Source organism: Bos indicus x Bos taurus, chromosome 10 (genome assembly GCF_003369695.1).
Source record: "Bos indicus x Bos taurus breed Angus x Brahman F1 hybrid chromosome 10, Bos_hybrid_MaternalHap_v2.0, whole genome shotgun sequence".
NCBI classification, from domain to species: Eukaryota; Metazoa; Chordata; class Mammalia; order Artiodactyla; family Bovidae; genus Bos; species Bos indicus x Bos taurus.
Window position 1 is genome coordinate 56248579 of NC_040085.1, and position 72089 is coordinate 56320667.

Sequence of the window (72089 nt, forward strand, 5' to 3'; positions counted from 1 at the left end):
TGAATTGTGTTCCCCTAAAATTCATCTGTTGAAGTCCTAGTCTCCAGTACTTCCGAATGTGACCTTATTTGTAAATAGGGTCATTGCAGATGTAATTAGGACTTCCCTGGTGGCTCAGACGGTAAAGTGTCTGTCTACAATGCAGATGTAATTAGTTAAGTTAGGATGAGGTCATACTGCACCTGGGTGGGGTTTTATTCCAATAGGAGTGGTGTCATTTTAAAAGGGGAGAATTTGGGCATAAACACATGCACAGCGACAAAGCCACATGAAGATGAAGGCAGGGATCAGGGTGTTGTCTGTACAAGCCGAGGAATGCCACAGATTGCAAGCAAACCACCATAAGCTATCTGGAATGATACAGAATAGATGCTTTCTCATGGCCCCCAGAAGGAACCAACCCTGCCAATATCTTGATTTTGGATTCCCAGTTTCCGGAATTGTAAGACATACATTTCTGTTGTAAAGGCCACCCAGTTGATGGTACTTAGTTACAGCTGCCCAGGGAAGCTAGTGCAGCAAGTAACCACGTGTGTGTGCTCAATCTTTCAGTCACGTCTTGCTCTTTGTGACCCCATGAACTGTAGGCCATCAGGCTGCTCTGTCCATGGGATTTCTGAGACAAAAATACTGGAGTCAGTTACCATTTCCTACTCCAGGGTATCTTCCCAACCTAGCATAGATGGTCTCTAAACTTCCTTCTGAGGGAGGGAGAGAGAGAAATCAACTGTCTGGATTTGCCCAGGACCAGGGGGTTCCTCGGAGAAGGCAATGGCACCCCACTCCAGTACTCTTGCCTGGAAAATCCCATGGATGGAGGAGCTTGGTGGGCTGCAATCCATGGGGTCGCTAAGAGGCGGGCACAACTGAGCGACTTCACTTTCACTTTTCACTTTCATGCATTGGAGAAGGAAATGGCAACCCACTCCAGTGTTCTTGCCTGGAGAATCCCAGGGATGGTGGAGCCTGGTGGGCTGCCGTCTCTGGGGTTGCACAGAGTCGGACACGACTGAAGCGATTCAGCAGCAGCAGCAGCAGCAGGGAGGTTCCTGATGCTGGGTAAGATTGAGGGCAGAAAGAGAAGAGGGCATTAGAGGATGAGATGGCTGGACAGCATCACCGATGCAATGAAGATGAACTTGGGCAAACTCTGGGAGATGGTGAGGGACAGGGAAGCCTGGCATGCTGCCGTCCATGGGGTCGCAAAGAGTTGGACACGACTTGGTAACTGAACAACAATGACACAGAGTTTCCAAGGACTTCCCAATGGAGCTAGTGGTAAAGAACCTGCCTACCAATGCTGGAGACATAAGAGATGCTGGTTTGATCCCTGGGTCGGGAAGATCCCCTGCAGGAGGGCATGGCAACTCACTCCAGTATTCTTGCCTGGAGAATCCTCATGGACAGAAGAGCCTGGTGGGCTACAGTCCATGGGATCACAAAGAGTCAGACACGACTGAAGTGACTCAGCAGCAGCACGGGGGTTCCAATAGGGGCTTCCCAGGTGGCTCAGTGGTAAAAATCCTGCCTGCCAGTGCAGGAGACATAAGAGACACGGGTTCAATTCTTGGGTCAGGAAGGTCCCCTGGAGAAGGAAATGGCAACCCACTCCAGTATCCTTGCCTGGGAAATCCTGTGGATAGAGGACAGCCCGGTGGGCTGCAGTCCATGAGGTCCCAAGGAGTCAGACACACCTGAGCACATGCATCCCTTAAGGTGTGTTCCAAAGAATGGGGTTTTCAAGGATAAAATCAAGGAAGTTCTGGGTAAACTGGGATGAATTGGTCATCCTAAGAGAGTGAGTCTGCTTAACTGCAGCTTGTCAGGGTGAGGGCAGAGCTGAATGACTTAGGACAGGAGGGAGCAGTGAGCACAGCCCACAGCAGGGCTCCGTCTTCCCACAAGCAGCTCTTGCAGCTCTTCTAAACAGGTCAGATCAGCATTTAACAAACAGTGCTTTGGAGAGCCATGGGTGTTGGCCTGTTTTGGTCACTCTGGTTCTCTGGATGGCTGTTGGTGGCATTCTCTGAGGTGCAGAAATGCTAGGAGTGGAGAAGCCCCAACATGAAGGATGGTTCTGTTTAAGATGTGCTGAGTTTAAGGTAACTGATAAATCCAGGATGGAATGTTGGCCGTAGCAGCCAGATGGAGCCAAAAAGGAAGTATAAATGGGTCTTCAAGGGAGGAGGAGCTGGGAGGAGCTGCCGAAGTTCTAGGAGAAGTGTGCCTAGGATACAGGGCCCAGGACCACTGTGAGTCATTGCTAACAAAGAGACTGCAGTGAGAAAGGAAGTAGGGTTGGGGCAGAGAATGTCTTGGCAGCAGGAGGAAAGTGCGAGGTAACCTGATTTATTCAATAAGGTGGAAGAGTCAGGCATACGGAGTGCCTGTGTATATTCAGACAAACACATGGATGCTATTATGCTGCCCTGCTGTGAATGACATTCATCTCATTGCCTCTTGCAGCCCATGAAATAGCTCCCCTGGTCATATTAAATTGTACCTGGCTACTCCTGAGCTTCAGGAAATGGGAGTTGCCATGTAATACTAGCATAGGTTTTCAGATCTATCCTAATGTTTCCTCTTTCCTCTATTTCCTGGCCCAGGAGAGAATCTTAGTTTATTGACTTATAATTCAAGGATGAATGAATGAAAAAAAGGCCCTTTTCAGACAGGGTGGATTTAAAGCCTGTCTGTCATTTCTTCGTGATCCTGTGATTCTGGTACAAACATATGTGTTAAATAATAGTAACAACAAGAAAATATCTTACATTCACAGAGGGCTTTATACTTTATTAAATGCTTTCACATGCATTATCTGCTACGATTCTTGTATACTACTGATGTGAATTCTGGTATGAATTTTTACAATTTCTTACCATAGGTAAGAAATGGTCTGTCTTACCATAAGTGAGAAATTAATTTATTGACTTAGTAGTGTTTGAAGACTCCATTCTCTGATCTTCACAGAGTCTTTGCAGGCCCACTGGGAGCTTTTATTCTCACACAATAGGGGGGAAAAAAAGATTTTCAGGAAATTAAGAGATAATTATTTAGTCCATAATTAGAGCAAAACATTGGACTAAGCTTTGTTGGATGATGCTGTGAGACACTAAATGGAGCTTCTGCTCTCAAAGAGCTGAAGATTGAGTTAAGAAAACAAGAAACACAAACAGAAAAGATGACTCAGTAAGAGGATCTTATAGGCCAAATGTGTAAGGCAGACAAATTGGAAGGAGAGTGCTTGCTTTGAAATGCTCAGCTGAAGGGTTCATTGAGAAGGTAGAGCTGAAAGACCTTCGTACTGTGGGAGGAGAATGGGGAACTTTCAGAAGGGCATGCACGGCTCATCCAGAGACTTTGATAATGGGACTTGTTAAGCTTTGGTTTTCTTGTTGAAAAGAGCAGAAAGGTTGCTGCCAGCTGGCACATGTGTGTGTTCATGAGAGCACAAGACTGGTATTTCCTTGTGGAGTTATAGAAGATAATTTTTTGCAGAGTCCAGATGTGTCTTGGAGAAGGTGAAATACTAAGGGTGGGCAGTGGCTTGCTGCATGGGAAATAGGAAGATTTTTCCAAAGAAATGATTAGGAAACCATGGCTGACTTAGGGGTTAATCCCATTAAACAAACAAACAAGAAAACCACTCCAATTAATTAGCTGTTTTTGATCTAGAGTGAGTCCCTTATTCCTGAATTGAATTTGGTTGAAAATGTTTACTCAAAGTGTGGTCCGTGGACTGGTCAATTCAGTGTCACCTGGGAGCTAGGAGAAATATAAAATCTGTGACCTGAATGCAGATCTACTGAATTTAAATGTCCTTTAATAACATCTCTAGTAGGCACGTTACAGTAAATTAGTTATTAGGAGCTCAGAGCATGTCTTTGCACTCAAACAATGGGGCCGAAAAAGCTATTCAACATAGGGTAGTTCTAGTATTCATTATGCAAACCTAAGTATCAATTTATATCATTGTTTCTACGTATGAATGTATTCTTAGGTACAACTTGCAGCCCTAGAGATAGTCATTCTCCCCCTTCACCACCTTCTGTATGGCAGTAGAAGCCCAGTCCTCAGACCCTGGGTTGATTTCTGGGGAAAGTGTTAATGAATTCAGCTGAGTAGGAGGTGGGTTGGGGCTTCCCTGGTGGCTCAGACAGTAAAGAATCTGCCTATAGTGCAGGAGATCAGGTTCAGTCTCTGGGTCAGGAAGTTACCCTGGAGAAGGGAATAGCTACCCACTCCAGTATTCTTGCCTGGAGAATTCTGTGGACAGAGGAGCCTGTCTGGCTACAGTCTGTGCCTTGCAAAGAGTCAGAGATGACTAACTGATAATATACACACATACACACACATAGGCATGGGCATTGGGTGCATCAAGGAAAAGGCATGGGGTTTATGGACAGATGTGGATTCAGATTTACTTCTCAGAACCTACATCCTTCTTCATAAAATAGGGCTATGAAAAGTTGAGATTACCTGCCACACATGTTTGTAAAGTTATAAAAGATTGATCACGCAAAGCATTCAGAAAAACGCCTGAGTATTCCTTCTAAAAGCAAAAGTAATGTACATTTCTACCCTTCTTCCACACAAACAGCTTGCTGTCTAACCTTCGGTGTATCATTCAACCTTTTTGAGACTCAGCTTTGACTTCTATATAATGAATTGGTTACTAGATGACCCCTAAGATTCCCAAGGTGTGACCATTAAGTACCCCAGCATGCAAGTACAGTGCCCATAGGAATGGGTGCTGCCTCACTCCACTCCCCCTCACCCCAACCCACCCTCCTGATTCTCACACTGCTACACTCCCTGCTCACAGCCTGCCGCTTGTCTCTAAAACCAAAGACTGGGAACCTAGAGGAGAGCTAGTACCATTCCTTGAAGGACCAATCTTTGCCAGGCTATGACAAGCTGAGTGAATTCCACAGCCATTAGGGACACTAACACACCCAGGAGGCCAGGTCTGAGGAGAGGTCTCCAGTATGCATCCTTGGCTGCTAACGTGGAGAAACTGGCTGGGCTACACCCCTTTCCTGAGACATTGTAATCCTATCTAGAGACGATGTAGGGAGCCCAGGGCTTGTGTTGCACAAGTAGGTGCCCAGCAACAAGTCTGCATATTGCAAGTGAAGCGAAGCTTTTTAGTCATGGAACCCAAATGGGAGAAGTCGCGGTAACTTGAAAATGATCAAATTAGAAGGCTTAAAAAAATCATGTTAACGCAAGTTTCCACTTGGCAAAGTTGGCTAAGCAATTTTGGTTTTGGCTGGGATTTCTCGAAACAAGAGAGGGCTCTTGCTCTGTGCTTGGGCGAGTGCTGCCAAGGTGGTTAATCTGGGTTCTGTCTCTCCTGCTGACATAAGGGTTTCACCTGAGCCTCTGTATTTCTCTGGTCCTTTCTAAGGCACACAAGCAAAATGAAAAGAAAGCCCCAAATAAACAAAAGCCAACTGTTGATTTCTTGAATATTTGTATTTGGAGGGAAAACAAGACTTGCCTGTAGCTTTGCTTGAATGCATTTGCTTCTTTGGAGGCTTATGTCGCTAAGCTCTGCTCCGTCCTCTTCTTTTCGGTCATCCTTGCCTTGTCATTCCTTTTGTTTCACCGTTCCAAGGTTTCTTCTTCCCTGGAACCATGTTCTCTTTCTCATCACCATTTCACTGATGCAGGAACCATCACATAGTAGCCAACTAGAACACTTCCCTGGCAGGATGCTTCTCCGGTGCCAAGAAGGCCATTTCTTTCTACTTCCACCTAAACAATTTCAACTCCCTGTACCTGCTCTGAATTTTGAAGAAATGATGAATCGATTTGTCAATAAATATTTATCTAGAGTTTACTCTCTTCCATTCTGTCATGGGAGTGTAAGAGCAGAGGTTTTCAAATATGAACACTAGGACCTTAAAGCAAGAGAGTGTGGACTTAGATTCAAGGAAGAGCTTGATACAGGCTTGGGGGAGGCGGTGGATGTTGACAAGTGTGCTGTGAGGATGAAATTTCATTCAAATCAAGTTTTATCTTAGATAATAGTGTAAATTTTCCACTCTACTCTTTAAAATGTCTGTTTGTGTTCATGTATAAATAATGTTTAGATTATTTACCATGGAATAAAACCAATGTTTCTAGAAATTTTTTTTCTATGTATTTATTTAAAAGACTTTGGTGTTTTATGTTATTGTTGATTGTGTGTGTGTGTGTGTTTTAGAGGAGTTTATGTTCACAGCAAAATGAAGAGGAAATTAAGGAGATTTCCCATATACCCTGTTCCCACACATCCAAAGCCTTCCTTATTATCAATATCCTTCACCAAGGGTGGTACATTTCATGAACTGCACTGTTACAATTCCTGAACTTCACTGACATAGTGTAATCACCTAAAGTCCAGAGTTTATCTTAGGGCTCACTCTTGGCCATTCTGAGTTTGGACAAATGTATAATGATATGTTTTTTAAGAAAGTGCCAACTGTCTTCCAAAGTGGCCATACCATTTTGCATTCCCATCAGCAATGAATGAAAATTCCTGTTGCTTCACATCCTGGCTAGCATTTGGTATTAGTGTTTCAGATTTTGATGACTAATGGTATCTTTTTGTTGTTTTAATTTGCATTTCCTTGATCAAGTAGGATGTAGAGCTTCATTTAACATAATTACTTATCACCTGTACTACCGCACAATTGCACTCATCTCACACGCTAGTAAAGTAATGCTCAAAATTCTCCAAGCCAGGCTTCAGCAATATGTGAACCATGAATTTCCTGATGTTCAAGCTGGTTTTGGAAAAGGCAGAGGAACCAGAGATCAAATTGCCAACATCTGCTGGATCATGGAAAAAGCAAGAGAGTTCCAGAAAAACATCTATTTCTGCTTTATTGACTATGCCAAAGCCTTTGACTGTGTGGATCACAATAAACTGTGGAAAATTATGAAAGAGATGGGAATACCAGACCACCTGATCTGCCTCTTGAGAAACTTGTATGCAGGTCAGGAAGCAACAGTTAGAACTGGACATGGAACAACAGACTGGTTCCAAATAAGAAAAGGAGTACATCAAGGCTGTATATTGTCACCCTACTTATTTAACTTATATGCAGAGTATATCATGAGAAACGCTGGACTGGAAGAAGCACAGGCTGGAATCAAGATTGCCGGGAGAAATATCAATAACCTCAGATATGCAGATGACACCACTCTTATGGCAGAAAGTGAAGAGGCACTAAAAAGCCTCTTGATGAAAGTGAAAGTGAAGAGTGAAAAAGTTGGCTTAAAGCTCAACATTCAGAAGAAGATCATGGCATCTGGTCACATCACTTCATGGTAAATAGATGGGGAAACAGTGGAAACAGTGTCAGACTTTATTTTTTGGGGCTCCAAAATCGCTGCAGATGGTGACTGCAGCCATGAAATTAAAAGATGCTTACTCTTTGGAAGGAAAGTTATGACCAACCTAGATAGCATATTCAAAAGCAGAGACATTACTTTGCCAACAAAGGTCCGTCTAGTCAAGGCTATGGTTTTTCCTGTGGTCATGTATGGATGTGAGAGTTGGACTGTGAAGAAGGCTGAGCGCGGAAGAATTGATGCTTTTGAAGTGTGGTGTTGGAGAAGACTCTTGAGAGTCCCTTGGACTGCAAGGAGATCCAACCAGTCCATTCTGAAAGAGATCAGCCCTGGGATTTCTTTGGAAGGAATGATGCTAAAGCTGAAACTCCAGAACTTTGGCCACCTCATGCGAAGAGTTGACTCATTGGAAAAGACTCTGATGCTGGGAGGGATTGGGGGCAAGAGGAGAAGGGGATGACAGAGGATGAGATGGCTGGATGGCATCACTGACTCGATGGACGTGAGTCTGAGTAAACTCTGGGAGTTGGTGATGGGCAGGGAGGCCTGGTGTGCTGCGATTCATGGGGTCGCAAAGAGTCAGACACGACTGAGCGACTGATCTGATCTGAATCTCTTCTTTGGTGAGGTGTCTATTAAGGTCTTTTGGCCCATTTTTTTTTTTTTTAATTCAGAATGTTTGTTTTCTTATTGTTGAATTTTAAAGGCTTTTTGTATATTTTGGATAACAGTCCTTTCACAGATATATGTTTTTCCAAATATTTTCCAGCAGTCTGTGGCTTTTTTTTTTTTTCTCAGTTTCTTCACAGTGCCTTTTGCAGAGCCAACATTTTTAATTTTAATGAAGTCCAGCTATTGATTTTTTTTCATGGATTGTCCCTTTGATGCCATATCTAAAATGTCATTACCATAATCATGGTTATCTAAGCTTTTCTCCTATCTTATTAATCTTCTAGGAGTTTTGTAGTTTTGCATTTTACATTTAGGTCTATGATACTTTTGAACTAGTTTTGTGAAGAGTTCATTTTATCTATATCTAGATTGATTTTTTTTGCAATTACTCCAACACCACTTGTTGAAAACACTTTTTGCTCCATTGTGTTGCCTTTGCTCCTTTGTCAAAGATCGGTTAATTGATAATATGTATGTAAGTCTATTTCTGGGTTCTGTATTCAGTTTCATTCATCAATGTTTTCACCAATACCACCGTGTCTTGATTATTATAGCTTTATAGTAAATCTCAGCATCAAGTAGTGTCAGCCCTCCAACTTTGTTCTCTCTTGAATATTGTCTTGGTTAGTCAAGGTCTGTTGCCTTTCCACAAAAACTTTAGAATCATTTTGTCAATATTCACAAAATAATTTTCTCGGATTTTTGTTGGGATTGCACTGAATCTCTTGATCAAGTTGGAAAGAACTGATATCACGACAACGTTTTCTTCTTATCCATAAAGATGAAATATCTCTCCATTTATTTAGTTCTCCTTTGATTTTGTCAGGGTTTTATAGATTCTCTTATAGATCTATTAATCTTCTACATATCATATTAGGTTTATAGCTAAGTATTTAATTTGGGATGCCAATGTAAATGGTATTGAATTTTGAATTTCAAACTTCACTTGTTTATTTGTGGAATTAAAAATGTTTATAACCAGTTCATTATTACTGTTGCTCAGTTCAACTATGCCCTTACTAATTTTCTGCCTGCTGGATTTATCCATTTCTGGTAGGGGGGTGTTGAAGTCTTCAACCATGGTAGTAGATTTATCCATTTCTCCTTGCACATTTAGTGGTTTTTGCCTCATATAGTTTGATACTCTTTTATTAGGTACATACATGTTTAGGATTGTTATGTCTTCTTGGAGAATTGACCCCTTTATGATTATGTGATGTCCTGCTTTATCTTTGATAACTTTTTTTTGCTTTGATGTTTGCTCTGTCTGAAATGAATGAAGTAGCTACTCCCACATTCTTTTGATTAGCCATTAGCATGGTATATTTTTTTCCATCCATTTATTTTCAATCTATATATGTCTTTATATTTAAAGTGGGTTTCCTGTAGATAACATACAGTTGGGTCTTTCTTTCTTAATACACAGTACAAAAAAGATCTTCATGACCCAGATAATCATGATGGTATGATAACTCACCTAAAGTCAGACATCCTGGAATGCAAAGTCAAATGGGCCTTAGGAAGCATCACTATGAACAAAGGTGGTGGGGGTGATGAAATTCTAGTTGAGCTATTTCAAATCCTAAGAGATGATGCTGTGAAAGTGCTGCACTCAATATGCCAGCAAATTTGGAAAACTCAGCAGTGGCCACAGAACTGGAAAAGGTCAGTTTTCATTCCAATCCCAAAGAAAGGCAATGCCAAAGAATGCTCCAACTACTGCACAATTGCACTCATCTCACACGCTAGTAAAGTAATGCTCAAAATTCTCCAAGCCAGGCTTCAGCAATACATGGACCGTGAACTTCCTAATGTTCAAGCTGGTTTTAGAAAAGGCAGAGGAACCAGAGATCAAATTGCCAACATCTGCTGGATCATGGAAAAAGCAAGAGAGTTCCAGAAAAACATCTATTTCTGCTTTATTGACTATGCCAAGGCCTTTGCCTGTGTGGATCACAATAAACTGTGGAAAATTATGAAAGAGATGGGAATACCAGACCACCTTACCTGTCTCCTGAGAAACCTATATACAGGTCAGGAAGCAACAGTTAGAACTGCACATGGAACAACAGACTGGTTCCAAATAGGAGAAGGAGTTCATCAAGGCTGTATATTGTCACCCTGTTTATTTAACTTCTATGCAGAGTACATCATGAGAAATGCTGGGCTGGAGGAAGCACAAACTGGAATCAATATTGCCGGGAGAAATACCAATAACCTCAGATATGCAGATGACACCACCCTTATGGCAGAAAGTGAAGAGGCACTAAAAAGCCTCTTGTTGAAAGTGAAAGTGGAGAGTGAAAAAGTTGGCTTAAAGCTCAATATTCAGAAAACGAAGATCATGGCATCCAGTCCCATCACTTCATGGGAAATAGATTGGGAAATAGTGGAAACAGTAAGAGACTTTATTTTGGGGGGCTCCAAAATCACTGCAGATGGTGATTGTAGCCATGAAATTCAAAGACGCTTACTCCTTGGAAGGAAAGTTATGACTAACCTGGACAGCATATTAAAAAGCAGAGATATTACTATGTCAACAAAAGTCCGTCTAGTCAAGGCTATGGTTTTTCCAGTGGTCATGTATGGATGTGAGAGTTGGACTATAAAGAAAGCTGAGCAATGAAGAATTGATGCTTTTGAACTGTGGTTTTGGAGAAGACTCTTGAGAGTCCCTTGGATGGCAAGGAGATCCAACCAGTCCATCCTAAAGGAGATCAGTTCTGGGTGTTTGTTGGAAGGACTGATATTGAAGCTGAAACTCCAATACTTTGGCCACCTGATGTGAAGAACTGACTCATTTGAAAAGACCCTGATGCTGGGAAAGATTGAGGGCAGGAGGAGAAGGGGATGACAGAGGAGGAGATGGTTGGATGGCATCACTGACTCAATGGACAAGAGTTTGGGTAAAACTCTGGGAGTTGGTGATGAACAGGGAAGCCTGGCATGCTGTGGTCCATGGGGTCGCAAAGAGCTGGACACGACTGAGCAACTGAAGTGAACTGAACTCATGACAATATCTGTCTTTTAACTGGTGCATTTCAATGGCACCCCACTCCAGTACTCTTGCCTGGCAAATCCCATGGATGGAGGAGCCTGGTAGGCAGTCCATGGGGTCGCTAGGAGTCGGACACGACTGAGCGACTTCACTTTCACTTTTCACTTTCATGCATTGGAGAAGGTAATGGCAACCCACTCCAGTATTCTTGCCTGGAGAATCCCAGGGACGGGGGAGCCTGGTGGGCTGCCGTCTCTGGGGTCTCACGGAGTTGGACTCGACTGAAGCGACTTGGCGGCAGACCATTAACATTCACGATGATTATTGATATAGTTGGATTATGGCTACCATATTTGTTAGTGTTTGCTACTTGTTGCCATTGTTCTTTATTGCTATTTTTTCCATTATTTTTCTGCCATTTGTGGCTTTAATTGTGGCTTGTTTTAATTTAATGTTATATGATTCCACTTTCTCTCTTAGTGTAGATTTTTTTTTAAGTAATTTTCCTAGAATTTGCAATATCCTTTTACAGCTAGTCCAAGTCCACTTTCAAATAATACTATACCTCTTCACATGTGGTATACTTTATAATAACCAAATAATCCTAATTCCTTCCATTTCTTGTATCACTGCTGTCATTCATTTCACCTGTGTATAAGCATACATAATGATGTACATATATATCAACTGCTGCTGCTGCTGCTAAGTCGCTTCAGTCGTGTCCGACTCTGTGTGACCTCATAGATGGCAGCCCAACAGGCTCCCCCGTCCCTAGGATTCTCCAGGCAAGAACACTGGAGTGGGTTGCCATTTCCTTCTCCAATGCAGGAAAGTGAAAAGTGAAAGTCAAGCCGCTCAGTCGTGTCCGACTCTTAGCGACCCTATGGACTGTACCCCACCAGGCTCCTCCATCCATGGGATTTTCCAGGCAAGAGTACTGGAGTGGGGTGCTATTGCCTTCTCCGATATATCAACTACATTGTTGCTATTGTTATTTTAACCAACTCTTATGTATTATATTAATTAAGAATAAGAAAAATAAATGTTTCTATTTTACCTTCACTTATTCGTTCTTGGTACTTCTCCTTTCTTTATGTAGATCCAAGTTTCTGACTTATACAATATTTTCCCCTTCTCTATAAATGTTAAACTTCTTTTAACATTTCTTTCAAGACCAGTCTACTGACAGAATTTTCTTCAAGTTTTGTTTGTTTGAGAAATTCCTTATTTCTCCTTCACTTGTAAAGAATAATTTAATGGGGTACAAAATTCTGTGTTAGTGGGTTTTTTTCTCTAACACCTTAAATATTTTACTTCTCTATCTTCCTGCTTGTGTGTTTTCTGAGGAAAAGTCATTTTCCGTAGTTTGAAAATGATATGCTAATGTGTAATTTGGAGGGGGGTATTTTTTCTGCTTGGTGTTCTTTGAGCTTTCTGATGTCTGGTGGTTCGTGTCTGACATTATTGGTGGATATTCTTAGTCATTATTGTTTCAAATATTGTCCCTTTCTCTGTTTCTTCTTCTTGTGTTCCCATTAAATATGTAGTTTTCCCACAATCCTTGGGTGTTCTGTCATAATTTTTTTTTCAGTCCTTGTTCTCTTTGCTTTTCAGTTTTGGAGGTTTCTGTTGCTATACCCTCACAAGCAGCGATTCTTTCCTCAGCTGTTTCTTGTCTACTAACAAGCTCATCAAAGGCATTCTTCATTTGTGCTATACTGTTTTTGATCTCTCTAGCATTCCTTTTTGATTCTTTCTAAGATTTCCACCTCTCCACTTATATTGCTCATCTGTTTTTGCATGCTGTCTACTTTAGCCATTTACAGCCCTTAGCATATTAATCACACTTGTTTTAAATTCACAGTCTGACAATTCTAGCATCCATGCCATGTCTGGTTCTGATGTTTCCTCTGTCTCTTCAAATTGTGTATACGACTTTTTAGTATGCCTTGTAATTTCGTAGCCAGACATGATGAACCCATAAAAGAACCTGCCATACACAGACCTTCAATATTGTGCTGGTCAGTGGGAGAATAGTGGAGAAAAGTTTTATTGTCTATGATTAGGTCTAATTCTTTGAGTGAGCCTTTGGACTATGAACTTCATAAGCACTACTCAGTTGCTTTTTTTAAATTCTCCTCCTTAGGTGGGAAAGGATGGTTAGAGTGGACCACGGTTGATTAGTTCACTTCACTCACATGGTAGACTAGCTGACTAGAGATAGGTGCTTTCCTTCCCTCAGGTCAGTTAAGCTCCCAAAGCACCCCAGCAGGTTAGGCTCTAGTTAACAAGTGTCTTCTGAGGGCAGATCTCCCTAAGATCAGTGTGCTCTAGCATATTTCAAAATCCTTCCTTTTCCTCTTGCCCTTCCTAAAACAGGAAGGAGTTTTTCTGCAATATTTATTGCGACAAACCGCTTGGGCTCCTGGACATAAAACCCACAAGAGACTGGGTCTCTTTGGAGCTTTGAATTCTCAGAGTTGTTCATGCTGGGTCTCCAGCCATCAGTCAATTACTGATACAGTTCAGGCTTTCCCACCCAGGCCTGGTTCCTGTGGCGGTTTCTGCTCCTGAGTCTCTGCTCTGGTAAACGTGGACTCCTAGTATTTGCCTGTCTGTCAGTCCAGTCTTGGGGATGATGGTTTGCTCTGTGTCCTCCTCTCTGTTACAGATTCAAGAAGAGTTGTTAAATTTTCAGGCTGTCTAGGCTGTTATTTATTGTTAGAATGGATTGGTGACTTCTAAACTCCTTACATGTGGAACTGGATACTAGAAATTCCTGGAGATATTTTTTTAGATGCTTTGCATCCTTCCAGCAAGTCATTGTAGGCCCTGATAAAGTACTGGCTCCAGTGTAAGATAATGACACCAGATATATGAGCATAGTGACCACATGGATATTCAGAGACATCTCAAATTTACAGTATTCCTTCCTATTATTTTCAGACATGAACTTGTACTTGTAGACCCTTATGATTTGAATTTTAATTTGGAAACAAGATCTTCATCAGGTTTTGTGACTTACAGGGTTATTTGTCCTGCCTTTGCAGAGTTACTGATCCAGAGAAATGAGATGATCACATGTGAAACAAAGGACAATATGAAACATTAAGTAATACCCTGAATTATTCCCCCAAAGGATTTGAGATGATGAATAAGGCCATTTTTTATTGTTTATTCGTGAGTAGTGTATTATGAGTGTTGACATGGCTTAGAAAAATGAACGATCAGGACAGAGTAGAGACCATGGAACTGGAGGCTGTGCTTGAGTGGAGGTGAGAAGAAGGCTGGTTTTGGCTTTCGGAATTGCTGGGACAATGGTAGTTGTCAATGAAGAAGCTGGAGGTTTGAAAAGAAGGGTTTCTTATCTCTTCCCAGAAGTGCTGGCACCTGGGAGCAGAGAGGCTTGGAGTCAGTAGGTTCCTACATGTGGTCTGTTACAAGTTCAAGGTGGCTCAAGCAGTAAAGAATCCGCCTGCAATGCAGGAGACTTCCCTGAGTTGGGAAGATTCCCTGGAGAAGGGAGTGGCAACCCACCCCAGTATTCTTGCCTGGGAAATCCCATGGACAGAGGAGCCTGGCGAGCTACAGTCCATAAGGTCGCAAAGAGTCAGACACGACTGAGTGACTAACACTTCAAGGGTTCCTTGAGTGGGCAATTCACTAAAGAAAGGAGGCCATCCAATTCCACCTCCATTTAGTCTCACAAAGGTCTCTTCCTACATGGTTAGCACCCTTTTGACTTTCAGCTCTTATTCTGGAGAATACATTCAAGGGCTCCATCCCGCTCAGTTGTCCTTCACTCTTTTATAGGCTGGTTTTGTGAAGTGCCAGGGCAGTTTTGTTAGTCACTAACCTTTCTTTAGGGAGAAAGTCACTTTATGGGAGTGGAGTCACTCTCAAGTAATAATTGGCTACTTAGATGAGTGTGAAGAAAGGAGCAGTCAGTAACAAAATGGAATATCTGCAGTAATAGTAGACAAACACATTTTCTACCTCTTAGCAGGCTGTTTCCAAACAAAATAGGGAAATAGGTGGCATATGTTCTAGGAGGTCTCATCTCTGGGCTTTCCCCTGACTAAAGGACTTCCTTCCCCCTGCCACTTAAGTACCGCTTGCCTTTGTGTCTCTGGAACAGAAGAAGTATTTTTAGTAGAAAATTCATATGTATTGGTGAATTATTATCACAACTTCAAGAGTAAGTTTCTTAGGGTACCTTGTGTTTTAATAGAAATCAAAATCTTACAGAAGGAAGGGAAGTATGAGACTACCGTCTTCATTGCGTTGGCCTGGCCATGATTTCAGGCAAGGAAAGAGTCAAGGTCAGAAGTCCTAATTAGATTCGGTACCTGGCATAAGCACAGAGAGGAGGAAGGGGTTCCTCCTTTCAGTACATGGATTTCTTGGTCATGCTTACTTGGGCAGCCCTGCCAGTGAACATATATTTCTCCTTTTTAATCCCCTCCTCAGTAACTAGGCTCTTGGCAGAGGACACTGCTGCTCCCAGCATTTGGATAATAGAATAAACCTAATGGAAGCAGAATGGCCTCCCTCTGAGTATGAGTGCGGTCTGGAATCACGCTTGTGCCCGTTGTTCACTGCTGTTCATAGCCATGGGGAGAAGGCTTTGTCAAATGTCAGACTGATGGGAGACTTGAAGTGACACAAGAACCCCCAACCTATCTCTACTTGATCATCCTCTTTGAGGAACCCTAAAAATGACTCTTACTGCTTTCGTGTTCAGATAAACCAGTTTAAAAAAAATACTACATTGAGGGGAGGGTGACTCCTCTCCACATCGTGTCTGCATCAGAATGCCCTAGTTGTGATATGTATTTTTGTTTTGTGTATTTGTTCCCTGTCCTCACAGCTGTTAAGTCTTTCAGAGAAGGAGCAGAGTAGACTCTGTCTTATTCATAATGCCTAAACATCTTGTCTGTACATAAAAGGAGCATTAGTAACTGAAGGACAGATGGATGAATTGATAGAGCATCTTGTTTAATCAGGCTTCCCTGATAGCTCAGTTGGTAAAGAATTCGTCTGCAATGCAGGAGACCCTGGTTTGATCCCTGGGTTGGGAAGATCCCCTGGAGAAGGGAAAGGCTACCCACTTCCCTATTCTGGCTTGAAGAACTCCATGGACTGTAGAGTCCATGGGGTTGCAAAGAGTCGGACATGACTGAGAGACTTTCACTTTCCCTTGTTTTAGAGCCATTATATTTTCATGAAAGAGCAATATTTTAAAAATGCAATTCTTCTACAAAATAACACAATTTCTGAAAAAGTTATGGATGGAACTTTTGAAGTTTGTGAAAGAAAATTCTGGGTAGGATTACGTAAGATTTGCTTGCCTTATGAAATACTGCGGATTTTCTTGTTTCTGAGAAAAGAATTACTCCCCACATTATCTTTAGACAGCCTACTGATATTAACATCTTTGACTCAAAGTGACGGTGCTGTCTCTGAGAACATTTCTGTGGGTTGGTTTCTTGGGTGGAACTAAATGGTATTGACAATAATGTGGGATCCTGTTTTGAAAGATACACTGTGAGGGAGAAAGAACAGAGGGATGGAGAGGGCTCTCAAGTAGCCCACAAGTCATTCAAATGCCTCAGCAGTCATGGACCACAATTCCTGTGGACCCCACTCTCCACTACACATACATAAGTACACAGATAGGCCTGGTCCCTCATCTCTACTTGCTACTTATTGGAGCATGACAGAAAAGAATGATGCAATGACAGAAAAGTGAAAAAAAAAAAGAACAAAAGAAAGATTATAATGTATGGAATTTGAGGTGCCAATGTAATGACCCCTTAAGGGACACTTACTGAATTAAGAAAGAGAATAGAGGGTCACAGCTAGCTGAGACTTGACCAGGAAAGGTGGGATGAAAGGCAACAGATGAAAAGGTGATGTAGGAGAGAGAGGAGTGGCAGAGGGGGCTGGACATGGGTGCAGCTGAGCACGAAGCAGAGCACACCTGGGAAACGTGGGGGTGAAGGGGGCCGTCCAGACAGCGGAGAGGCAGAACTGACAATGCTACTATGATAGACGGGGACCACTAAAAAGTGTAGAGGGGCATCCCTGTCCCCCAGTAATGAAAGTGCACGTCTCTTCAGCACAGAGCAACGCTATGAAGTGAGGACACTGAGTTGAGAATTCCAAGACAAAGACAAATCTCATGGAGCACGTCCTAAGTAGCCATTCTAACGGCAAAAAGACTATAGATATCACAAAGCAAGGAATTACCCAAAGTACGTTTTTAAAATAATTTTACAAATTTTACCCCATAAATATATTTTTCCATTCCATTATAAACAAAAATCCCCATTATAATCTTTTTTGTTCTCCTTTTTTCCAATTTAGAATAGTAAATGTATCTTTAAGGGTTAGAAAAAACAGTAAGAATTTGGGTTTCGGGAATTATGGAGCTCTAAAAAATTGTTTCTATCTCTGCCACTTTTTAGTGGTATGACTTCGGGCAAATTAATGTCTATCTCTAAGCTCTAGTTTTCTTATCTATGAAATGGGAACAACAAAAGCCCCCCATGATTGTGAAGAATAAAGTGGAAATGTACTCAGTGCATCACAGAGGGTTTGATCTTCAGGAAGGACTCAAGCTCAATCAGTGGTAGCTTTCACTACCCACAATCAGTGCACTGCCAGGAGCAGGTTGATGCTGGGGAACGTACTTGTCAGAGACTGAGGAAGGAGGCTGAAAGACGATGTAGCTTCCTATTAACTTTGTCACTGATTGTTGGATAACTTTGGACCAAATCCTATTCTTTAATGAACTGGGGCGCAAAACATATTATGATTAATGGCTGTCACAACTGGTGGCCAGATGTTTACATAATTCCCTCTGTTTTAGAGCAAACATATTAGATGAAAGGGGTTGAATGATAGAATTAGGCAAATAAGAACAGTATTTTGGGAATGTATTTTGATTAGGCTAATATTAAAAATTAGCATCCTTAAACCAGTAATCTAAATGAGTCAGTTTTTGGACACAGTGACTGGTGGAGGGAGCCCAGCATAGGAGTGCATGTTTCCAGCAAAACCTCCATCAATTAAATCTTCCCCTTAGAACAGAAAGTTAAATCTGTCCTTAATAGTCTCTAGGATAAAAGGGCAAATCGTTTCTTTTAATTGAGAAAGGATAAAATGTGTTTGTTCTACACATGCACTTATGTTCTATTTTAGCATCATAATAATTTTTGCAGCTGTCAGAATTTCACACAACCTAATAGGAAAATAAATCTGAGTCCAGATGGGCTCAATACTTTTCAGAGGAGTCCAGTAAAGAAAAACTCCACAGTGACTGACTGACCTCATTCAAGTCAGAACTCCTAAGCCCAAACCCTGGAGTGAATGGGAAAGGGGTTGATTAGTTAGAAAAAATTCATGGGATTTTTTTTTTTTTTAATTATCCTGAATTGAGGTGATTAAAAAAAAATCAAACAGATAAAGGGTATTGCTGTAAAAGAGCAAAGTTTGCATAATTGAGTATCTTGATTATGTGGGGGAAGATGGGAAAAAAACCTTGCCTCTTCTGGTCTCAAATGACTAAATCCTGAAAAGGCCAAGAGACAGAGTCACCAAAGTCAGAAGTGAAGCTGGAAGCTTGGCTAAGCTACCCACAGATGGAGCGCATGGTCCCTGAAGGGTTTTTATTAGTTGCGAGGGTGAAAGATTCTATTAATTACATTTATTTTTAGAATTTATAGTTAAGTCAGGAAGCTGAATTCATTCATTTGACATATATATATATATATATATATATATTTCCATTTATCTTTTCCCTGTATTTTTTAATCGAAGGATCATTGATTCACAATGTTGCTTGTTTCAGGTGTACAGAAAAGTGACTCAGTTACATATATATATTTAAATCTATTCTTTTTCAGGTTCTTTTCCATTTTAGGTTATCACAAGATACTGAATATAGTTCCCCAGGCTGTACAGTAGGCCCTCATTGTTTATCTGTTTTGTATATAGCAGTGTGTATATGTTAATCCCAAACTTCTGATTTATCCCTACCCCATGCCCCATTTCTATTTTGTTTACACAAGCATATATGTAATATTTGTTTCTCTTGGAGGGAGTTTAAGCAACATAGCTAAGAGATATACAAATGAGCATGAATTCAATCCTGATGGCAAGTATATATATAATATTTGTGGACACTTGTTGGCACTACATGTGCCCTCCATGAGCTGCTAACCCAGAGCCACAAAGGTGATCAGATAGAGAAGCTGTGGTAGAGTCATGGCTCCTCCAAACACATCTACATCTTAATCCTCAGAAGCTACGTGGATACATTATGTTGCATGGCAAGGGGGAGGTTAAGATCTACATATGGAAGTTAGGTGGCTGATCAGGTGCCCTTAAAATAGGCATATTATCCTAGATTGTCTGTGTGGGCTCAATGTACTCACAGTGGTTCCTAAAAGATAGAATAGGTAGGCAGAAGAGCCAATGTCAGAGTGATGCCAAATGAGAAAGGCTCAACAGGCCACTGCTGGCTTTGAATATAAAAGGGAGCTTGAACCCAAGAAAACAAGTGTCCTCTGGAACGGGGAAAAGGCAAAAAACCAGATTCTTCCATAGATCTTCTAGAAGGAATATAGCACTTTCGACACTGTGATTTCAGCCCAGTGAGATCCATGCTGGACTTCTGAACTCCAGAACCACAAAATAATAGATCTGTGTTATTTTGAGCCACTTAGCTTGTAGCAGTATGTTATGGAAGCCATGGGAAACTAATACAGACAGCAAGGCAGTGGGATAGGAAGGCACCCAGAGTCACAGCAATAGAGGAACAGAAAATATCCTAGGAAAAGTCAATGCTTCTTTTGAAAAGGAAAGTTCACTGGCAACTTCCATTTGAATTTCATAAGAAATTCTTTATTTGTAGTCATCAGTCCTAAGGTGGCAGATTCTAGAGCTGATAGCTTATATAACCTTTCCTTTTTAAAAGGAGGCTAGGGTCATTTTCTTGACCCTGATTTAAGGGGTAAGATTATGCATAGGAAACAATGTGAAGTGTAGAAGAACAAATGTTCCCCTATGTAACCCTGTCAGAATGTCTCCAAACTTGCTCACCTTTCTGCTCTTTCCAAACCAGTGCTTTCATACCTACAGGGTTCATGGGGGTTAGACTGGACGAAAAGTTGTGTTACAGACCACTGTTTCCATGATTGCTGTGCCCCGCAGAGTCCTCCCTACTTCCCCATTGTCCAGAGCCACCCGCTGGGCAGATTCTCCACATCCAGACAGGAAATTCCCCATGCCGGTCTTCCGGGTGAAGTGCTGCCAATACTGACCGTGGGAATGCCATTTCTTCCCGGCCTTTTCAATATTCTTATTCCACTCCTGCTATCACTGCCAATCTGTAGAAAATTACAGGATAAATGTTGGTGAAGGACTGAATTTACAGAACTTGCTTTTTGTTGCTTGCTGTTGCAGGGGAGGCGGGAGGAGGGATTCTGCTTTTTGTATACAATTTGTGTGCATTTTATTGGAGGTTATTGGGTTAGAGTCATCCCAATCATTCACTATCCTGGCATTGCTATGCATGTGCTGTCGGGGCTTAGCATTCAACGATTTTCTTTGTTCAGATTTGGATTGCTGTCTCTGCTTGCAAATTATTTTTCGCAACAACGCCTCTCCTCCCCTCTCCTCCCCTCCCCTTCCTTCCCCTCCTCTTCTCTCTCTCTCTCTCTCATACACACACACACACACACAGATGCACACGCACACATATGAGAGGAAACACATTATTCCATTGCCAAATTCAGGACCCATTAATACCTTTCTCAAGTTCAAGGCCTGGAAAGTTCAGGGATAAGTCATCTTCTCTGTGGTTCCTGATCATCACCCAGCCACTGTGTTCTGCTAAACAAAGCAAAGCAAATTTGCTAGAGGTGGAGCCCAGGTCTGTGTTTTAATAGAGCATGATTTCTCCAATTTAGTTCTATTGACACTTTGGACTGAGTAATTATTTGTTATGCAGGGGGCTGTCTTGAGCAGTATAGGATGTTTAGTAGCATCCCTAGCCTCTACCCTCTAGGTGCCAATAGCAACACCTCCACAAGTCATGGCAATAAAAAATGTCTTCAGACATCCCCTAAGAGGCAAAAATCACTCCAGGGTGAGAACCATGTACAGTAGAGAGATCAGCACACCCAACTTCAAGCAACTTGTTAAGACAGCCTCATAAATAGTGAACAGGCTCAGCTGTTCACCCAGCTGTGTGGACCACCTGTGGCCAATTACTTTGACAAGATTATTGAGTTACAGGCTTGGGCGTGTGGCCTCAGCTCCGGGCAACTGTATGCGCTCTGTGGGTTGGCGCCAGTGGTGGCATTGGGTTACACACAGTCCCCATTCGCTCTGCTCTTCAGCTGCTGCAAGGCAGCTTAGTGACTTGCTAACTGATGGTGATGACAGTTCAAACCAATCACATGATCCCAACGCAGTTGAATGTGTAAGGTACAAATAATCATAGTCACTTTTTTGTGCAAACTATTATTGTTGGTGGTGAAGTTATCGTTCATATTTACAAAAGAAAAAAGTTCCCAAACTTGGGGAATGACATAGATTTCATTAACGTTTCCCTTAGCAACTATAGATCTGCATTTTCCCTGACTGCTACGTGTCCCAACAGCACATTCAATAGAACACGTTCAAATCCAAGTTCGTCATCATTCACCTCCCACACAACATTTTTAAAATCTTTCCAATGTTTATTGTTCTTTCTGTTACCTCACCTTGCAACAGCACACACAGAAGATACCGAATTCACTTATCTTATCTTCCAACATGCAATTACCAAATTGCTTTTCCTAAATAAAGATTGGATTAAGAACTCTATTAAAAAACATAAAATGGCTTCATTAACTGTTAATTTCAAGTTTTGTAGCCCAACATTTAGGGTTGTCCGGCATTCACCTTCATAGCCTGTATTTTTTTCCTCTTTCTTTGTCTTTCCTTCCACTTATTTGTCCAATGTTATTGCCCAACCAAACGTTTCTCAAAATGTGGTCCATGGTCAACCTGAAAAATAATCAACAAAGATACTTTTTAAAATGCAGATTTCTAGGCCTAGTCTCAGAATTTCTAGGGATAGGAACTGATTACCTCAAAAAACTCAAATATCTTAAAACCCAGATAAGAATTTCTCTTTTTAAAATACTTAGTGCTTTGCTTCTGGTATGTATTCTAAATTGGAAAATAAGAAAGAGGAGGGGAAGGAGATGAGGATAGAGGGTGGGTATAATTTTTATGCCAGGGATTGTGTTAAACACTTTACAGTGATTATTTCATTAAATATTTTCAATATTATTATTCAGTTTATAGGTGCAAAAACTGCAGCTTGGAAAGGTTTATTTACTTGCCCATTATTACACTTACTACGTAGGGGAGATTTTCACTCCGAAGTTCATGGAATCAATACTGACCTTGCTCAGACTTCATTCTGTTCTTTACACACGTGTCTTATGTCTTTTACTGAGTAAACTTTTGTGAATAAGGCCTTGAAAAAATGGCTCAGTGGAAAGAGCATGGACTTAGAGTCAAACCAGTTATCTGCCTGAATCCTGGCCTGGGTATTTTGGGGTTTCTTCTAGCTGGCCTTAAAGTACAGCCATCTGCCTCTTGTTCAGAACATGGCCAGACAATGAAGGAGGGGTGGACCTGCGAGGTGCACAGAGCAAGCCTCTGCTGTCTTTTAAGGAAGACACCTGGGAGCTTCTATATATCTTCTCTGACCACACTTTCTTGTAGGAGTCACACATGTGAAAAAAATAGGCCAGATGGCCTGAGATGTTTTTTAGAGCTCTTCTCAAGACCTTGACAAGAAACCAAATAGGCTAGATCTTTCCAGTTCCAGTCAGGCTGCATCCATATGTGAGAGTTGAACCATTCCCAAATAATTCCCAACTAAAATTTTATTTTCACTAATCATCTGTTGTCTGTCTTGCTGGAGATGAAATGCAGGCAGGGCACCATTTCATTGTCACCAGATGGTGTCATCATGTAGATGGACAGTTCCTGCTCAGGGCCACTGGAAGGGGACAGGGGAAACATTTCTGCAACAGGTCCTTCAGTGGAGCAAAATCTGAAATTAATTCAAGCATTTGTTACTTATACCCATTTTGGTTCCAAAACAGATTTGAGTAAGCTTTCATTAAAAGACACAAGTACAATAGATCTGTTAGAACCAAGAGAAAGGAACAAGCGCCATAGAGTCCCTTCAATAGATTGTATCTATTCATTATAAACATTTTAAATAATACCTACATTTATGGATGCATATCATGCATGTGGTTAAGTGCCCTGTTAAGTACTTGTGTCATTTCATTTAATTCTCACAACTCTGTGATGATAGCTCCTATTATTATTTGCAGTTTATGGTAAAAAACTGAGTAAAAAAAAGGTTTAGTGATCCACTCATAGTCATATACGAATATATACACACAGCATCCCTGAGTCAGGATTTGAACAGTCTAATCCAGGACATGGGTTAGGCAGAGAAGTCTATCAGGCAGGGTTTGAATCTCTGTTCTTCCACTTACTAGCCCATAACCTTGGCAAGTCACTTCACTTTGTTAAGCTTCAGTCTGTTCATCTGTAAAATGGGGACAGTGATATTTGCCTGTTGGGTTAGTGGTGAAGACTTAGAGACAATGTGTAAAGATGTATAGTAATGTGACTGGCACAATAAGTGTGAGAGCCACTCAGGCTACCTTACGCTCTACCTGTGAACTTTTGTTATCTCATTTGCATAACACTCTAATAATGTTCCAGTAATCTTATAATAAAAAATTGAATAGTGCTTCCTTAGTGGCTCAGACAATCAATGCAGGAGACTCAGGTTCTATCTCTGGGTGGGGAAGACCCCCTGGAGAAGGGAATGGCTACCCACTCTAATATTCTTGCCTGGAGAATTCCATGGACAGAGCTGCCTAATGGGTTACAATCCATGGGGTCACAAAGAATCGGATACGACAGAGTGACTAAAATTTTCACTTCACTTTTTTCAAGCAAATATTTAGGTTACTAGCTATGTAATATTTATGAATTTATCCTTCTTTTCAGATATCATTTGCAAAGGACTTCATGTTTCTCCCCATTTCATCCTGGCAACATAATGCTAAGATTGTATCCTTGCAGGAAAGACAAAACTTTACAAACTAAGAGGAATATTCCAGGGGTTCAAACTGGACAAAAGAGAGGCACTGATAGGGTGTGAAATAATAACATGGAGCCGACTGAGTGACTGTCAATTTTCCTTACTGAGTATGCAAATCCTCAATAAAGCTCATCAAATACAAAAGTAGGATTTAGCTGGTATGGCCCATCGCCTCTTCACTGTGTGCTTTTGAAATGAGCTCTTCTTTTTGTTAAACAAATAAATGACAGACTCCCTGAGTGTCCTCAGGACCGTAAGAAAGAGTGACATTGTCATTCAGGGCTGCTGACACGGAGAAAGAATGGGGCACCAAAGCCAGCCAGCTAGTGATTGTGTGGTGGGCTGGTCTTGTTACAGAAATCCTTGAGCAGATGTCACCACTGGCTTGAAAACACTGGTATCTTATTGTGCTACAGAAAGACACAATGATGGGTAACATGTCCCTGCTTAATTATCTGAAAAGCCTTAAATCCAAGCATTTTGTTTACATATATGTATGTGCCTATACACATGTGCGTGTGTTTACATCAAATAGACAAAACTCAGTGGGCAAAATATACTCTACTCCTTCCAGATTAAATTCTGTTTCTGTAAACCTCAGTTGTGAGCTGTCCACTTGGTGCTGTTCTGAGAGTTGCTGAACGGGCCAAGGGTCACGCAGGAGCAGATGGGCTTAGGATACAGAGCACCCTTCCCCTTACTTGTTAGGAACTAGATCTTAATTAGACCAGTACAGGCAGGCTCCACGCTCAAATGGCTAGTTAATCTAATAGAGTACTTTCTCTTAGGGAAAAAAAAAAAAGTAAAAATAATTTGCAATGAAACCCTTAATTTGGTGCTTCCACCAAAGGGACATTGCAATATCACTGGGAACCTCCTTGAGCCTTGTGGGAACCTGCTCAGTTCAGAGTGTTAAATGGGCATTTCACATCCCTTTTTTCATCTCCTGCTACTCTCATCTACTTTTTTGCCCTCTTTCATACTTCTCTTTCTTCATTTCATCTTTCCTTCTCTTTCTTCCTTCTCATCTTTATCCTTCCTTCCTGTCTATATTCCATTTTTCTTTCTCCTTTTCCTGACTTTTGAAAGATTCTCTTTTTTGTACCATGCATCCAGGGGAAGCAGTTAAGAAGTTGGGGAAGTAACCTAAGTGCTATGATCTGATTGCTTGTGTGCCGCCACGCCAAAATCCGTATGTTAAAAACCTAATGCCCAAAATGATGGTGTTAGGAGGTGGCACCTTTGGGGAGGTGACAAGATCACGAGAGTAGACCCCTCGTGAATGGGATTAGGGTTCTTACAAAAGAGACTCCAGAAAGTTAACCCGTGCCTCTTCCCTGATGCGAAGATACAAAGAATAAGACGTCTGCAACCCTGAACAGGGCCCTCACCCAACTATGCTGGCACCCTGACCTTGAACTTCCGGCCTTCAAAACTATGAGAAATAAACTTACGTTGTTTATAAGCTGTCCAGTTTGTAATATTTTTTACTAGTACCCTGAATAGACTAGGACATCAAGCCAATTTGAGATCCAGGCCATTCTAACAATTTACTGGGTTTGCATTAAAAAAAAAAGTAGACTCTCTTCAAGTTAATTCCATTACTTAGGCACATCATGCCATATCCCTCAAGGTCAGCATTCTTCATGACAAAATAAAAACACAATTTGGTATGATTTTATTACGTCCGGTGACACACTTGAATGACTGGGAGAAAACCAAACATCTTTCTTTAAAAGCTTCCCATTTCCTAGAATTAATACAAATTTCTTACAGCTGGTGGGTGGGACCCCTTGGTTTTACAGTTGCTATAATTCAAAACATCTAAAGTTAAGTGTATTTGTTAGCAGAGGTAGACTTAACAGCGAGCCAAAGGCAGAAAAATCATGTCAAAAATTATGTTTGACTGAAGGCCCAGATGGAACTTGCTCCGTTGTCACGTGATCTCAATTCACAAGAAAACAAAACTTATAGAAAGAACATGGTGTTTTCACTAGCTGCAATCACTCTGAAAATCTCCCCAAGTCTCCTGGATATCATCGGCCTCTGCTTCAGGCGTGACATGGCTCTGTTAGGCCGAGGTAGTCCCCTGGGACTGCCTACAGCTGAGTGAGTGATATTTCCCCCACCATGGCAGTTTACTAGAAAGGGCTGCTTAGTCACTGTCAGGGTGTGGAGAGTATTTTGGGAGAACGCAAAGGTTTTTTTCTCTTTTCTTTAAGGGTTGAATAGTCTTCTGAAATAGCATTGGCTACTCTGAAAGCTGCACCATTTCATCTGTCAGGGGAAAGTCTTCAAGAATAGGTGACTGCCTGCTGGCTTGAACTGAAAGCTGGACCTGGGCATTTGAAGGCTCCTCACCCTTCCCCCTGTTTTTGGAGTGTGTGCTTGTTTACCTTCCCGGCTCCTTGCTGCCAGAACTTCCCAAGGATACAACCTTGGGTTAATAACGTGGTGATGAGACTATCTGGACTGTGGACGTGACTGAACTCAGGCAAATCTTCCGAATAGATTTGTAAACTCCTGAGGAAGCTTGAGAAATAACATCATCTTAAAAATAATATTTTGATCCCAGACCATACCATGTTTCTGGCTACCCAAATTGACAAGCTTTACCCAAATTACCATACACAGTCACATACTGTTTGCAACTGACTCCATTTTTAGCAATGTCAAAGGGAAGAAGGAATTCTCAGGACGGTGAGTACATTTGATATGCCTAATACTGCTCTCAGAAGGTCAACTCCATGCATGTCCTTCCCACAGGCCAGCATTCCCCAGCACTCTTCATACAGCCCCTTCCCGCATGAACACCCCCTAGGCTCTGCCAAGTTCCCCACCAGCGCCTCAGCCCTCTTCTCCTTCAGGTGTAGAAGGAAATCTAGACGGTCGGCATTTTGACTGGCTTTGGTCTCCGTGATGCCCGCTTCCATCCAAGATAAGGGCCTGCTAATTTGCCAGTCTCAGCAATGGAGCTCGAAAGGGGAAAGAGGGTGACAACTGTGGTTGCCATCTGTGTGTGTGAGTGTCTTTCAGACTTGTGTCAGAGTGTATGTTCCCAGCCACAGGCTTTGTGCAATTACTTTTGCATAAAGCCACAAGATATGGAAATTCTAGGCTTGGGAAAGTTATGGAGCCTGAGCATCAGCTTATACTGGAAACCTTTTATATGCCAACTGGAAGTTTCACTTTTTTCTTTCATTGTTTGCAGTTTTACCATGAAATAATACACACAAAAGAATGTGAATACAAATATGATAATGAACATAACATATGTATATATACATTCTGTGTGTCTATATATGTATATACTACAGAGCAAAAAGAAAAATAAAACCCATGCACATAGCACATAGCTTAAGAAATAAAAGTTTTTTAAAAAGTTCTATATTAATATGTCCCTAGTTGAATTCTTCCTGCTTCTATCTACTGTTTATAATTCTCTTTCATTTTGGGCTTCGTTACATATGTAACTATCCCTAAACAAGCATTGTTACGTTTATGGTTTCAGAATTTGCATGAATAGGATATGTAATGTGGTTGTCTGCTACTGCTACTGCTAAGTCACTTCAGTCGTGTCCGACTCTGTGTGACCCCATAGACAGCAGCCCACCAGGCTGCCCCGTCCCTGGGATTCTCCAGGCAAGAACACTGGAGTGGGTTGCCATTTCCTTCTCCAATGCATGAAAATGAAAAGTGAAAGTGAAGTCGCTCAGTCGTGTCCGACCCTCAGCAACCCCATGGACTGAAGCCTTCCAGGCTCCTCTGTCCATGGGATTTTCCAGGCAAGAGTACTGGAGTGGGGTGCCATTGCCTTCTCCGAATGTGGTTGTCTACAACTTGCTTTTTCCACTCAATCTGATTTTTGAGATTCATCCGTGTTAATCTATGTAGTGTATATTATGAATGTAGTTGAATGCAGTATGAATGAATGAATGAATGAATGTGGTTCAAAACACTGTAGGGGATTTTATGTTATGCCTACCTCCCAGTGTATTACCTATTTTGCTTCACTATGGGCATTGTGCTCTTTCTGGTTCATTTGCTAATGAGAGCAGTGCTTCTGGGAACATTCTCTTGCCTGACTCCTGGTGTACACATGCAAACTTTTCTCTAGGGCACAAAATATGCGCAAAAGAGCAGGACCATGGGGTAGGTTCACCATTAGTTTGCTCCCTAATGCCAAATTGCTTTGGTGTTTTACAAATGTACACCCCCACCAGCCAAATATGAAAGCTAGGGTGTCTTAGCTCCTCAGCAACATTCAGTGTTATCAGACTTTAGAAAATGTACCACTCTGATGTGTATGAAATAGTACATCCTTAGGATTTTAATTTATGCCTCTCTGAATACTAACAAGCCTGAGTACCTTTTCAAATGTTTATCTGCCATTCATACCTCCTATTTTGAATTCATGTCTTTTGGCTATTTTTCTTCTGTTTTTTTTCTTTTTAGTTTGGTTGATATATAATACTTTGTAAAAAACCTATACTCCAGATATTTCAATTTTACATGTGATAAATGCCCTTTTACTTTCTTTATGAAGCCCGTTGATGAACAGGAGTTCTAAATTTTAACTGTCAAAATTTACCAATATTTTATTATAGCTACATCTTTAATCTTGTTTAAGGAGTCATGTCTGACATCAAGATCATAAAGATATTCTATTTTGTCTCCTAAATAGACTATCTTCAAGTTTTGTTTTCACACTATACATGTAACTGGTTTATATACATGGAATAGGAATGAATCCATTTTCTTTCTTCACATGTATAACCAAGTACCTCGCCATGTTACTATTTATTGCATAGTCTATATACTAGCCCCCTATCATGTATCAGGTTTCCATGAATGTGGGTTCTATATTATATTCATGGGTCTGTCTGCTACACATTACAAGATCATATTCTTAACTGTGAAAGCTTTGCAGTAAGTCTTGATTTTTGCAGTCTCCTTGTCTTGTTATTCTTCCTGAAGAGTACAGTAACCATTCTAACCTTTTGTTCTTCTACATAAATTTTAGAATCAACTTGTCAGGTTTCACTTAGAATCGTATAGGAATTTATGTTAGGATTTTATTGAGTTTATAAATCAATTTGTAGAGAATTGATGTATTTACAATATTCAGTGTTTAGATCCTTGAACATTCTTCCTTCATTCTTCAGCCCTTCCTTCCATCCTCCTTCCCTTCCTCCCTCCCTTCTTGCTCCATCCCTCTTTCCCAGCCTTCCTCCCCCTTGCCCATCATTGGCAAAATTCTAATTAATTTGATGTGAATCTTTTAGTCAGTGTTTTTGTAACATATGCTTTTGTGTGCATTTTAATTTCTGTAAATGCTTTTCTATAATATCATTTATTACTCTTCTCAGTCCTGTTTTTCAGATACATTTAAGTGCTTGTATGTCTATCTAGATGGTTCTTGCTAATGGCTGCATAGAATGCCAACATGTGAAGCTGCTTTATTTCATTTATTCATTCCCCCAGTTAACTTCAACTCACCCTGCCGTGCTCACATACACACAAATAATAGTTCCACGAAGAACCTGGTTCAGTTGCATGGAGGTAAATTTCTTTGGGGTTTATTCACTTAGAGAAGGGCTTTGTCATAGGTGATGAATATGGATAGAGCACTACATTTTGACAGCTTTCTCTCAGAATGGTTTCAGTGTGTAGTTTCCACTCCCTGTATTCCTGTTGCATTATCCAACTTTCTAATCTTGTAGGTATAAGAGAATATAACTTTATTTAACATTTATTTTCTTGATTACTAATGACTTTAGAATCTCTTGACATGATTTTTTCCCTTTTTGATTTCCTTTGCTGTCGTTTTCCTGTGATGTGATGAGATGAATATTTTTCCATTAGGACTGCTGGATAAGGCATTCTTATATATTCTAGGTATTAATCCCTTATCTATTTTAGGCAATACCGTCTTTTAAATTTTATACCCATTAACTTTTTCTACAATATTTTTTGCTGAAGAGAAGTTCTTTATTTTTAAAATTTAATCCCTTGGATGGCAAGGATATGAAAGCAGTCAATCTTAAGGGAGATCAACCCCAAATATTCACTGGAAGGACTGATATTGAAGCTGAAGCTCCAATACTTTGGCCACCTTATGTGAAGAGCCGACTCATTGGAAAAGACCCTGATGCTGGGAAAGATTGAGGGCAGAAGGAAAAGAGGGTGTCAGAGGATGAGTTGTCTGGATATAATAAATATGAACCTAGGCAAACTCCAGGAGATGGTGAGGGATAGCGAGGCCTGGTGTGCTGCAGTCCATGGGGTTGCAAGGAGTTGGACAAGACTGGGCGACTGAACAAAAACAACAATAGAAATATAATTGACATAAAACATTCTATTAGCTTAAGATATACAACAAAATGATTTAACATACGTATATATTGTGAAATAATGACAAGTTTAGTTAACATTCATCACCTCATATAATTACAATTTTTATTCTTATAATGAGAACTTTTAAGATCTACTCTCCTGTAGTTGTTCAGTTGCCAAGTCCTATCTGACTGTGAACCCATGGACTTCGGCACGTCAGGCTCTTCTATCCTCCATTATCTCTGGAATTGCTCAAATTCATGTCCGTTGAGTCATGGATGCTATTTAACCATCTCATCCTCTGACCCCCATTCCTCTCCTTTTGCTTTCAATCTTTCCCAGCATCATAGTCTTTTACAACAAGTCAGCATGTCACATCAGGTGGCCAAAGTATCGGAGCTTCAGCTTCAGCATCAGTCCTTCCAATGAATATTCAGGCTGATTTCCTTTAGGATGGACTGGTTGGATCTCCTTGCAACCCAAGGGACTCTCAAGAGTCTTCTCCAGCACCACAATTCAAAAACATCAATTCTCTGATGCTCAGCCTTTCTTAAGTTCCAACTCTCATATCTGTACACATGACTACTGGAAAAACCATAGCTTTGACTTTATGGACCTTTGTTGGCAAAATGATGTCTCTGCTTTTTAATACACTGTCTGGGCTTGGCATAGCTTTCCATCCAAGAAACAAGCATCTTTTAATTTCATGGCTGTAGTCACCAGCCACAGTGATTTTGGAGCCCAAGAAAATAGAATCTACTTTCCTAGCAACTTCCAAATATGCACTACAGTATTGTCAACTGTAATCATGCTGTACATGTTACCCCAGAGCCTATTAATTTTATAACTGTAAGTTTGTACCCTTTGACCAACTTCACCCTTTTCCCCTCATCTCTGGCAACCACCAATCTATTCTCTGTTTCTATGAGTTCAGGTTTCTCAAATTCCACATTATAAGTGAGATCACACAGTATTTTTCTTTCTTTTTGACTTATTTCACTTAACATAATGTCCTCAAGATCCATCTATGTTGTTGCAAATGGCAAGATTTTTTTTTAATACCTGAATAGTATTACCTTAAAGAACAGTATATTTTCTTTACCCATTTATCTATCAATGGATAGTTAACTTGTTTACATGTTTTGGCTATTGTGAATAATGCTACATTGAACACAGGGGTAGAGATACCTCTTTGAGATAATGCTTTTGCTTGTTTCAAATATATGTATTCAGAAGCAGAATTGCTGGATCATATGACAGTTCTATTTTTTATTTTTTGAGGATCTCCATATTGTTTTCCATTGTGGCTGCACCAAGTCACATTTCTGCCAACGGTGTACTAGTTTCCCTTTTCTCCACATTCTCACCAACACTTGTTATTTGCTGTGTTTTTGATGATAACTGTCCTAAGGTGTGAAATGATATCTTTTGTTTTAACCTCCATTTACCTGATTAGTGAGTTAACACCTTTTTATGTACCTGTTGGCCATTTGTATTCCTTTTTGGAAAAATGTCTATTTAGTTCCTCTGCCTAGTTCTAATTGATCTTTTTTTTTTTTTTATTGTGTGAATTCTTTGTATATTTTAGATGTGAACCCTGTTAAAAATTAAAAAGAAAAAATTGGAGACCAACCTTGAAAATTTCCTGAGTAGACAAAACCAGTTTAATCATATTGGCAAAGCTTAATTTAGCTCACTTTGCAAGACTAAGTTGATCTGGGTCATTTCTTGCTTATGCTTCTGGAGATCAGAAGCAATACTTACACTGTTTACCAAGGCTGATATGAGGTAATCACTAACCAATTTCCTATCACTGAAGAAAATTCTAATGAAATGACCAGTCACTGTAAAGAATAAAGATCTCTGCTTTCTCACTATATAACTGTTCTGTAACAATATCCCTTGCACCTCAGTGATCCTGGTTTGCAGACTGTTTTGGTGTGTGCACAATAAACTTTTACTAATTATTACTTCAGTGATTAATTGGTTTGACTTCTTTCATTTCTGAACTTCTGACATCTCACCAGATACAGAACTTGGAAATATTTGTTCCTATTACATAGACTGTCTTTTAATTTTGCGGCTGGTTTCCTTTGCTGTACAGAAGTTTCTAGGTCGAGGTAGTCACACTTGTTTATCTTTGCTTTTGTTGCCTTTGTATTTGATATCAGGTCCAAACAAGCCTCACAGGAGCTTAACTTCCTGTGTTTTCTTTCAGGAGTTTTATGGTTTCAGGTCTTAAGCTCAGGTTTTTAATTCATTTTGAGTTGATTTTTGTGTATGATGTAAGATAGTGGTTAAGTTTCATTCTTATACATGTAGAATGATTTTCCCAACAACGCTTATTAAATAGACTATCCTTTCTCCATTGTATATTCTTGGCTCCTTTGTTCAGAAACTAACTGACCATATAGATATGTGGGTTTATTCTATTACATTGGTCCAAGTGTCTATTTTATAAGACTATCGTACTATTTTGATTATTTTACTTTTGTAATATAGCTTGAAATCAGGAAGTGTGACCTCTGGTTCATTGTTCTCAGGATTTCTGTATCTATTTGAGATCATCTGTGGTGTGTTCCATAAGTATTTTAGGATTATTTGTTCTTTTGCTGTGAAAAATGACATTGAAAATTCGGTAGGGATTTTACTGAATCTGTAGATCACATTGGAGAGTATGGACATTTAATTCTTCTAACCCATGAACATGAAATATCTTTCCATTTATTTGTGTCTTCTGCAGTTACTTTCAGAAGTTCTTCATTTTGATGCAATCAGTTTCCCACCCCCCCCCCCCTTATGATTTAACTTTCTGAAATATTCCCCAAGAGTCCTTTTCCTGCTTCTAAGTGTGGTAGGCAGAATATGGCCCCCAAAGACATCTGAATCCTAATCCTTGGAATGTATGAATACATAACCTTACGTGGAAAAAGAAACTCTACAGGTATGATTAAGTTAAAGATCTTGAGATGGGAAGATTTCCTTCATTATCTGGGTGGGCCCAGTGTAATCACGAGGGTCCTTATAAGGAAACAGGGAAACAAGAGAGTGAGAATTAAAGAAATAGGTATAATGGCAGAAGCAGAGGTCAGAAGAGATAGACGTATTTAAAACTTTTTATTTTATATTGGTGTATAGTTGATTAAAAATAATGTGCTAGTTTCAGGTATACAGCAAAGTTATAAACAAACATATATCTATTACTTTTCCAATTCTTTTCCCATTTAAGTTATTATGTAATTTTTTTTTTACCAAAATAGCATCAGATTTATTGGGCAACAAAATGCAAAAAGTTGTGAGTTCTCTGTGCTATACAGTAGTCCTTGGTTATCCATTTAAAATATATCAGTGTGTACATGTCAATCCCAAACTCCCTAACTATCCCCACTAACCTTTCCCCCATAGTAACCATAAGTTTGTTCTCTAAGTTTGTGAGTTTGGAATTCTCTTTTGTAAATAAGTTCATCTGTATCATTTTTTTTAATATTCCTCACATAAATGATACATGATTCTTGTCTTTCTCTGACTTACTTCACTTAATATGATAGTCTCTAGGTCCATCCATATTGCTGCAAATGGCATTATTTCATTCTTTTTAATGGCTGAATATATGAGTTGGACACGACTGAGCGACTTCACTTTCAATTTTCACTTTGATCCATTGGAGAAGGAAACGGCAACCCACTCCAGTGTTCTTGCCTGGAGAATCCCAGGGACTGGGGAGCCTGGTAGGCTGCCCTCTATGGGGTTGCACAGAGTTGGACATGACTGAAGCGACTTGGCAGTAGCAGCAGCATATTCCATTTTATACATGTGCCACACCTTCTCTGCCTGTTCATCTGCTGATGGACATATAGGTTGTTCCCATGTCTTGGCTATTGTAAATAATGCTGCAGTGAACACTGGTGTACATGTATCCTTTCAAACCATGGTTGTTGTTGTTTTTTTTTTTTTCTGGATATATGCCCAGGAGTGGGTTTGCTGGATCATATGGTAACTGAGTTTTTAGTTTTATAAGAAGCTTCCATACTATTCTCCATAGTGATTTTGGCAATTTTCATTACCTCCAACAGTGTAAGAGGGTTCCCTTTTCTCCACACCCTCTCCAGAATTTGTTTGTAGACGTTTTGATGATGGCCAATTATGACTGCTATCTTATTGTAGTTTTGATCTGCATTTCTTTAATAATTAGCACTGTTGAGCATCTTTTCATGTGCCTTTTGGCCATCTGTATATCTTCTTTGGAGAAACATCTGTTTAGGTTTTCTGCCCTTTTTTTTTTTTTGACTGGGTTGTTTATTTTTTTGATATTGAACTGTATGAGCTGTTTATAAATTTTGGAGATTAATTCCTTGTCAGTTGCATGGTTTGCAACTATTTTTTTCCCATTCTGTGGGTTGTCTTTTCATTTTGTTTATGGCTTCTTTTGCTGTGCAAAAGCTTTTGAGTTTAATTAGGTCCCATTTATTTTTGTTTTTATTTCTATTACTCTAGGAGATGAATCAAAAAAGATATTGCTGTGATTTATGTCAAAGAGTGTTCTTGTCCTTCCTGATTTGAAGATGCTATGATGCTGGCTTTGATGACTGAAGAAGAGACCACAAGCCAAGGAATGCAGATGGCCTGTAGAAGCAGAGAAAGGTAAGAAAAGGGGTTCTTTTCTAGAGGACCCAGAAGAAACACAACTTATAGACACCTTATCTTTAAAACTTCTGACAATAAATTTCTGTTGTTTAAGCCACTAAGTTTATGGTAATTTTTTAACACCAATAGAAAACCAATATTCTAAGTTACAAAGTTATTTTCCTGTGTCTCTTTTTAAGAATTTTAAAATGTAATTCTTACAGTTAGATTTTTAATTCATCCATATAGTTCACTTTTGTAAACAGTGTTGTAGAGATGTCTACATTTTTTTTCCTAAAGTAAGTTAATTTTCCCAACACCATCTACTAAGTTATACATTCTCTCCCCATTTATTTATGGTTTCACTTTGTCATATATGTAAAGTTCTCTTATATACTGAGCTCTCTATTCTGTGTAGTTGGTCCACTTTTCTTTCTATTTATTTAGATCTTCCTTAACATTGTTTAATGAAGTTTTCTAATTTTCTCTATGAATACTTACCCACACTTTCTAAGATTTATTCTTAGGTATTTTATGGTTTTTTAATTGCTACTATAAATTTTATATTTCAAAAGATTTATTGTCTATTTGTTTCTGGTAGAAAAAAAATGTGACTGATTTTTATATATTAATCCCATTTCGGCCATTTTGCTAATCACAGTTATCAACAATATTTTTCTGCAGATCCATTTGATTTCCTATGTAGAAAATCAATCATTTAGATGTTTTGATATCTTCTTGCTATAGACTGAATTGTTGCCTCAAGTTATTGCCTCCCTCACCTCCAAATTCTTATGTTGAAGTCCTAACTCTCAATGTGATGGCATTTGAAGAAGGGGCCTTTGGGAGGTAAGTAATTTACATTAGGTTATGAGTATGGGGTCCTCATGATGGGTTTAGTAACCTTATAAGAAGACATCAGGAGCTTACTTTCACGCTTGCTTGCTCTCTCTCTCTCCTTCTCCCTTTCCTGCCATACGAGGACACAGCAAGAAGCTAGCTGTTTGCAAGCCAGGAAGCAAGATCATAACAGGAACCAAATTGGCTAGAACCTTGGTCTGTTGTTTAAACCCCCAGTTTATCATATGTTGTTATAGCAACCCAAGCAGGTAGGCACACTTCCTTTCCATATATTTGTATCTTCTTTTATCTTGCCTTACTGCTCCAGCTAGATCTCTAATACATTGTTGAATCAAAGTAATAATAGTAGTATCCTCACTATATTCCTAAGATTAAATGGAATGATTCTAATTTTTGACCAGTATCACAATGCTTATTGTAGATTTGTGGCAGACACACTTTATCAAGTTAAAGAAAATTTCTTCAATTTTTTTTTTTGCTAAGGTTGTTGAATTTCATCAATTGCCTTATTTGCATCTATTAAGATGACTATATGATTTTTCTTCTTTAAATATTAATTTTGAAAAATGTATCAGTAGATTTATAATGTTGCAACCTTTTATTTCTTAGATAAATATTTATTTCATACTTATTTCTCTATGTATTGTTTTTTGTTTGTTTTGATGGACTTCATTTTATAAATTTTGGTTTAGGTAGGTCACTGAATCTATGTTTATGAGTCAGATTAAACTGCAATTTTAGTTTCTCATATTCTTGTAGTTCTGACATCTAAGCTTTACTCATCTTGCAAAGTGAGCTTGAGGAGCTTTACTTCTTTCTCTGTTCTCTAGATTGAATAAGATGGAGGTTATCTGCTTCCTAAAGCTTTGGTATAACTCACTTGTAAAATTATCTAGACCTGTTATTAGAAGGTTTGATACTACTAATTCAATTTCTTTAAGGATTAGAGGAATATGGTGGTTTACATGATAAAAAATCTACCTGCAAAGCAGGAGACCCAGTTTGATCCATGGGTTAGGAAGATCCCCTGGAGAAAGGAATGGCTACCCACCCAGTATTCTTGCCTGGAGAATTCCATGGACAGAGGAGCCTGGTGGGCTACAGTCCATGGGGTTGCAAAGAGTTGGATATGACAGAATGACTAACACTTTAATTTTCTTTCTTTGTAGAAATATTTTAACTTTCTGTTTCTTCCTAAGCTTGGTAAGTTATAATTCTCTTCTAGAAATGTATCTCTTTTGTCTAACTTTTTGAACTTATTGGCATTAACAATATTGTCTTATTAAATTTTAACCTATGCTGTATCTGCAATTATATCCCCCTTTCATCTCTAGCATTTCTTGTGTGTTCTTGCTCTACTTTTCTTGATCAATTTCCCCATAGGTTTGGTTATTTTATTCATCTTTTTCCAAGAACAGTCTTTCAGATTTGTTGATTCTCTGTACTAGCTCTTTGTTTTCCATTTCATTTATCATCCTTCATATGTTACTAGATATTTTATGATGATTTTAAAAATGCCCAACATTTTTTGAGATATTGTCATTGGCCAGGTAGCACATCAAAATGCTCACATACATATTTTAAATATTATCATATTTTGTCCTCAGAATAGCTTTACGAGGAAGATAATATCATTTCTATTTTATAAGTTAGGCTGCTAAGTCGCTTCAGTGGTGTCCGACTCTGTGCAACCCCACAGGCAGCAGCCCATTAGGCTCCCCCATCCCTGGGATTCTCCAGGCAATAACACTAGAGTGGGTTGCCATTAGGAAACCCTGTTAAAGTTTTAAATTCACTAAGCCACAAAACTGGGATTTAAATTCAAGCCACTGTACTATACTTTTCCTCTACATTCTTTGAAATAGAATTCAAGAATAAAGATAGTATTTAACTCTAGGGAATAAGCAATGTTGGGATTTTGGTGTGGTATGAAGAAATAGCATGTTTTTGTTGAGTTTAGAGTTGAATGTCAGTTCATAGCCACTACCTTCAGTAGTACTTCCATGCTAAAGTATGTAAAGTATTTTAAAGTCAAGTATTTCATTCATGGTGGAATGAAAGGGCCTAATTACCATCTGTGTCCTAGCCAGGTTTTTCACTTTGAGACATATTTGAGCCAAAAAATAATTGTTGGACATATAATAGAGTGCTTCTTGCAAATTATCAAATTGTCTTGTAATGAATGATAATATTTTTTCAAATGTCATTTTCAAATCACTTCCTTGAATGAGTTTTCAAAGCATGCTCCAGTACTGTATCTAATTTCCACACTTTTTACTTCAGCAGCTGTAAGTAGAGAAGACCATTATTATTCCCATCCTACAGATACAAGTATGAGAAGTTAAATAACTTGTTCAAGGTTACATACCTAGTAAGAGGCAGAATGATTCTCAAATGCAGACTTTTGGATTCCCAGCTTGTTCATTGCTTTTTTATTCAAACATTCCTCATATATTTATTTCAGAACCACTATATTTAAGGTACAGTTTGGGAGCACTGCAGTGTAATAGAAAGTTGTATATGTCATATATATAAGACATTCATAAAAAATAATTGTGATAAAATGTTATAAGAGAGATCTAAGTAAAGGGTTATGAGAAATTCAGAGGAGGGAGAAAATTTTTTTCTGAGTGGAAGGAAGAGGAGGATTCTGATATTTTTCTACTAACCTTCAAATCAATCTTAAGAATGAATCATCAAAAATCCAGAGGAATTTTTTTCAAAGTTTGCAATGTAATTACATTACATGGGATTCCCAGGTGGCTCAGTGGTAAAGAATCCACCTGCCAATGCAAGAGATGCAGGTTCAATCCCTGGGTGGGGAAGAGTCCCTGAGGAGGAAATGGCATCCCATTCCAGTTGTCTTGCCTGGAGAATCCCATGAACAGAGGAGCCTGGAGGGCCATAGTCCACGGGGTCATAAACAGTTGGACACGACTGAGTGACTGAACATGCATGCACATTACATTACATTACATAGAATAAACAGACCAGACACTTAGAAAATTCTGGACAGAAAGAGCAAAGTGAATAGCTCAGTATACCATAATGTTTCCCTCAGCTGGATTTAAGGAACTTTCCAGATTTCTATAAGTCCATGGTAAGACCACTATTCTCATAATCAGATGCTCCACTTCTCCCCTATTATAACCAAGAAAAAGGCTGTAAATGGAATCAAGGACCTGCCTTCTCCAAGGCGATCATCAGGACTAATGCCAGTACGCCTCACTTATCTCTATCTCTTCCAGACGTCCAGGAACCCAGGTCAGCAAAGAACACGCAGGAACATCTCCACATATACAGATCTACGTCCCCTAATCATCTAAATCCTTTCACTCAGCTTTCTATCACTTATGTTCTTTCTTTGGCATCGTCTTCCACAACCGTGGTCTCTCCCAGGAACATTCATCTCTTTATCTTATGATCTATCTAAAAAAGTCAAAGAAAGTAGTTGAGGCCCTTTCAAGTGGTACCTGCTTTTTCTCACCCAGTCCCCACACTGTGGACCCAAGATAACTGATGCCCTCCTTATTTGCCATTGTTTTCTCAGATATTTTTTCTCTTCTATCTTCTTCCAGAACCCCAAAGTAGACAAAGCAACTTTCCACTCTTCCTCCCTGAAATCATTCTCTAATCTTTCAGTTTTACAACTCATTGAAGCTTTTAGCACTTGGCCCAGTGTTTCTGGCATCATCTTCAGCAGTTATGTAGATGGTCCATCCCGCAAACTGTCCTCTCAGAATCTTGACCTCTTTACTTGGAATGATGTCTTCAGCCCATCCCCCTTGGCTACTGACTCTCAGAGCTAAACTCTGAACCCTATCATTTCCTTTTACATATATCTCAATTTCAAGCACTTTATTCTGTAACAGTTACACCTAACTTATCAACATATTTATCCCAGTACTCATAAATCAACATTTCTTTGACCCCGTTAGGAACTTCAGTTCATTGCCCTTGCCTGTTTCTTTTTATTGTACCTCTCATCCTTTCTGTTCTCTTTAACTAAACCAAGTTCCATGCTTCATCACCCCCTTGCATACAACCGAAACACCCTTTCTTTCTCTCTCTCTCTCTGTCTCTAAGAGTCACCTAGCAAAAGCACAGCCTTGGTTAAATAAAGCTCTCTGCCTCGTCTTTTCCTGCGTTTGAGCAGTGTGGCCAGGGGAGAAAAAAATCTATTACTACACTGCATGAACTCGCTCTAAATTTATAACCACAAAACTCAAGTGGACCCTCAGCACTGCTCAGCCAGTCTTCATCTCTCTAGTCAATTTCCTTTCCCACTCTTGGAGGAGATTATTTCACACCATCTGTCTCTTTGAAACTGTTCTCCTCTTTTCACTCATAACTGATGATCTCGCTTCCTATTTCACAGAGAAATAAGAACAATCAGAAGAGAGAAATGCATTTTCCAACACCAGATTTGTCAATTGCACTTTATCTGTACCCTTACCTTCTGTCTCCTCTCCTAGTAAATGGGATAAATTTCCCTAGTTCCTATCAAATGCTTGTGTACCAGATCTCATCTACTGTAACCTACTCAAGAACTCTGGTCTTCTCCCCTGAAACTTCAGTTTTTCCTGTTTCAATCAGTAAGCAGACATGGTGAGATATCTTTTGTTAGGAAAGAACTCATTCATCCTCCAGGGAATGGGGAAATGATCTGATTGGTGAATAGAGAAGCTCAACTCAGCTTCTTCTTTCTTTCTCCTTGGGCTTCTACCTGCCTAAAGAAAATCCACCTATTATTCATTTCCTTAAAATTATGTATTACAAGAGCAGACCCCAGTGGGGAAACTCCACAATTGTTCAGGGCTGCCAGGTACTGGGCAGGTAAGTCTACTTAATTCTCTGTAAAATATTGGCTCTGTAAAAAATCAGTCCATATGGCTGATGGACTTAATCCATCTACCTTAACAGTTTTCTTAGTAAGTAATATTCTGGTCTTCGACTGCCTGTTTCCTATGTGTCATAGATTCAGAATTTGGGCAGATATGAAAGGGATGTTTTCTATTGGTTCTCTCAAACCCCAGCATCTCCCATCTTAAAAAATATGGGTAAGTTTTTGTCTTTACCCATCTCTTACCTCCTTGTTAGAAATGTCCTCCATTAAAGCCAAACAGCCCAAGAAATCTGCTGTAACTCACTGTCAACTCGTCCTTACCACCACTTACGTCTTCAGACTTTCCTCTCCAGCATGCCATGGAAACTGTTATGTTAAGACCACTAGCAACTTACATTTTTCCAAATCCAATGGTCGGTTCTCAGCAGTGAATTGATTATTCTACCTCATTTGCCACAGCTGATTATTCTTTCTTTAAATGCTTTTTCCCTGACTCTTGGCTTCACGAATACCAGACTTTGTTCTTGGAAATCATAGTAGTCTTAATTTTAATTTGAAACAATTCTAAATATTTATTATTTGGAGGGTATATAAAAACTATATATATATTCAAAAACATGATCAGATAAGTAGTTACTGACTTGGAAAAGCGTGTTATTACAAGAAAGGTGGAAAACCAAGGTTATAAAATAGTAGGTATGTTTTTATCACATTTTTATTGTCTATAGAATAATACATATTAAATAGCACAGACATATAAATCAATCTATTGGGCTTCCCGAGTGGTTCAGATGGTAAAGAATCTGCCCGCAATGCTGAAGACTCAGGTTCGACTCTTAGGTCGGGAACATCCCCTGGAGAATGAAATGACAACCCACTCCAGTATTCTTGCCTGAAGAATCCCATGGACAGAGGAGCCTGGTGAACAGAGGAGCAGTTTGTGGGGTCGCAAAGAGTCAGATACGAATGAATGATTAACACATAGAGAAGTAGGGATCTCAAAACATGGTATTGTTTTCTTCCTTCTTTCCTACTGGACTCAGGTTGGGGGAAGGAGAAGAAGTAGGAGTTCTGGGAGAGATTTTCTAAGTTCAGAAATAAAAACACAGATCAGAAAGAAAAAGACTGATCAGGTTGATAAAAAATAATTTCTTTATGTTCATATAGATAAAATTTTCATATAAATGTATATGAAGCTGGGAAACACTTTCAGTAAATATGACATGATTATATAAATACATCATTCAAACTAGAAGAAAATCTCTGAGCCACAACTAAGTAACACATGTCATAGCCAATTTTTTTAAGGAGAAATATAACTGGCAAAAATCATAAAACATTATTTAAGCTTTATAGAAATCAAATGCCAGTTAGAATTGAAATGAAGTAATCTCTCCATTAAAACACATTAGTAGAATATAGGTAAAATTCCATATATATATGTGTGTGTGTGTATATATATATATATATATATACCTGTATAAATACAGGCATGTATATATACATGTGTGACCTCTTTCTCTCTCGCTGCTCTGCTAGGTTATAAAAGTTCCATGAGGGATAAAACTATTTTGTGTAATTGACTGCATTTATCCCAAGCACTCAGCTCAATGATTTTAACTATGAATTTAATATCTGTTGGCTGTATAAATGCCAATGAAATCGTGGTGAAAAAGGTGTACCTTTTCTATAATTGTGTCTTTCTAGTTTACAAAGCCATTTAAGAATTATTAGTATTTTATATCTTTTTAAGTTTTCCAGTTTCTGAAGTGGAAATCAGGTATGTAGATTGATGCAGTCTTTAAAAAAAATTAATTATTCTGGTAATTTTCTGGTGGAGTCTTTAGGGTTTTCTATGTAGAGGATCATGTCATCTGCAAATAGTGAGAATTTTACTTCTTCTTTTCCAATTTGGATTCCTTTTATTTCTTTTTCTGCTCTGATTGCTGTGGCCAAAACTTCCAAAACTATGTTGAATAGTAATGGTGAAAGTGGGTACCCTTGTCTTGTTCCTGACTTTAGAGGAAATGCTTTCAATTTTTCACCATTGAGGATAATGTTTGCTGTGGGTTTGTCATATATAGCTTTTATTATGTTGAGGTATGTTCCTTCTATTCCTGCTTTCTGGAGAGTTCTTATCATAAATGGATGTTGAATTTTGTCAAAGGCTTTCTCTGCATCTATTGAGATAATCATATGGTTTTTATTTTTCAATTTGTTAATGTGGTGTATTACATTGATTGATTTGCGGATATTGAAGAATCCTTGCATCCCTGGGATAAAGCCCACTTGGTCATGGTGTATGATCTTTTTAATGTGTTGTTTGATTCTGATTGCTAGAATTTTGTTAAGAATTTTTGCATCTATGTTCATCAGTGATATTGGCCTGTAGTTTTCTTTTTTTGTGGGATCTTTGTCAGGTTTTGGTATTAGGGTGATGGTGGCCTCATAGAATGAGTTTGGAAGTTTACCTTCCTCTGCAATTTTCTCAAAGTGTTTGAGCAGGATAGGTGTTAGCTCTTCTCTAAATTTTTGGTAGAATTCAGCTGTGAAGCCGTCTGGACCTGGGCTTTTGTTTGCTGGAAGATTTTTGATTACAGTTTCAATTTCCGTGCTTGTGATGGGTCTGTTAAGATTTTCTATTTCTTCCTGGTCCAGTTTTGGAAAGTTGTACTTTTCTAAGAATTTGTCCATTTCTTCCACGTTGTCCATTTTATTGGCATATAATTGTTGATAGTAGTCTCTTATGATCCTTTGTATTTCTGTGTTGTCTGTTGTGATCTCTCCATTTTCATTTCTAATTTTATTGATTTGATTTTTCTCCCATTGTTTCTTGATGAGTCTGGCTAATGGTTTGCCAATTTTATTTATCCTTTCAAAGAACCAGCTTTTGGCTTTGTTGATTTTGCTATGGTCTCTTTTGTTTCTTTTGCATTTATTTCTGCCCTAATTTTTAAGATTTATTTCCCTCTACTAACCCTGGGGTTCTTCATTTCTTCCTTTTCTAGCTGCTTTAGTTGTAGGGTTAGGTTATTTATTTGACTTTTTTCTTGTTTCTTGAGGTATGCCTGTATTGCTATGAACTTTCTCCTTAGGACTGCTTTTAAAGTGTCCCACAGGTTTTGGGTTGTTGTGTTTTCATTTTCATTAGTTTCTATGCAAATTTTGATTTCTTTTTTGATTTATTCTGTGATTTGTTGGTTATTCAGCAGCATGTTGTTCAGCCTCCACATGTTGGAATTTTTAATAGTTTTTCTCCTGTAATTGAGATCTAATCTTACTGCATTGTGGTCAGAAAAGATGCTTGGAATGATTTCTATTTTTTTGAATTTACCAAGGCTAGATTTATGGCCCAGGATGTGATCTATCCTGGAGAAGGTTCCATGTGTGCTTGAGAAAAAGGTGAAATTCATTGTTTTGGGACTAGAACTAATCAATGATTATAGTAAAGTTGCAGGATATAAAATCAACACACAGAAATCCCTTGCATTCCTATACACTAATAATGAGAAAACAGAAAGAGAAATTAAGGAAACAATTCCATTCACCATTGCAACAGAAAGAATAAAATACTTAGGAATATATCTACCTAAAGAAACTAAAGACCTATATATAGAAAACTATAAAACACTGGTGAAAGAAATCAAAGAGGACACTAATAGATGGAGAAATATACCATGTTCATGGATTGGAAGAATCAATATAGTGAAAATGAGTATGCTACCCAAAGCAATTTATAGATTCAATGCAATCCCTATCAAGCTACCAACGGTATTCTTCACAGAGCTAGAACAAATAACTTCACAATTTGTATGGAAATACAAAAAACCTCGAATAGCCAAAGCTATCTTGAGAAAGAAGAATGGAACTGGAGGAATCAACCTACCTGACTTCAGGCTCTATTACAAAGCCACAGTTATCAAGACAGTATGGTACTGGCACAAAGACAGAAATATTGATCAATGGAACAAAATAGAAAGCCCAGAGATTAATCCACACACATATGGACACCTTATCTTTGACAAAGGAGGCAAGAATATACAATGGATTAAAGACAATCTCTTTAACAAGTGGTGCTGGGAAAACTGGTCAACCACTTGTAAAAGAATGAAACTAGAACACTTTCTAACACCATACTCAAAAATAAACTCAAAATGGATTAAAGATCTCAACGTAAGACCAGAAACTATAAAACTCCTAGAGGAGAACATAGGCAAAACACTCTCCGACATACATCACAGCAGGATCCTCTATGACCCACCTCCCAGAATATTGGAAATAAAAGCCAAAATAAACAAATGGGACCTAATTAAACTTAAAAGCTTCTGCACAACAAAGGAAACTATTAGCAAGGTGAAAAGGCAGCCTTCAGAATGGGAGAAAATAATAGCAAATGATGTAATTGACAAACAACTAATCTCAAAAATACACAAGCAACTCCTACAGCTCAACTCCAGAAAAATAAATGACCCAATCAAAAAATGGGCCAAAGAACTAAATAGACATTTCTCCAAAGAAGACATACAGATGGCTAACAAACACATGAAAAGATGCTCAACATCACTCATTATCAGAGAAATGCAAATCAAAACCACTATGAGGTACCATTTCACGCCAGTCAGAATGGCTGTGATCCAAAAGTCTACAAGCAATAAATGCTGGAGAGGGTGTGGAGAAAAGGGAACCCTCTTACACTGTTGGTGGGAATGCAAACTAGACAGCCACTATGGAGAACAGTGTGGAGATTCCTTAAAAAACTGGAAATAGAACTGCCTTATGATCCAGCAATCCCACTGCTGGGCATACACACTGAGGAAACCAGAAGGGAAAGAGACACGTGTATCCCAATGTTCATTGCAGCACTGTTTATAATAGCCAGGACATGGAAGCAACCTAGATGCCCATCAGCAGATGAATAGATAAGAAAGCAGTGGTACATATACACAATGGAGTATTACTCAGCCATTAAAAAGAATACATTTGAATCAGTTCTAATGAGATGGATGAAACTGGAACCTATTATACAGAGTGAAGTAAGCCAGAAAGAAAAACACCAATACAATATACTAACGCATATATATGGAATTTAGAAAGATGGTAAAAATAACCCTGTGTACGAGACAGCAAAAGAGACACTGATGTATAGAACAGTCTTATGGACTCTGTGGGAGAGGGAGAGGGTGGGAAGATTTGGGAGAATGGCATTGAAACATGTATAATATCATGTATGAAATGAGTCACCAGTCCAGGTTCGATGCACGATACTGGATGCTTGGAGCTGGTGCACTGGGACGACCCAGAGGGAGGGTATGGGGAGGGAGGAGGGAGGAGGGTTCAAGATGGGGAATACAGGTATACCTGTGGCGGATTCATTTTGATATTTGGCAAAACTAATACAATATTGTAAAGTTTAAAAAGAAAATAAAATTTAAAAAAATAAAAATAAAAAATTAATTATTCTGAATCTAGTTTTTTTAAATATGTTTTTTCTGTTCTTTGTTTAGCAATGTAATCTACCTATTTACCTCATGTTTTGGTGCAACTTACAAGAAAAGTAACATGCCAGAGAAAATTGCACTATAAATGTAAATCAAATAAAAATTCCATTTCAGGTCTCTGGTGAAGATGCCTCTAACATGAATTACAGGGCAAAATATAGCCTAAACAACCACTGGCTTGTTATACAGACTATAAAATGCACTTAAAATAAAAAAAACTGCAAAAGGTCAAGGTCTTTCTCTTTGTCTTTTTCCAGTCATATTGGGTAAATAACAGGGCATTAGAAAGAAAAACTATTAAGATTATGCTCTTTACTCTGGGATTGAAAGCTATGAAATATTGACAACACACATAACTCTAAAAGTGCTAGTCTTTCATATCAGCATTGATATTTGAGTGATTTTGGTAGAAAAAATATATAGATATATTGCAGTTCATTTGAGAATTGAAAGACAACACAGATTTTAGAGGGAAAGCTGCAACATGGGCCTCTGGTATTATGACCTGAGGGGCCCCACCCAAGCCAAAAATTGAAACGCATGCCTTTGGGGAAATAAGCCTCCAACTTTGAAATCCTGTAAGAAAGCAAATCTGGAGAAAGACTCCCAAAATGTGGCTTCTTGGACAATTTCTGCTGCCATAAACTTTCCACCGCCCTCCCTCTTCCTGCTTCACACTAAGGAAGAGAGGTGCTTCTTCGTTGCCGACAGCAGTCAAGAATACTGGCCTTAATAGAATATTGCTCAGCCATAAAAAGGAATGAAACTGGGGCCTTTATAGTGATATGGATGAACCTAGTCTGTCATATGGAGTGAAGTAAGTTAGAAAGAGAAAAACAAATATGGTATATTAACACATATACATGGAATCTAGAAAGATGGCATTGATGAATCTATTTGCAGGGGAGCAACAGAGACACACATATAGAGAATGGACTTGTGGGCATGGGAAGAAGGGGACGGTGGGACAAACTGAGAGAGTAGCATTGACATGTACACATACTACCATGTATAAAACAGATAGCTAGTGGGAAGCTACTGTATAGCCCAGGGAACTCAGCTTGGTGCTTGGTGATGACCTAGAGGGGTGGGATGGGGTGGTGGGAGAGAGGCTCAAGAGGGAGGGGATGTATGTATACTTATGACTGATTCATACTGTCGTACAGCAGAAACTAACACAACATTGTAAAGCAATTATACTCCAATTAAAAATAAAAAGAATACTGGCCTTTCTACATATTGTCTTTGAAAAGCAGACTTGTTGTTATTCAATTACTAAGTCATGTATGACTCTTTATAACCTCATGGACCATAGCATGCCAGGCTCCTCTGTCCTCCACTATCTCCTGGAGTTTGCTCAAATTTATGTTCATTGAGTCAGTGATGCTATCTAACCAGCTCATCCTCTGCTGCCCCCTTCTCCTTTTGCCTTCAGTCTTTCCCAGCTTCAGGGTCTTTTCCAATAAGTCGTCTCTTCTCATCTGGTGGTCAAAGTATTGGAGCATCAGCTTCAGCAGCAGTCCTTCCAATGTATATTCAGGCTGACTTCCTTTAGGATAGACTGGTTGAACTCAGTACAGTCCAAGGGACTCGCAAGAGTCTTCTCCCACACCACAGTTCAAAAGCATCAATTCTTCAGCGCTCAGCCTTCTTTATGGTCCAACTCACACACCTGTACATGACTACTGGAAAAACCATAGCTTTGACTATACAAACCTTTGTTGGCAAAGTGATGTCTCTGCTTTTTAATATGCTCTCTAGGTTTTCATAGCTTTTCTTATATACTGAGAACCCCATGGACAGTATGAAAAGTAAAGTAGTATAAGGCAAAAAGAAAACTACTGAACTGGGCTTTAAGAACATGCATGCATGCTAAGTTGATTCAGTCATGTCTGACTCTTTGTGACCCCATGGATTGTAGCCCATCAGACTCTTCTGTCCATGAGATTCTCCAGGAAAAAATATGGGAGTGGGTTGCCATGCCCTCCTCCAGGGGATTTTCCCAACCCAGGGATGGAATGCGTGTCTCTTACATCTCCTGCATTGGTATGTGCGTTCTTTACCATTAGCACCACCTGGGATTTAGGAAAATAGTGTTCAAACCCCAAATCTATCATGTATTAATTCATACCAGCCATTAAACTATTCTAAACCTTAGATTATTATTGAATTATTCAGCCTCAGGTTACTCACCTATGTAACAAAACTAATAATATCAGTTCCATCTGACCCCCATGGTGGTGATGTCAGTTCTGGTAGTATGCACATTGCTCTTCTTTCTGCACCTTTCTTCACCCTTATCCATGGGATTTTAGATTTGACCTCAAAGGCAAGTTCTTCTCATCAAAATAACAATCCATCATTTACCCTTTAGTTAAAAATAACATTGTTGTTGTTCAGTCACTCAGTCATGTCTGACTCTTTGCAACCCCATGGCCTGCAGCATGCCAGACATCCCTGTCCTTCACCATCTCCCAGAGCTTGCTCAAACTCATATCCATTGAAGCCATCCAGCCATCTCATCCTCTGTCATCCCCTTCTTCTCCTCCTTCAGTCTTTCCCAGAATCAGGGTCTTTTCTAATGAGTCAGCCCTGCGCATCGGGAGACCAAAATATTGGAGCTTCAGCTTCAGCGTCAGTCCTTTCAATGTATATTCAGGATTGATTTCCCTTAGGATTGACTGGTTTGATCTCCTTGCTGTCCAAGAGACTCCCAAGAGTCTTTTCCAACATCACAGTTCAAAAGCATCATTTCTCCTGTGCTCAGCCTTCTTTATGGTCCAACTCTCACATCCATATATGACTACTGGAAAAACCATAGCTTTGGCTAGATGGACCTTTGTCAGCAAAGAAACATCTCTGCTTTTTAATATGCTGTCTAGGTTTGACATACCCTTTCTTCCAAGGAGCAAGTGTCTTTTAAATTCATGGCTGCAGTCACCATCTACAGTGATTTTGGAGCCCAAGAAAATAAAAAGTCTATCACTGTTTCCATTGTTTCCCTCCATTTGACATGAAGTGATGGGACCGGATGCCATAATATTTGTTTTTGAATGTAAAGTTTTAACCTAGCCTTTTCATTCTCCTCTTTCACTTTCATCAAGAGGCTCTTTAGTTCTTCTTCCCTTTCTTCCATAAGGGTGGTGTCATCTGCATATCTGAGGTTATTGATATTTCTCCTGGCAATCTTGATTCCTGCTTGTGCTTCATCCAGCCCAGCATTTTGTGTGGATCACAGCCTTGTCTAACTCAATGAAACTATAAGCCATGCTGTATAGGGCCACTCAAGATGATGGGTCATGGTGGAGAGTTCTGACAAAATGTGGTTCACTGGAGAAGTGAATGGCAAACCACTGCAACATTCTTGCCTTGAGAACTCCATGAACAGTATGAAAAAATAACATAGACATGTGCTTTCTCCTTAAAAGTATGAGATTGTGGCATGGAAGGATTGAAAGTGATTGAAATTTTAATTCATAGGAAAGATAGAAATAATTTTGAAATATAAGGTATTATCCAAAGTAAGACTTAAGACCCTCTCTGGTTGATTTTCTCTTGTTTCCTTCATGCATGTACTCATGATTCTCTAACTGATGCCTGCAAGGCTGGCCCTCTCCTCAGCTTTGAACTTCAACTCCTCTGGCCATCTTGTAGGCTCCTCTATAGTCCTGAGGAGCTCATGAGTTCCTGCAAGCATTTCTCCCAAACCCATGTCAGTCCATGGACATATCACTCAGTCTAGCCTCTGCACAAGTCAGAAGACTCAGTTATTGTGTATTCCAGTCTCTCTCAACACTCATATTTCATGATCGACCAATTCTGTTAATTCTTTCTGACTTGTCTCTCTAAACAGCCCCTTTACTTTCTTCTCTTTACTACTACTTCCCTACTTCAGATTCTCATCATCCTATGCCCAATCTATTGAATTAGCCACCTACCCAGATTTCTCCTCTTACTATTCATTTTCCATCCTGCAGTTGCACTGCTCTTTCTTAAAAAAAAAAACAACAGTCACCTGCTTTAAAGTATTCAGAGTCTTGCCACTATCTAGAAAGTCCAAACTTCTTAATATGGCCTTCAAACTCTCAAACCTCCTAGTTCAGCTTCCTCCTGGCCACTCTGCCCTCCTCTCCTTTATCCCACACTTCGCCTTCTTGGCTGACTTCTGTCTTCCTGGAATGCCTGTACACGGTCCAACCCTAGACCTTGCTCATGCTGTTCCCTGGATCTGTTCCTTCCCTGATGGAAATGCCATCTCTTTTGAAAAAACCCAGCTGGACGCTCTACCCCCCAACCCCAAGTTTTATCTCTTAAACTTTGGTTCCCCTTCCTTTTGGTCCCCATAGCATACCTATACCTTTATTCTTGAATTTACAGCCTACCACACCTAGACAGCATATTAAAAAGCGAAGACATTACTTTGCCAACAAAGGTCCGTCTAGTCAAGGCTATGGTTTTTCCAGTGGTCATGTATGGATGTGAGAGTTGGACTATAAAGAAAGCTGAGCACTGAAGAATTGATGCTTTTGAACTGTGGTGTTGGAGAAGACTCTTGAGAGTCCCTTGGACTGCAAGGAGATCCAACCAGTCCATCCTAAAGGAGATAGGTCCTGGGTGTTCATTGGAAGGACCGATGTTGAAGCGGAAACTCCAATACTTTGGCCACCTGATGCGAAGAGCTGACTCATTTGAAAAGACCCTGATGCTGGGAAAGATTGAGGGCAGGAGGAGAAGGGGACGACAGAGGATGAGATGGTTGGATGGCATCCCCGACTCAATGGACATGGGTTTGGGTGGACTCCGGGAGTTGGTGATGGACAGTGGAGGCCTGGTGTGCTGTGGTTCATGGGGTCACAAAGAGTCAGACACGACTGAACGACTGAACTGAACACATTTTTCCCCCTCTCTATCTCTATACAAGACTCTGCTCCTAAATGGCATGGGTTGCTTCTTATTCAGCTCCATATATCTAGTGATTGGCCAGAGTGCTTGGATTCTATTAAGTATTCAACCCATGTGTGAATGACAAATAAGGAGACAATGCATAAAGAGGTCCTGGGCAGCCAAGCCAGCATGGGAGTTCCGGGTGACATAGACACAGCACTGGGTGGAGAGACGGAAAGGAGAAATTAAGAAAATACTGATGGCAAACGTGCCTTGAAATTTGTGTAAGAAGTCAAGTGCAGATTCCGAGAGAAAAATGTTAAAACAACCCTCTCCCTTTCGTGACTCACCATGCAAAGTTAATCCCACAGCAGGTCTTCTCAGCAAGGCACCCTCAGTGTTTGCCTCTCTAACAGATAATGATCCCAGGAAGCTACAAACAGGATTCCTGGGGAGACTTGGCCCTCTCCCTGCCTGGGAGCTTGCCCTAGGATGAACCACCTGATTGCCAGGTAAAAATAGAAGACTCTCAGCTTCTGTGTTTTCTCACTCTTTTCACAGATCTCCCAGGGCCTATTTCTTTTCATCTTTGCACAGCTTGACACCTCCATTTGGCAAACCACTGCTAGGCACGGGTGTCAAGCCCCACTGGAGTCACACCTTAGTTGCAGAGGTTTGAGTGAGTTTCTTTGCACTCCCTGTCTCTCGGGCAAATATTCTAATTCCCTTTGATTGATGGAGAAAGCAGGGAGATTATGGAGGGGCCTGATCAAGGAGATAGAGGACCAGCTATAAATTCTCATCTAAATATGCTGCGTATGCCAACACTTAGCATATGCCAGGTGAGAGTTGAAGGTGGGTACATTTCTGCTCATAGCTTTTAAGATCTGCTTCTCTCTTTTGGGTGGGGGGGCCCTAGATTCTGTGCAAGGAGAGTTGGTAAGACCCTCTCAAACAGGAATCACTTAAAAGGGCATAGAGCATTTTCTTCTTTTGTCATTATACACAGCAGAATAAAAAGTCTTGGCTTCAGTGCTCCCATCAGGAAAAAATTGCTTCCAGCTTGTAGACAAGGCCCCTTGAGTGGCCTGGGAAAGGCAGCCCATGCAACTCTGAGCATCCTCCCACACGCGGTTTGCTCAAGGCCCCTTCCTGCCTCGCTAACACACCACTGGCTGACAGCAGCCATTAATACAGCTTCTGGGCACCATCCCAGAGTGTTGCACAGGAAAGCTCATAGCTCTCTCTGTGATGTTAGGTTTCAGAGTTTCAGAAAACATCACCATCTCTTCTACTTTTCATTGTGCATTGCCTATTGTTCACAGATGCCCCAATCCAAAGAGGCCAAAGAAATATTGATATTGGCCACCAAAGTCTCCTAGAGAAAAGGAAAACCACATGGACAGCCTTTAGACTATTCAGGTTAAACTCACGAGCAGCCTCTATCCTCTCTCTCGTTTTCCCCCGTCTCTCTTCTGGGTCAGACAATTGAGTGTTAGCACTGCCTTCACTGAGATTATTTGTTCTTTTCTATAGGGTTCCAAGCTCAACCTTCCACTGCGGCCAAATTGGAGCTCTTAGCAACCACTGGGGCCTTGTTAAACTGGTGTACGGTTCCTTGGATTACTTCCCAGGACCTTTGAACACACTGCTCTCCCTGGGCTCCCTCAATCTCTCAAGTCCCTCTTCAGTACTTTCTCTCTTCTCCTCTCTCTTGGCCACACTTAAACACCAGCTGCTGACTTCCTGGCCACCCACTGCAGCTCATTTTCCTGCATTTATCTCATCCTTTTCCCTGATCCTTTCTTTTAAACCTTTCTCCCACTTCAGGGGCTCACTACCCAAGTGTATTCGCTTGCTATTTCCTCATTTATTGTTCTCTTGTCTCAGTCACCGATGACACATTATATCTATTATCACTTCTAAAACCTTTATAGTCAATCTACCCAGAGAATCAGAGTATATCTGCAATGAATATAGAATTGGAAAGGATGGCAATTTTCATTCTAATCTTTTATTTTTTTAAAGATTTATATGGTACTGTTTGATCCTTTTCTGAGATGGCTTAGGATAACGTGGGACTAGGAGGCTTATTTAGACTAGAAGCCTGGGAATTATAATACAGAAAAAATCTGTTTTACATTATATACAGATATCATTTAATTGATTATTAAGTGTTACATAGGAATAAAACATAGATTTCCTTATAATGTTCATACTCCTTAAGAAAATTGGATAAACCCCATAATGGAATAGTGTTCTGATTATATTTTGCATGTACTTTTTTACCATACTGTTTAATTACCTTTTTTTTTCACTCAAGTTTTACGTTTGCAGGTTCACTGATTCATTGTCTTTCCATCCCTTGTTTTCTTCTTGGCAAATGTGAAGGCTGAAAGAACATTATGAGTGCATTATATGACTTATATAACATCTCCTATGGTTTTTTGACAGGATAGACACTCAGGATGGAGGAATACTTTAAAAATTCCACAAGTTTTCTTTCCGTATAAATGTATAATGACGGAATAGCAGTAGAGAGACTCAGATACAAAGAGAACTGTGTACCCAGAGTGCGTTTAAGACATTTTCATAGAGCTTAATATAGAATATCACTTGCCTTTCAATGAATTGTTTACAAGAAAGTTTCCTCTTGAAGTAAATCCTAAAACTGGTATTATGAGGATAAAGTAAAAAAACAAGCATGGTTTGAAAGTGTGGGTCCTGGAAACATTAAAGGGACAGACAACTTGTGTGATGATTTAAAGCATATGTTTTTTCATGAGAAAACTAATACATGCTTATTGCCAAAAATGTTGAGGTGAAAGAAAGAGGGTGTCTTTGTGCATAAATCTTTACCCAAAATTTCAAAGTATTTTTCTCAGGATAGGTTTCTAAATGTGTACGAATTGAGCCCAAGTGCTGGAACATCTCTGAGACTCTTGACATATTTTGACAAATTGCTTTTCTTGGGAGTGGTATCAATTTACACTCCCACCAGGAGTGTATGACTGTGTCTCACCTTACCTTTGCCAGAATGGAATAAAATCTTTGTTAATTGGATAAGAAACAGCATTCCTTCTTGGCTGTACTTTGTATTACTTTATTTCTGAAAAGTTGAAGCTTTTTCATTTCTATCAGCTCATTAAAGAATAAGATTTAAAAAAAAAGAAAATCATGTGCAAATTTAGACTCTTATTAGCCTCTCTGATTGTTTTGTGTTAATAATAGTTTCAGTGGGTAATACAAAGTTCCTCCAAATAGAAATGGAAACTGTTAAACAAGCCCATGCTGATGGAAGTAGAAGCATTAGGAGTATGCACCCTGACACACTGCCCTGTTTGGAAGGGGACTGAAAGAGTGGATGCAGTCTCTCCAAATGTCTTAGGTTAGAGTCTTCAGAGTAGGTCCCAGAGGGTTCATGTGAAAGCGATTTATTAGGAAGTATTTCCAATAAAAGACAGAAAGGCAACAGCAAAGTGGGCCAACTGGATGTGAGACATCAAGCAAAGTCGAATGGCAGGTAACGTGGTGTACCTGGGCTTGCTCTGGAGTCGTGCTTCACAGCAACCCTACCAGGTGCCTGAGGAGCTGAAGTATTTCTTTATTTCTCCCTTCCTTAGTCGTTGTTTATGATGCTCAGGGAAAGAACATGGACTTTTCCGGGCACTGCTGACTCTCCACCTTCCACAAAAGGCAATGTGGATACCAGCAGCCTGAAGACAGCCCTCCAGCAAAGAGATGCAGCAAAGAGATGCCAGTTACCGGAAGTGAAAACACTCTGGAAGACGGTGGTGCAAGACATGGTCGAGGGATATGAGAGTATCAGGGAGGAGCATCCACAGGCATCCCGGGACTAAACACTCTTATGGATAATAACTCACTTGACTACCTTAGGTAAAGTCAATTATGGTTTGTTAAATCTGAATGGACCTATGTTCTCCTGCCAATGGTGAGTCATAAAAGGTGGAGAAGAAGCCATAAAATAAAATCTTGTTCATGTTCATGTGTGCTGAGAATGAGTGGGTAGTAGCTTGAAAATGTAAAAGGAAACAAATGGAAGAAGAGTCTAAGAGGATGGAGGGGAAATTGGAAAGAAAAGGAAAAGTGATGGTTAAAAAAAGAAATGGGACAAACCAATATTGTAAACCAATCATCAATCAATTACAAATAAATAAACGTTAAAAAAAAAGAAAAGAAATGGGATTTGAAGGCTGCTGATTAGGAGATGAATCAGGAGGCAAGGACGCCAGAAGCAAACCTGGGATGGACATAAGGCTATATCCCAATGTCCATGTCAGGGCTTGGAGTTCCTTGGTAATATTTTCTGTTTGACTTTAGAAATTAAATAATGTATATATTTGGAACTTAGAAATTATATATTGACTTAGAAATTAAATATTGGATATATTTGGAACACTCACAAAAAGATCTGAATATTTTGTGTACTAAGATGCCAATATTTCATTAGGTTTATACAAAGCATAGATCCCCTAACATGATAAATAACTGGATATAATAATGGAGAGGGAAGTTTCTGGGATTGGCCACTGATCTCCATTTCATCTTCCTTCTGTTTGAATAGGTTGGACATCTAAAAATCAAACGAACCCTAAGGAACAAAACAAAACAAATTTATGTGAACCAAAAACATCTACTGAAACTTTTCAAGCCCCAGATGAATTAGTATCCTCCAATGAGATGCACTTGTGTGACTTAGAAAACAGAAGTAAGAAGCACAGGATCGGTTTCAGGTTGCTGCCATAGGTTAGCAAGATTGTAGCTTATCTGTGGCAATTTCTGGAATTTATTCTTCAGTTCCTGGATGTGGAGTAACGTGGTGGTAGCAGCAACTCTCTTTCTTTGACTCCCTCATACATGGATAACATTTTTGGGTGTCCTTTCAAGGTTTTAAGGTGCTTAGACACTGCTGTGGAAGGGGCTGCCTTTCCTGATGGCTCAGTTGGTAAAGAATCCACCCACAATGCAGGAGACCCGGGTCTGATCCCTGGGTCAGGAAGAACCCCTGGAGAAGGAAATGGCAACCCGCTCCAGTATTCTTGCCAGGGAAGTCCAATGGACAGAGGTGCCTGGTGGGCTACAGTCCATGGGGTTGCAAAGAATCGGACAGGACTTAGAGACTAAACCACCTACCAGACACTGCTGTGGAAGGGACGGCAACTAGCATGATCCAACACCAGCCTCAGTCCTGCATGTTTTCAAAAATCATTCCCAAAGGCTCAGCCTAGAATCTGCTGCTGCATCCCTCATGAAGCCTATAAGCATCCGGTTACCTAAAGCAAATATCCCCTGCTTAAAATACCTGGAGGGGTTTGCTTTTTACACTGAGCACTGACTGACCTAGGAGTGCACACAACACACTACCCGAGGAGCAGTGGTTCTCTTCCTCTTTCCCTTTCTTTCCTTTCCTCTTTCCTCTCTGCCACATCACGTCACATCCCTTCTCTTTCTAAACACTTCAGTTCAAAAGTCATTAGGTGGGTAGACTATAAGCACCCACATGGTAAGAGGGGTCCTGGTGTAGCATCGTAGCCCATGTAGGGTGAGGAGGTTATCCAACAGGTGGGTTGTGGTCTGGTGTAGACCCCCAAAATCACAGCAAGATAGGCAGATGCTGTACAGAGGTATTCTTACTGCAGGCAAGAATCCCTTAGAAGAAATGGAGTAGCCATCATAGTCAACAAGAGTCCAAAATGCAGTACTTGGATGCAAGCTCATAAATGACAGAATGATCTCTGTTCGTTTCCAAGGCAAACCATTCAGTATCACGATAATTGACGTCTATGTCCCGACCAGTAATGCTGAAGAAGCTGAACGGTTCTATGAAGACCTACAAGACCTTCTAGAACTAACACTCCCAAAAGATGTCCTTTTCATTATAGGGGACTGGAAGCAAAAGTAGGAAGTCAAGAAACACCTGGAGTAACAGGCAAATTTGGTCTTGGAGTACAGAATGAAGCAGGGCAAGGCTAATAGAGTTTTGCCAAGAGAACACACTGGTCATAGCAAACACCCTCTTCCAAAAACACAAGAGAAGACTCTACACATGGACATCACCAGGTGGTCAACACCAAAATCAGATTGATTATATTCTTTGCAGCCAAAGATGAAGCCCTATACAGTCAGCAAAAACAAGACTGGGAGCTGACTGTGGCTCAGATCATGAACTCCTTATTGTCAAATTCAGACTTAAATTGAAGAAAGTAGGGAAAACCACTAGACCATTCAAGTATGACCTAAATCAAATCCCTAATGATTATAAAGTAGAAGTGAGAAATAGATTTAAGGGACTAGATCTGATAGACAGAGTGCCTGATGAACTATGGACGGAGGTTCGTGACATTGTTCAGGAGACAGGGAGCAAGACCATCCCCAAGAAAAACAAATGCAAAAAGGCAAAATGGCTATCTGAGGAGGCCTTACAAATAGCTGTGACAAGAAGAGAAGTGAAAAAAAGGAGAAAAGGGAAGATATAAGCATCTGAATGCAGAGTTCCAAAGAATAGCAAGGAGAGATAAGAAAGCCTTCTTCAGTGCAAAGAAATAGAGGAAAACAATAGAATGGGAAAGACTAGAGATCTCTTCAAGAAAATTAGAGATATCAAGGGAACATTTCATGCAAAGATGTGCTCAATAAAGGACAGAAATGGTATGGACCTAAAAGATGCATAAGATATTGAGAAGAGGTGGCAAGAATACACAGAAGAACTGTACCAAAAATATCTTCACAACCCAGATAATCACAATGATGTGATCACTCACCTAGAGCCAGACATCCTGGAATGTGAAGTTAAATGGGCTTCAAATGGGAAGCATCACTACGAACAAAGCTAATGGAGGTGATGGAATTCCAGTGGAGCTATTTCAAATCCTAAGAGATGATGCTGTGAAAGTGCTGCACTTAATATACCAGCAAATTTGGAAAAACTCAGCAGTGACCACAGGACTGGAAAAGGTCAGTTTTCATTCCAGTCCCAAAGTAAGGCAATACCAAAAAATGCTCAAACTACTGCATGATTGCACTCATCTCACATGTTAGTAAAGTAATGCTCAAAATTCTCCAAGCCAGGCTTCAACAATACATGAACTGTGAACTCCAAGATGTTAAAGCTGGTTTTAGAAAAGGCATAAAAACCAGAGATCAAATTGCCAACATCTGCTGGATCATCAAAAAAGCAAGAGAGTTCCAGAAAAATGTCTATTTCTGCTTCGTTGACTATGCTTAAGCCTTTGATTGTGTGGATCACAATAAACTGTGGAAAATTCTGAAAGAGGAGGGAATACCAGACCACCTGACCTGCCTCTTGAGAAATCTGTATGCAGGTCAGGAAGCAACAGTTAGAACTGGACATGGAACAACAGACTGGTTCCAAATAGGACAAGGAGTACATCAAGGCTGTATATCGTCACCCTGCTTATTTAACTTCAATGCAGAGTACATCATGAGAAGTGCTGGGCTGGATGAAGCACAAGCTGGAATCAAGATTGTGGGGAGAAATATCAATAACCTCAGATATGCAGATGACACCACCCTTATGGCAGAAAGTGAAGAGGCACTACTGCTACTGCTACTGCGAAGTCGATTCAGTCGTGTGCAACTCTGTGCAACCCCATAGACGGCAGCCCACCAGGCTCCACCGTCCCTTGGATGCTCCAGGCAAGAACACTGGAGTGGGTTGCCATTTCCTTCTCCAATGCAGGAAAGTGAAAAGGGAAAGGGAAGTCGCTCAGTCGTGTCTGACTCTTCGCGACCCCATGGAATGCAGCCCACCAGGCTCCTCCATCCATGGGATTTTCCAGGCAAGAGTGCTGGAGTGGGGTGCCATCGCCTTCTCCGGAAGAGGCACTGAAAAGCCTCTTGATGAAAGTGAAAGAGGAGAGTGAAAATGTTGGCTTAAAGCTCAACATCCAGAAAACAAAGATCATGGCGTCTGGTCCCATCAATTCATGGCAAATGCGGAAACAGTGGAAACAGTGGCAGACTTAATTTTTCTGGGCTCCAAAATCACTGCAGATGGTGATTGCAGCCATGAAATTAAAAGATGCTTACTCCTTGAAAGAAAAGTTATGACCAACCTAGACAGCGTATTAAAAAGCAAGACATTACTTTGCCAACAAAGGTCTGTCTAGTCAAGGCTATGGTTTTTCCAGTAGTCATGTATGGATGTGAGAGTTGGACTATAAAGAAAGCTGAGGGCTGAGGAATTGATGTTTTTGAATTATGGTGTTGGAGAAGACTCTTGAGAGTCCCTTGGACTGCAAGAAGTTCCAACCAGTCAATCATAAAGGAAATCAGCCCTGAATTTTCACTGGAAGGACTGATTTCGAAGCTGAAACTCCAATATTTTGGCCACCTGATGCAAAGAACTGACTCATTTGAAAAGACCCTGATGCTGGGAGAGATTGAGGGTGGAAGGAGAAGGAGATGACAGAAAATGAGATGATTGGATGGGATCACTGACTTGATGGACATGAGTTTGAGTTAACTCCAGGAGTTGGTGATGGATAGGGAGGCCTGGCGTGCTGCAGTTCATGGGGTCGCAGAGTCGGGCACGACTGAGCTACTGAACTGTACTGTACCGTACAGAGGTATCAGAGGCTCAGTGAGGTGAGGAAGTTATGCGTGTAGATGTGTGTGGTGTAGGATGTCAGAACCTGAGAAGAATGAGGATGCTGTCCCTGTGTGTACATAGGAAGAGCCAGTGCTGGTGGTGGGACAGAGTGAGAAGAGCCTCGGCAGAGCGGCAGCATCAGCGGTGGCCTGATGTGGGGTTGTTGGAGCCTGAGACAGCTGAGGAGGACATCCATGTGAGGGAGGGGCATGTGAGGGAGACACAGACCAGCATGTGGTGTCAGAGTCTGAATGGGATAAAGAGCAGAGGGCGATTAATCTAGTAGCAACAGGGTGTTGGATACAGACAGGAGGTTTGAGCAAATAGCTAAGTATTTTAAAAATAATAGGAACAAGGTTTCTCATTGGCAGGGAAGGTAGTTATAAATATGAAAAGAGAAAAAAAATAGCGTGAACCGTATGGTGTTAGATTGAAATTGGAGATATTGATGTGAAATCAGAGTTCTTGATATATAATTGGGTGTAAATGTGTGACATGCATATATTCTCTAGCTCTGCTCACAAAGAGAATCTGGGAGCAGTGACAACCCAGTAGCAATAAACATATCAAACGTCTAGATCTTGGAAACTAAATGTCATTCTCCATTCAAAAGGACCTCTGAAGAAGCCCCGGCAATGGGGCAGAGAAATTATAAGTAATCCCAGAACACCACATTGTGCCAGAAAGTAATGATATACCCGATGAATGATGGGACATGTCAAAGGACACAGAATGTAGCCTGAGGGGTTCCTATTGAACAAAACTGGGACAGTTCGAGCATCAAAATAAATCATGATTGTAATTGAATATAAGCCACTGAATGTGAGGTGTCTGTGAGTCCATACGGATATCAATAAGCAAATGAATATGTTGAAAGTGAGAAGGCAATGGCACCCCACTCCAGTACTCTTGCCTGGAAAATCCTATGGACGGGGGAGCCTGGTAGGCTGCAGTCCATGGGGTCGCTAAGAGTCGGACATAACTGAGCAACTTCACTTTCACCTTTCACTTTCATGCATTGAAGAAGGAAATGGCAACCCACTCCAGTGTTCTTGCCTGGAGAATCCCAGGGACGGGGGAGCCTGGTGGGCTGTCGTCTATGGGGTCACACAGAGTCGGACACGACTGAAGTGACTTAGCAGCAGCAGCAGCAGACTCTAAAAGCTCAAAGTACCTTCCTACAAAATACTTATTAAACACGAAGGAAATAAGGTAAATCTGCAGTGAGCAGACAGACAACTGATCAGCTGATTATTACTTGACAATCAGTAATGTGATGTTGAATCACATTTCCACCTAATTGAAATCACATGCCACCTAATAGGATGCAGTGAAAAGAACACAACATCACTTTGGTGTCGTTCCCACCAAAACCAAAGATTCGTAATCAGAATCTAATTGTGCAAAGTCATCGACAACCCCAAATTGAGGACCAATCTACAAAATAGCTTTTCTGTAATTTTTAAATGATCAGGATCTGAAAGATTCAACAGTCTTCAAATTGAAGAACACTAAAGAGACATGGTAACTAAATGCAACTTGCGATTTCAGACTGGTTTATTTTGCTATAAATGATATTATTGTGACAACAGGTGATACTGCAATGGATCTGAAAATAAGATGGTACTGGTGTGTCAATGTTACAATCCTGGTTTTGGTGGTTGTATTGAGTCATGTGGGGCTTTCCAGGTGGCTCAGGGGTAAAGAATCCACCTGCCAATGAAGGAGATGCCAGAGACATGGGTTTGATCCTTGGGTTGGGAAGATCCCCTGGAGGAGGAAATGGCAACCCACTCCAGTATTCTTGCCTGGAGAATCTCATGGACAGAGGAGCCTGCAGGGTTCTCTGAGCCTGTGGGGACACAACTGAGCACGCAGGAGCACATACACATTGGATCCTATAGTAGAAGGTCCTCGTTTGTAAGGATTGTATACTGAAGCATTCAAGAGTGATGGGGCATCATGTTAACAAGTTACTCTTCAATGGTTCAGGAAAAAAAAAAAAACATTCTTGTACTGTTCTTGCAATTTTTCTGAACATTTGAGATTGTTTTACACACACACACACATACACATACACACAAACTCCAGTTGTTTAGAGTATTATTATCTAGTCTCTCAAAGAAGGAAAGGTACCAAGGAGGCTCAGGGACAGAGATAAAAAAAAGAATTTCTTCATCCTAGGGAAGTGGCCAGAAGCCAACATGGAGGCCTCTTTTCAGGGGGTCTCATTAGGGGTCTCTGAAAGGAGAAGACAGCATGAAACTGGATAGTAGGTGGAGCCAGGGCTTACTGCTGATTAGACTCATGGAGTCTAAATCTGGTGAGTGTTTTGATTACTAAACTGAGGTCCTGTCATCATCACTCTTCACATCCCATTTCTTCTGAGAACAGCTCCCCCTCCCCATTCTGGTCACCTTGGGCAGTGCCACATGAAATGCAGACCCCGCAGAGTCCACTTTCAATCTTGACTTATAGCAAGCAATGCCAATCTAACACAGGCTGAGAAGGAGCCTCCGAATTCCTACTTGACTCCTCCTGTCTTTGTTCATGACCTTCACTGCAAAATTTTTTGTCTTGTCGTAGCTCACATTCTACCTCTTTCCTGTGACTCTGGACCTCTTTTCACCCTTCCTGTCTGCAGCCTTGGTCTCTGTCCTCACAGTTCGTCTGTTCCTGGTTCTTCTAGGAACAAACCTGATTATCAGTCAGGTGCCAGGCAGAGACCAGCCTTTCTCTGGGGCTGTCTCCTCCTGCCAAGGGGAACCAGAGCAAGTGTCCCTGCTAGAAGGGGTCCAAGAGACATTTTAGCCCAATTTCATCATTTAACAGATGAGGAGACTGAGTTCTAGAGAGGCTACCTAATGCGCCAGTGGTGACAGAGCCAGGAACAAAGCCCACATTTGCAGTCTCTAGGGTCAGTGTACAGGCAACAGGCTATATAGGGATGGAGATGGTGGTGGCATAACTGAAAAACTGTAAGTGGAGAAATAGAAAAGGGCATCTTATGGGAGGCAGAGAATTCAAGTCCAAAGCTTATATATTTGATCTGGAAAGGAATAAGGAGGAGTCGCGCGATAGAGGGATGATGTGTTTGAAACGGTTTATTGATACTAAATAACATAGCATTTAACATAGCATTTCTCAACAGTGGTGCCGTTGACATCTGGAACTGGATAACTCTCTGTTGTGGGGCTGCCGGTGCACTGTGGGATGTTTAGCAGCATTTCTGGCCTCTGTCCACTAGATGCAATTGCACCTCCCCGATCCTGACTATCACAACTGTCTCCATCCTTGCCAGATATCTGCTGGGATAAAAGATAGTCCCTGGTTGAGAAGCACTGGTTTAATGCATGAACTGGAACCAAGATACATTGGAGAAGGGAGGCCAGCAGGAGGTTACGAGAGCTTCAGCTCACTGAGGCGGTGCAACCAATGGTGTTAGATGTCAGACTCCGAGGCAGATTGCCTGTTTTAAATCAAGACTAAACCGCTTACTAGCTTTGTGGCTGCCCCTGGGTTCTCCAACATGAGAATGATATTCATACCTATCTTTTAGGGTTGTCATGAAAATATATCTAAAAAAGACTGATAGCAGGGCTGGCAAAAATGTAGACATTTGATATGTGAACAGAAATGGAGGGAGAATTAATAAGCCTGGACTGAGCATGTGGCCAAGGAGCCCTGTAGTAATGTTAGAGTTGATGCACCGTCACCCCCAGGGTATTGCACCAGTTTCTGAGACCAAAATGTCTAAACTTTTCTAAGAGGTCTATTGACTAATGAATAGCAAGTCCACGACATAGTAAAGAATTCTACCCTGAGAGCTCATTCATAAGTCCCATTTGTTTATAAGTCCAACAAAGTGGTGGTGGTGGTTTTGTCACTAAGTCGTGTCCGACTCTTGCTACCCCATGGACTATAGCCCGCCAGGCTCCTCTGTCCATGAGATTCTCCAGGCAAGAATACTGGAGTGGGTTGCCATTTCCTTCTCCAGGGGATCTTCCTGACCCAGGAATTGAATCCGGGTCTCCTGCGTTGCAGGCAGATTTTTTCCCAACTGAGCCCAACAAAGTGTAGATACCCAACTAACACAATTGGCTATATAGTACTGCACTGTAATAGGTTTATTGTACCTTTTATACAAATAATACATAAAAGCAAACACAAAAATAAAAACATTTTTAATCTTACAGTACAATACCTTGAAAAGGACAGTGGGTGCTGTGTGTGTTCGCTTAGTCACTCAGTCGTGTTCGACTCTTTGTGACCCAATGGACTGTAGCCCACCAGGCTCCTCTGTCCATGGGATTCTCCAGGCAAGAATACTGGAGAAGGTAGCTGTTCCCTTCTCCTGGGGATCTCCCCGACCCAGGGATGGACCCCAGGTCTCCTGCCTTGGCGTGGATTCTTTAGTACAGTACAACAGGTGGCATACAGGGGCTTGCACCCACATTCACATCTTTGAAAGTTCACAAGTTGAAGATTCGTATGTAGGGGACTTACTGTATTTTCTCTAATAGGGCTTGAAGACTGATTGGTAAATTCAACTTGTGAGCATTTTAGAATTTCTACTGAATAGCTGAGACAGATCAACTTTTAGTAAACTTCATGTTATATGGAAACAGATGAATCAAAAGAAAGAAGTCAGATGCCTTATCCTTGTTTCAAACACGGAAACAGGTATGGATATACCTATTTATTTCGAGTGAGAAGAGAAATCACAACCAATGCCTGGAGCCCTGGCAATTCAGGACTCATTCTTCTGTGATCTCTTCAGGCAATTTGCCCAAAACACTTAAACAGAAATGGTTCCTCTTGCCACCTGCTTTCTACTCGCCACCTGGATACTCTGCAACTCCCTGCATTCCCGGGGCCTTGAAGCTCCAGCTTTACTAACCCTGTACTAAATCTACCACTAATTACAGTATGCAAATCCCAGATGCCTGTGCAATAATAATGTTATGATAGCACTCTGAGCCCTTGTTCTGGGTCTTCTGGAAATATTCTGTGGGAACGAAAAAAATCCCCTGGTGATAACCACAGCGTGGCTGAGCTCCAATGGCCTGTAACATCCAACTGGTGCACGTGAAAACACTTCAGCGACGGATATTTGAAAGGGTTTTACTTGGCTGCTGTTTGCTTTCCACACTTGTATTATTTCCTCTGCCAGAGGTATGCACTTATTTTATTTTCCCAGCCCGAAGATTTATGATTCTCCCACCAAGAGGCCTCTTTCCCTCTTGCAGCATTCTTTTAAATAATAATAGTAATAATCCCCTACATTTATAATGCTCTATATTTCCAATGCAGTTTCATGTACTCTAACCCACTTGTAGTATTATTTTTGCCTCAGAAATGGCTATCAGCCCTATATAGAATTTCTAATTTCACTCTAAAACACTGCAATCCTTTCATTTTGTTCTTTTAACAATGTTATGTGTTGTTCAATTCACAAGGTTCAATCTTAATTAAACCAAGTTCAGGATCCAAGCGGAAATGACTAGCAGTGAGGGGCAGATTACTAACACCCTATGGCACATTCACTCTAAATTTAGATGCTACTCTTAGAGTCTTCCAAATCGAATCACAACCTTATAATTAATATTTCCTGTCCTTCCTCCCTGCATGAGATTGTCAGTCCCAGTGATATTTCACAGTATTTGCAAGTATTTATTCTTTGCAGAGTGCATGTTACCAAATGTGAACTGAGAATAGCAAAACCACACTTTTCATTTTTCCTGAAGAGACAATTAAAAACTAAAATCCAGATGACTGCCACATAATTAGATGTAAATATATGTATTCTTCCCCCAGAGTACCTAGTTTAAAAAATCTTATTTTTAAAGTTAAAGTATGTTGGTGTGTGTGAATCCAAGTTCTACTATAGCAATACATGCAGAAACACATGCGTATGTATAGAATGAAGAAGTTTTAAGGCACCATTCAAATGTATAGAAGACACAAGGTAATGTCCATTTTATTTGGCAGCAATATATCAATAGACACAGAGACTTAATATCACATTAAAATCTAAAAGCTAACAATCTGTAGCTTTTCCAAGTTTTCTCCAATGACATTTACAGATAGAAGAAAGAAAACTAAATTTCAAAATAATGGGGGTTCAATGTCAGGTACTAGGGATTCCATATACTGCTGTGACAAACGTCTAGTGGATGCGGGGGCAGAGGGAGGAGAAGGGAAATAAAGGAGGGGGAGAGAAGAAGACATCAACTGTCTAGGCTGAAAATGGGCAGTGCTGCTTAAGGCTGGTGTGCATGTCCTCATGTGTAACCCTAATAGAGCTGTCTTTTATAGCTGACTTCAATGGGATAATTAAGCGTTCAGATGCGCTCATCCAATTTCGCCATTTGAAGGTATATTTGATCATTGGTTTTACTAATAAGGTTCCTAATTATAACCTAGAGAAGAATTTGGCTAGCTGTGGAGTTTTTCCTGTGGAAACCACGTTTTGGATGGACTAACAACAGCTGAAACTGTGATGACTCTAGAGCTCCTGCAGAAGCCAAAAGCTGACTCAATCCATTTGTAGTTAAATTATCTAATTCCTGGTCAATAGCAGGTGACACGAAGCAATCGTTACACTAACTACATACCCGAATATCATTCTTGGAGAGGTTTATGGTCATTTGAGATGAGATAGCCATCTCTGTGACTGGCGTGTCTCCAACTGTCTATGCATCAAAGACCTATGCATGTCTATCCTGGTTATTGGCTATCAGAGCATGGTTTTGCCTTACAGAATTATGAACATCTGTAGCCCTCTCGTATTAGGGCAGCACACATCACCTGCTGGTTAATAGCTTGCCAAAGAGATTCTTGATGTCCCCAGAGACTAGCAGTGCTCTCATCATCAAGAGGCTTGTTGGAAATACAGTTGTGAGCCCCATCTCAGACCTCCTGCTCCAAAATGTGCATTTTAGCAAGATGCCCAGGTGATTCAGATCCACTTTAACGTTTGAGAACCATTGCTTTACACAGTCTTTCACAACTTCTTTTGGTTGTTATCTTTTAAATTCATATCAGGGCAAAGCCTCTGAACTGATCCTCCTGTCACCACTCTTACCCCATTTCATTAATGTCTTCATGCAGCGGCCAAGTACATTTCTAAAGCACAACTCGGATGCTACAGGACGTGCACTTCCAATCTCCCAAAGCCTTCCTGTGGCTCTCAGAATTAAGCTTTGAAACTCAGCCCTTTCTGGTCTATTCCCCATAGACTTTCCAGTTGCACTTCTAAACATTTCCACGGGATGTTAGAGTGACTTGAGCAGGGATAGCAGTGGCTACTCTAAATTAGAAGGTCTGAGAAGTCTTCTGGAGGAGGCGATGTTGGAAATGAGACCCAAATGACAAAAACTCACTATGCCCAGAACCTGCTTCCTTGTTTTTGCACAATTCATTTCCTGCATCTGATTATGTTATGCTGCTTGCTGCCTCAATTTTCTATTCATTCTCCAGATTCAATTCCAATGCCATTCCTTCCTAGAGAATCTTTTCTGAGCAGCCCCGGTTCACATGTGTGTTAGTTCTGTTGCTTTGAACTTATGTTCCCCGTATGTCTTAGTCTGACATACATTTTAATCTATTGGCACTGTGAGATTTTGAGTTGCTGGAAGCAGGCACTGACACAGAGTTTGGGTCACCAGATGTTTATTCAGGGTCTCCATTTGTGGGTGGAAGATGGAGGAAGCAAGACTGGTCTGTGGACACAATTCAAGAAGCCTGGAGTTATGTAATAGAGGAAATAAGGACTGAAGTCATGTAAATTTGGAGCCAAGCAAAATTTCATGCAAGCTGAAAGCTTGGGGAAGCAGAGAAGTGTCTCAGTCTACAGAGAGAAGAGTACGGGTTCACTTAGGGTCAGACAAGCAGCCTCAGTTCTTGATCTTCACCTTTCATCCCTAGGAGCAGTTGCTGCCAATGGAATTGCCTGGTTGCCTTAGCCTATTTTGAATGGAGTTCTGTTTGGTGAAATGCAAGGATTCCTGGCTAAGATATTAGATGACATGAATATATTTCCACAAGAAAGTCGATCTAGAGTGAATTTTTAAGCCTCTTTCATTCACAGATGGCCTCCCAGGTTTATCTACAAGTGATCCAGATGTGGAATGCCTCCAGAAGACAAGGGTCAAGGTACTGTTAGCCTGGAAATTCACTTGGGTCTGTTTCTTTTTATTATTTATTATTTTATTATAATATAAAGCTACCAGGGGATTGTGAAGCTCTAAGCCTCCTTGGTGGCTCAGTGGTAAGGAACCGCCTGCCAATGCAGGAGATATGGGTTCAGTCCCTGGATTGGGAAGACTCCTGGAGGAAGAAATGATAACTCACTCCAGGATTCTTGCCTGAAAAATCCCATGGACAGCGGAGCCCAGCAGGCTACAGTCCATGGGGTCACAAAAAGTTGGAGACACAACTGAGCACACTGTCACATGTTCAAAAGCTTTCACGTACACTCGCATATGGGAACATCCTGATTCATTTCAAACAGTTTGGAGAGAGAATCAAGATTATAAGGCTGGAGGGTAACAAGAGAATGGTAGTCCTGTGGTCTTCTTCAAATCATGTTACAAGGCTTATGAGTGCTTGCTGTGTATTGTATAAAAGAGAGATTTCTGTGCCAGGAGATCTGGCCAAGCCTGATGTCATTGACCAACAAGCATGACCAATGCTGCAGCCAAAAAAAAAAAAAAAGATGATGAAAATGAGACTGCTGGGGTTAGCTGGGATTTTCCCAGCAAAAGGCAAGATGAATCCACCTAGAACATGGATCAGGGAAATTAGGCTATTCTTTGGCATATCTATTCAACTTCTACTGTTTTTAGACTTTTTTTGTTGTTGACATTTTTGTTTACTGATATAACTCTATTCACCTTGCCTTCACATATGTGGGTGTTTGGTGTTTACTGATGAGCATTTAAGATGATGTTTATATATTCTGGTTTTGTGTCCAGGGATTTAAAATATGGGGATTTCATTATGCCACTCTTAATGACTAGATATTTATTGACTAGATTAATCAACACATTGTATATTCTTAGGCACAAACGTCTCTATTGTCAATGATTTAGTAGTTTCATGGGAGACATTGGAGTCATTCATTAGGGGACATCATTACCTTCTGGAACACAGAAATGATTCTAAACAATTATCCCTGGAAAATCGCACTAAATTAGAGCATATATATAAAAAGACTTAAGATAAACCACAAATAGTTCATTTCTATGTAATTCCTAAAATCGTAGCAGCATGCATGGAGGGTGATGATATTGTCAATTCAAAGCCCTCACCTCTGACAGTAATGGAACACGTCAATAAATGTGTACTTTAGGAGGTGAAAAGAAAACAGGAACCATTAGGACCATCATTATGGGCATCAGCAAAAGAGAGATCCAGCTGGACTTTAATAACAGATTTCAACTCATATCCCATTTAATTTCCATCTGAATTCATTATACATCAAATAGAGTCTCCTCCGCATCTCATAAAATTCTCAAATCTTTCCCTTGGAGAGCCAGAGCGAATATCATTTCTGACCAATTGACTGACAGATATCCACCCCAGGCTGACCATAGTTCATTAAAAACAATATGTGTGTTTTTCTTTATGTCATCACTTTATTGAACCCCACATGTTCATTGCTAGATTTAAGGCTAAAAGGTTAAATTGCTGATATTGCAAAAGTTACTTAACTTTCCTGAAAGTTATTCTTCATGACCTCAGGTCTGGCTCTTTGAGGTAAACCTCAGGCCTGGGCATTTTTAGCACATTCCGCTTCTGAGAAGAAGGCTGCTAAAACTGTTGCTCGCAAAACATCACACCCAGAGTGCTTACCGCCACCCTCTGCTTCAGCTGTTGCCAATAGGCAGGTTTTAATGTGTCAGCTCACAAAGCTCTCAGGAAGCTGCTGGCACTTCTCATCTTTGTCCCTGTGAAATTAGTGGATGTGCTCGGCATCGTCTGCCCTTTGTGGTGTGGGCTGTGAACTTCACATAAGCTAGCATGATACGTGTGGGCAAAGCGTCTGAGCAATAGGGGGAACTAAAACTGTACGTTTATGTACCACAGCTGGGCCATCCCCAGGGGCTCCCATTCTCCTGATTCCATCCTAGATCAGGGCCTTGAATCTACTCCCCTCTGCCTCTTCCTTTAGACTCAGGTTGACACCTGGGCACGGTGACACAGAATCCAAGATGAAGGTGATGATTTCTGCTCAAAGACACACTAAACATTTTTAGAAACCTCATTATGTAAATATATTATCCTAATATACTGATTCTTCTCATTCAACAGAACCCTTAGACAATAGCCCATGACAAGCTCAGAATATTAATAAAAATTCTTTTATCTGTCTACACATTAACAAGCATTTTGGAGTTCCTACTATGTGACTGATGTGCAAATATCTAGCTAAGACCATTTCAGAGATTTAGGTCCAAGACAAATTATATTCTGGTTTCTTCCAATATTTTTATTTAAACAGTATTTGGGTAAAATTAACTTCAATCTTGAAATGTAAAAAGAGTAGCATAAAGACAACCTATAGACTCAAGGCAAATGTGAAGATGGGGAGGACAGACTCACATTACTTAAAACATGTTGCTTGGACTTCCCTGGTGGTCCTGTGCAGGGAATCTTCCTGCCAATGCAGGGGACATGGGTTTGATCTCTGATCCGGGAAAATTCCACATGCCCCAAGGCAACGAGGCCCATGCGCTACAATTATGGAAGCCCGAGCTCTAGAGCCCATGCTCTGCAACAAGAGGAGCCTGTACACTGTAAAGAAGAGTAGCCCTAGCTCACTGCAACTAGAGAAAGCAACGTGTGCAGCAACCAAGACCCGACACAGCCAAAACAAGTTTTAAAAGCTAAACAGATAAAAACATAAACAAACAAAAATATGTTCCTTTAGGTTTTTAAGGCAACAAAGGAAGGGAGGTTCTAAGAGGGCCAATAAAACTCCAGTGTTTGGCATCAGCTCTGGAGCCTTCCAGGTGGCATGGTGGTAAAGAACCGCCTGCTGATTCAGGAGACGCAAGAGACGCAGGTTTGATCCCTGGGCTGGGAAGATTCCCCTAGAATAGGAAGTGGCAACCAGTATTCTTGCCGGGAAAATTCCATGGACAGAGGAGCCTGGTGGGCTACAGTCCATGGGGTCACAAAGAGTCAAGCATGACTGAGCGACTGAGCACGCACACACATGGAGCTTTCACCTCTTCCCTCACCTGCACCCTCTCTAAGTCACTGCCAGGTGCCCAGCAAACTCCCCCAAAGAAGAGGCAGACCAAGGAAGGTCAGCATATAATGTACGTGGAATCTGAGGTCGGCCTTGAAAGCAAGTGCAGTTCACCTAAGTGGAAACAGAGAGGTCATTCTTGACCAGAGGGGTCACAACACACAGGGTTCACAGGGTTACCAGGGTCTGAGTGGTGACTAGGGGTCAGGTGGGCACAGGAGGCAAGGGAGGCTGGGCTGGTGAGGCTGCCGCCATCTTGCTCCTCAGCCTTTGGGTCCCTATTTCCTCACTGCTGGACCAGTGATTTCCTCCCTGGAGACTCCACCTTGATTCTGTTCTTTTCCAGCGCTGATGGAGGCTGACCGTGTGTCCACAGCCATGCCCTCTTTCTCTACCAGGAGGTGCACACTCCAATTTGTGCTACCATTACAGACCTGGCCCAGTCACACCTGCAGGACTGCTGACATTGCTCTTCACCCACAAATGAGATGCAGACTAATTGGTGCCCTTGGAGGGACACGTGAAATCAGAGTCTCCCAAATGACAGCTTACTTTCTGCCCAGCTCCTGGCCCTTCTAGGACTTGAAGTCCTGCTGTTTCCAGGCCCTAGGAGTTGGGGCTTTATGGCTCTGCCTCAGTATTTAAAAAAAAAAATGTTTGTATTTATTTGGCTACACTGGGTCTCAGTTGCGGCATGCAGAACCCTTGATCCGTGGGGACTCACGTGATCTCTCATTTGTGGCATGTGGGATCAGTTCCCTGACCAGGGATCAAACCTTGGCCCCCTGTGTTGGGAGCATGGAGTCTTAGCCACTGGACCACCAGAAAGTCCCAGTTCTGCCTTATTCTTGATGACTTTCTCCTCCTATGTGGAATGGGAGGTTTTACCCCTGACCCCAACCCAGTTATGGCATTTTACTCCCCAGAAAGAGGTTTC

General features: G+C 40.5%; 1 long non-coding RNA gene across 3 annotated transcripts; it reads left to right on the forward strand.

Annotated features, from left to right (window-relative positions):
- The first annotated feature begins 26701 nt into the window (after positions 1-26701).
- On the forward strand, positions 26702-55543 carry LOC113900371. 3 transcript variants are annotated; one of them, XR_003513126.1, is made up of 4 exons: positions 26702-26912; positions 35043-35189; positions 35856-36020; positions 54884-55543. It is a non-coding gene; the product is annotated as an uncharacterized LOC113900371 (long non-coding RNA). The 3 variants fall into 3 exon arrangements; XR_003513125.1 differs by lacking the exon at positions 54884-55543 and adding an exon at positions 36154-36537 and having other exon boundaries at positions 26703-26912; XR_003513127.1 differs by lacking the exon at positions 54884-55543 and adding an exon at positions 36154-36535 and having other exon boundaries at positions 26707-26912; positions 35919-36020.
- The last annotated feature ends 16546 nt before the right edge of the window (positions 55544-72089 follow it).